General features: G+C 46.1%; 2 protein-coding genes and 1 long non-coding RNA gene across 6 annotated transcripts; 1 reads left to right on the forward strand and 2 right to left on the reverse strand.

Annotated features, from left to right (window-relative positions):
• Positions 1-3,289: 3,289 nt before the first annotated feature.
• LOC101683827 lies at positions 3,290-48,510 on the reverse strand. Of its 3 annotated transcripts, none has more exons than XR_006601328.1 (3): positions 48,375-48,510; positions 4,710-4,782; positions 3,290-4,387 (listed from the first exon to the last, which is right to left on the reverse strand). It is a non-coding gene; the product is annotated as an uncharacterized LOC101683827 (long non-coding RNA). The 3 variants fall into 3 exon arrangements; XR_006601327.1 differs by lacking the exon at positions 48,375-48,510 and adding an exon at positions 46,281-46,727; XR_200598.3 differs by lacking the exon at positions 48,375-48,510 and adding an exon at positions 38,573-38,785.
• DLX6 (distal-less homeobox 6) lies at positions 39,976-45,038 on the forward strand. 2 transcript variants are annotated; one of them, XM_045062726.1, is made up of 4 exons: positions 39,976-40,822; positions 42,099-42,292; positions 44,179-44,426; positions 44,868-45,038. In XM_045062726.1, exons 1-4 carry the CDS (start codon positions 40,399-40,401, stop codon positions 44,995-44,997), a joined length of 996 nt encoding a protein of 331 aa, XP_044918661.1. In that variant the 5' UTR covers positions 39,976-40,398; the 3' UTR covers positions 44,998-45,038. The 2 variants fall into 2 exon arrangements, with proteins under 2 accessions (XP_044918661.1, XP_044918662.1); XM_045062727.1 differs by having other exon boundaries at positions 39,977-40,822; positions 44,179-44,949.
• Positions 48,511-54,917: 6,407 nt separating the features above from the next.
• Positions 54,918-59,427, reverse strand: DLX5 (distal-less homeobox 5). The gene is made up of 3 exons (XM_004767837.3): positions 58,753-59,427; positions 56,689-56,873; positions 54,918-55,599 (listed from the first exon to the last, which is right to left on the reverse strand). The coding sequence occupies exons 1-3, from the start codon at positions 59,105-59,107 to the stop codon at positions 55,270-55,272; spliced, it is 870 nt and encodes a 289-aa protein (XP_004767894.1). The 5' UTR covers positions 59,108-59,427; the 3' UTR covers positions 54,918-55,269.
• Positions 59,428-70,640: the final 11,213 nt, after the last annotated feature.

Here is a 70,640-nt window from a genome sequence, read left to right on the forward strand (position 1 = left end):
TGATCTTCCTTTCTTCCTCCTGAAACCTCAGGATCATTAATTTTAACAAGCTCTGGAAACATCCATTCTTCTCTTTATTTTCTCTACCTTAGGGTCCCTCCTTACCTCCTTCTTTTCCAGTGGATATCTTCCTATTCAAATTCTGACAGGAATGAATTCCTGGCTTTCCACAGTCTCATCTTCATATTCTCGTTCACTTTCCCTTGATCACTTTAATTTATCCATACAGTCTGTTCCTGACCATATTTAACAGTTTGTGTGGCTGCTGAAGTTCTCCCAGCCTGTGTCCCTTGCCTAGAGGGCAGCCATCTTGCTCCTGCAGTGCCCTTCACATGCTGGCAAGAGAAGGGGATCCTGATCAACTTTATTAATAACACAAAGGCAATGGAAGTAAAGATATCAATCAAGGGATAGCCTCATTGCATTGCTCTAAAAGGAAGCATTGGGGCAATTTCTCAAACTCCATCTCCCTATTATACTCCTCTAGAGATCTGTGTTCATTCCATCACAGGTATGGGGTGCCTTACACTGGGATAAAGTTAGTAAATTGTAACCATTGAAACCTAGCATGCATTGCCATATGATTATGACTTCACTCTCATTTTAAGTTCGACAAAGGTAAGGAACAAGGTACCCACTTGTGCAGTGGGAAATCCTGCTCATTAAATTACTATGAGTATATTTCTTTGAAAACAAGTGGATTTCTCTGAGTTAATCCTTTCTTAGAGGATCCAAATCATCTACTCTTTTTTTTTTTTTCTAAATATGACCTCTTTCTTCCCTCACTATTCATTCACAGTTCACACACAGTGTCTCTGGAGGGTACGGTATAGTCTAATTTTCTTCATTATTCAATTTGGATCCTGTTTAATGAGACAGGCATTCACTGAAAAGAAGGAACACTTAAGTTTTGGCAAATAAGTTCATTAGTATTCAGAAAGCTTTGCACCCCTCATATTTAATAAACCTTTCTATTACACAGTAAGAAATGCTAAAAAATAGTCAAACAAATTAGCAATGGAGCTCACCAAGACAGTACATTCAACCCTGATTCAGAGATGTCTCAGTTTATCAGTTTTCTGTCAATCATTAAACAACAAAGATGAAACATGCAATTATGTACAAGGAGACAGAACTCCTAATTCTTTCATCCTAGCTGAAGCAGAAGGGTTTTAATTGCTTGGAAAAATAAGATTTTTATTTTCTTCCAAAGGGATAAAGAAAACAAATGGCTTTGAGTTCAGTGCCTGGAGCTATAAGACTTCAGGTTATGCAAATCGGAGTTGGAAAGACCATCCCATCATATGTAGTTTTTGTCCTTCATAAGGACCAGTAACCACATATTTAGAAATCGGAGATGGCCCACAGAATGTTTCCTTTTCTACTACAGTTTCTTTAGCACATAAGGAAGAAAAAGAATGTGCCTTTTTCATTAGAATGTTTAGAGTCATGTAAATTTACTGATACTGCTTTTGCTTAATGGGAGTAACGCTCACTGAAATATTTGAATATGCTGTCAATTATTGCAGGGTCAACTTTCCACTTATGTGGGTTACCAAGCCCTTTGTTCCTCTTCAAAGTCCTATCAGCCTTCTGATCTTGAAAGAGAGAAACTATATGTATTTAAAGAGGTCACCAGCTATAATGAATATATGAAGCACAGTATACATGAAAGATGTCTATTTATTGAAAGAAGTTTTTTTAACGTTTAGTACATAGTCACCCGGATTCTCCCCATCTGAGCAGAGATGGTTGCAGACAGTGGCCATCACCGTATGGAGGGCTGTCCCTCTACAGATTTATTCCAAGAAGTAAATGATTGTCTCTTCCTTATATCTGAACATAGATCTTTTCATGGTAACCCTGGGCCTAAGTGATTACATAGAGGTGGATGTCAAGGCACCTCAGAATTGCCTGAGAAGCATGGGTCATCTTCCTTTAACTGGTTACCCTGGTGGGGCTTCCAGTCCCTTAAGACATGGGTGATCCTCACCAAAAGAAAAGCCAGCAGATGAAAGGAAGGAGGGTTTTGTACCCTCTCCTATGAACACTTCTGGAGTGGGGGAAACTGTCAGGTTTAGCTTGTATCTCCAAACCTAGCACACACCTGGTATGTTCCACATGGTATATGCTCAGTGGAAGTGTGGTCAAGGAAAAGAGAGGGAGAAAGGCACAGATGGGAGAAAGAGTAGAGGAGGGTAAATCCTCTGTGAGCTCTACAGGGAATGTTTCTAGGACCTACTCAACTCCTAAGCAGACCCATTGTATTCATTTTTCTTTTTTTTAAGATTTTATATACTCATCTGAGAGAGAGAGAGAGAGAGAGAGAGGCACAGAGAGTTCAAGCAGGGGGAGAGGTGGAGGTGGGAAGCAGGCCCCTGGGAGCAGGGAGCCAGATATGGGGCTCTATCCCAGGACCCGGAGATCATGACCTGAGCCAAAGGTAGATGAGCCACCCAGCCATCTGAGCCACCCAGGTGCCCCAGATTCATTGTATTCTATAAGGTTGATAAATACTCCTCCAAAAAACAAAAACAAAAACAAAAACTCAGTCAAGTGAGTATTGCAGATTTGCTTGACCTATCAGCTTAAGATAAGTTGAGTTAGAAACTGGGCAGTTGTCCAGTAGACTGGGACCTGATGTTAGCATTTTTAGAGCTGGAAGGGGTCTTAGATCACCTAAGAGGCCTCCAAATGGAATGTGATATGACTTGCCCACAGTCACATGGCTCATTAGTATTAAAATAAAGATCTGGGTCTCAGAGTTCCCAGCCTAACATTTTTCATCATGCAATTTCTCCACATCAGACAGAAGCAATAGCTGCTTCCCAAATTCTATCCCTTCATATTTTCTGACCCATATCACTTGATAGCTCTCTCCCCCAGAAGCCCTAACTAAACCTAACCCCTTCCTCTGGTACCATGGGATTTTATACAGCTTGCTAGAGAAACAGTCTAGGCAGGTTCACAGAGCAATTACAGAATGCAGACTTACAGGTCTTACAAATGGGTGCTCACTAGGCTGGATTAAGGCAATAAGAATTGCTATAACAACTGTAATCCTTGACTCAGGAATATCATTGTGTCCATTTGTTTGCTGTGGCCACTGCTCTTCACATCCAAGAGAAAGCTAGAATGTAAGAAACATGTTTATCTTATTCATTCATTCATTCATTCATTCATTCATTCATTCATTTAGAGAGCCACGTAGGGGCAGAGGGAGAGGAAGAGAGAGAATCCCAAGCAGGCTCCAAGCTCAGTGCAGCCCAATGTGGGGTTCAATTTCACAATCTTGAGATCATGACCTGAGCCAAAATCAAGAGTTGGATGCTAAACCAACTAAGCCACCCAGATGCCCTGAAACCATATCTATCTTACACCTGTCTCCAGTGTCCAGTAGATACTTAACTACTTGTTGAATTTTTTTAATGTGACCCGCAGTTCCATATTTCATGATTCTATGAATGTTCCTTGACATCTTCATCTACAAATAATCAATAATATCACCCTTCAGCCAAATATTTTTAAAGATCTCAGCTCTACCTAGTGTCTCCACTGATCAAATTAACTTGACACAGAGGCTGATCATCCAGCCCATAAGCAGGGAATTCAGGCTCCATTTGACTTGATCTACTGTGTTGGTTCATCTTTGCCCTCAAATGAATGAAGACATACTAAGGGCTAACATCCTAGAACTGGAAGATAGTCTGATTATGTTTTCATTTTCAAGCCCTAGAATGTCGAGACATGTAGGCTAATAAATAAATTGGTGTTTCCTTAAAACCACTACTTGCCAAATCTTTATTCAAGGACAAGCTGAGCTCTGCGTGGGGAAGAACCAAGCCAGAGGACCAGTGAGGGTGTCTGCCTACCCTCCATGGTCACAAACAATCCAGATGGGGCACCCAAATTATATATCTGAATAGGACAAATAGAAGCCCTGTAGTAAAACAACCCCATGCTCCTCTATATTTGATTATGCCTTACTTTCTACCCCTAAGGAATTTATCAAACCATTCCTTCCAATTCCACACAGAATTCTCCCTAAAATAAGTGCTAGTATTGTTTTCCTCTCTGTATATTTCTGTGAATGTTTTAGCACTCTGTGGTCATTTTGGTGCCCTTATAGGTTAGTCCTCCAAGCAGTGGTCCAACTGGTCTGTCTTTAATCTGACCCTGATGGCAGCCATTACTTGAAATGAAGAAGGCAGTCTAGTTAGAAACCACAGTTGATGTTCCTCCTCTCTCAGGGGATAGGTAGGCTATCCAGAAGGTCCTCTTGATGGTGTCTGGGGCCAGGATTCAGGAAGTTCAGTGACAGGGATAGGAAGCGACGTAGAAAATGTCATGCTCCTCCAAAGAAATGCGTTTCCTTCTGTCTCAGCAACTGTAAAATTATAAATCAAAGATTAAAAAGTTAAGCCACTGCTCAAGTAAAGATCTTGGTAAATACACCACTTAACCAAACCCCGATGACGGATGCATTGGCATCTAGATGAAGTCTGTGGTTTTCCAAACAATGAGGCAGAGACTACAGGGACACACAAAGTATGCCTAAGGAGTCTCTATTTCTTCATTTATTTTGCTTTAACAAAGAAGGTGGAAAAAAATGTAATTGCAGTTAAATACGAGTGAATCTGCTTGCAGAAAGCATGTAGAATGAGTGGGCTTGGGAGGGACATATGAGGGAAAAAGGAAAGAGAGCTCACAGAATCCAAGAACGCTGCTGCTTCTTCACAGCACTTCGCGGAGCTGACCTGAATGGAGTTGTGATTCTGTGACCTAAGAGAGAAATGAATAAATGATATTTGGCGACAAAAGATTTAAGACCCTATGAAAAATTAGAAGTACAGTCACCCAAGCTTTACTCAGTTCCTGGCATCCAAAATGACTGATTCTGAGTCATTAACAAAATAAGACAGAATGATAAGAACCTAACACAAAGACAGTCTAGATGAAGCAGCACTAACTTAGGGCATCTCCACTAAAAGCATCACAGGAGATGTATTAGAGTGCCACTGCCCAGGTACTGAGAAAAACTCACATCAGGAATTGTCTTTGACTAACATTCTCCTTTTTAAAGTTTTTTTTTGTTTTTTTTTTTTTTTTTAATTTGACAGACAGAGATCACAAGTAGGCAGAGAGGTAGGCAGAGAGAGAGAGGCGGGGAAGCAGGCTCCCTGCTGAGCAGAGAGCCGGACAGGGGGCTCAATCCCAGGACCCTGGGATTATGACCTGAGTTGAAGGCAGAGGTTTTAACCCACTGAGCCACCCATGCGCCCCGACTAACATTCTCCTTTGATGTACCATTCTGTCCCCTTCCTCAGGCTCCAGGAACCCAAATGTCCTTAATATGACAGAGACTAGCTTAAACCTAAGGTCTTCAATTGTTAGATCTGAGTATTTCATACCAGAGTATGAGTACCTGGTGGCTTTAACATTCCCATGGGCTGTTTGCAATTTAAAAATACTTGCAATCTTAATTACTGGAATATGGGAAGAAGAGAGAAGGGAAGGTGAGCAAGGAAAGAGGAGGGGCTTCCCATACTTCTGGTTTAATCTCAACATGACTGCACACTGACCACCAAAACTCCAAACAGTGGGCTTCAGCAACTTCGCCTCCTTGCCAAACGCGGTGGACAGCTGCTAAGCCCAGAATGAGTAAGCGGTTTTACTCAGAACACATGAAGAGGATTCTTCAGAACTGATGTTTATGCCTATAGAGAAGCCTCTTCCAGATACCAATGATCATGTCTGCATTCCAGGTATCTGCCCTCCTCCAAACCCCTCACTTGACAAAGAAGCAAACTAAAAGATGAGTGGCTTACTAGTGTCACAAAGAGACTGACTGAAGGCAGGGATGAGACTGAGCTTAAGTCCCAGTTCGCAGCCCAGCCCAAGTAAAGCTTTGTTAGCACAACACATTGTCTTTGTTCTAGACAGGAGTATTGTGTTCTTCAAACTCTAAAGAAGTATTTGGGTAATACCTGAGTAGTAATTTCCCCTTCCTGGGGAAAAGTCTGGCTCAGTAAGTCCATGGGAGGCACAGGAATGTTAAGTGGTTCCCCGGGGGAGCCTGCTTTGTTGGGGGCTGGAACCACCCCTCTGCTGTGTTTATCACCCCTCTGAATATTAGCACTATGGAACCTGCTGGAAGGTCCCCCTGAAAGGCTGCTCTTAGGACATCCTTGCAAGCTCAGATATCAAAGGGCTCTTGACAATTAGGGCGCAAGTCAGAGTCCTGAAGACAGACACCAGCAAATCCATGGAAACAGAAAGTGTTTTAGTGATTGCCAAGGGCTAGGGGCAAGGCTTGAGGGATGATAGCTAATGGTTATCGGTTTGATGAAAACATTCTGGAATTAGTTGTGATGATTATACAACCTAAAGCAACCTTGATTATGCATTTTAAGAGAGTGAATTTTTTTTTTAAAGATTTTATTTATTTATTTGACAGACGGAGATCACAAGCAGGCAGAGAGGCAGGCAGAGAGAGGAGGAAGCAGACTCCCTGCTGAGCAGAGAGCCTGATGCGGGGCTCGATCCCAGGACTCTGAGATCATGACCTGAGCCGAAGGCAGCGGCTTAACCCACTGAGCCACCCAGGTGCCCCTAAGAGAGTGAATTTTATGATATGCAAATTCTACTTCAATTCTTGAGCAGCCCATATAGATGTGTGGGTACCACATATCACACACTGGTGGATCACCAGGCTCCCTGCGTCCTCACCACTACCAGACCACTTCCCTTGGGCAACAGAGGCAAAATGTGGCCAGAGAAGCCGATGACAATAATGGCTACCATTTGCTGCATACTTCTTATGTGGCAGACGCCTGCCATACACAGCACATGTTTATCTCAAATGATACATCATAACCAATGATGTGGATACCATTATCACACTGTTCTTGTTAACATTTTACAGATGACAAAATGGAGCAATAGTGAGGTTAAACAACTTGACCAGGCCCATAGCCAGTAAGTGACAAAAGTAATAGCTAGAAAGACATGGCCAAGTAGGCACCAAAAGAATCTACCCCAAATCAAATTATCAGTCCTTCATGATTCTGGTAGTCCCATTATTAGATTTTGGGAAAACAGAATAATAATAATAATAATAAGACATAATAAAAACATAGCTAAGACTTATTCTTTCCATGGTCTAATTTTTCTGCTAAACTCTCTACATAGATTATCTCACATAATCTTCACAAAAACTCTGTGAGGTACATATGACCGTGGTGGAAGGTTAGGCAGAGAATGCTTATGTAACATGTCCAAAGCCACACAGCTAACAAGCAATGGAACGAGGATTTGAACACAGGCCCTACGGCTAAGCCAGTTGGATAGAGCCAAATTCAGATTGTCTGCTGGGACCAGGAGGACGAAGTGTAAAGTAGGCCCCATGTGTTTCTTGAAATACAAAATAGCATCTGCCCATCTCTTACTTATCTGTAGAGATGTGGTACAATTCTCTCGTAATACTATAAGGCAAACAAAACACAAGAGCAATGATAAATGACACTTTGCCTCAATGTTGACACAAAACAGAGTGACAGAACCTCGCAAATTAGAGAAAAGCCTTTTTTCATCTAAAAGGGCAGCCACCATTCAACTCCAACCCTCTGCTGCCAAGTGGGAATATGATGCAGTATTGCCATAGTTTCTGAAAGAAACCAGAAAGAAAGATTTTTACATGAAATCTTTTGGTGTAAAAAGAAAAAAAAAAAAAAAAAAGCAAAATGGGGCACCTGGGTGACTTAGTCAGTTGGGTGTCTGACTCTTGTTTTCAGTTCAGGGTCGTGGTCTCAGGATCAGGTCCCATGTTTAACTCTGCGCTCAGAGTCTGCTTGGAATTGTCTGCTTCTCCCTCTCCCGTTGCCCCTCCCCCCACCGCCATGCATTCTCTCTCTCTCTCTCTCTCTCTCTCAAATAAATGAATAAATAAATTCTTTGAGAGAAAAAAGGAGAATTTTTTTTAAAAGGTAGCTATTATTAGTCCCACTCGATTATTTTTTTTAAAAATCGGAAAGAATTCTGAATCTGAATTTGGTCTGTCAGAGTTCATGCTCAACTTATGTATATAGTAAATTGCTTCCTCAAGTTGTTCCATGTGACTGGAATTTAGGATTTGGGGCAAAAAGTGACAGGCAGAATGTGGAATGGTGAGGAGGGACCAAGGTATGAAGATTCTTGATGCACACCTAAGGATAGTAAATCTCATTCTGCAGGCCAGGGAAAGCCAGGAGCTTTGTTGTTTTTTTCTGTTTTGTTTAAGAAAAGAAAGACATTGGATCAGAAAGACATCCTGAGAATGATGTTAAGGGCAGAATAGCTGAGAGAGTGAGCTGAGGCGGTGAGACAAAATGGCAGGTAGCTGTCAACTTCAAGGTAGTCGCATTAGAAGTGAGAGAATAGACCTAAGTCAATTAATAGCATAGACTGTCCTTAGAAAGCGATAGATCTGCTTATATGAAAAGAGCATATATATACTCAATTATGTAGCAATGACATCACTTGATAAAGAAAAGGCCAATATCATGAAGGGGGAGACATTAGCAAATGAGGAAGAAATCTATGAAAAGAACAAGAGAGGAGTTTGGGGATACAACTTGTTTGAGGCTGGGTTTGGCATGTAAAAAGGAAAAGAAAATGTTCTTGGCTAGGGAGGACACACCTTGAAAGCTGCCTAAGAAAACAAAAAAGTGAATGAGAAAAATAAAATGAACACATATAAGGAGGTCAGGTATTAAGAAATTAAGAAGAGGGACACCTGGGTGGCTCAGTGGATTAAAGCCTCTGCCTTCGGCTCAGGTCATGATCCCAGGGTCCTGGGATCGAGCCCCACATCGGGCTCTCTGCTCAGCGGGGAGCCTGCTTCCTCCTCTCTTTCTCTCTCTCTCTCTCTGCCTGCCTCTCTGCCTACTTGTGATCTCTGTCTGTCAAATAAATAAATAAGTAATCTTTAAAAAAAAAAAGAAAGAAAGAAAGAAATTAAGAAGAAATATAAAAACCAGGAAGGGGAAAAATCAGGCAAGGAAGAGCAGTGTGCTTCCCTAAAGTCCAGATTTAATGCAAATGAGAGAAACTGAAAAGAGCATTTTAAAAAGACGTTGTAATGAAGGCACCAAAGAGATTGCTTTAACAGAGACAGAACTTAAGAATAGAGACCACAATGGAGGTATTTATAAGGAGAAGAAGAAAAAGAGGTCCAAAATATGGGAAAGGATTTTAGCTACTGGAGACCAGTGGGAAAAGATGAGTTTTAGAGATGTCAGAAGGGAAAATATGACAGGATTTTGGAATATCCTCCAAGTGAAAATAAGGTCTATTCTATGAAAAAAATACAAAGTTTTCTCTCCACAAGTGCTTAAGAAGCAGCCCCGAGGACAGCCAAAGATAATACCAAAGCTGCATTCCGAGGGTATGAGGAGGAGAATGCAGTTACCATAAAGTTCCAGAAGGGAAGGGAGCAAAGATTTTCATCTTTACCAAGCTTGGTTTTCATTGGTTGTAACAACACACAGACCAGAATGAAGTGTTCCACAGAAGCAACTTCAGAGGTAACCTTGTAATGGCCCAGAACACTCTGGGAGAACTACAATATTCACAAAGGCAGAAGGAAAGGGAGTGCCTTTCTCCATACACATGGTCCAGGAACAAAAAGGACCAAAAACAGCAACAAAAGATCCTATTTAAAAGGACAAAGTTGGGAGAGCCTGGCTGGGTCAGTCAGTGGCGCTTGCAATGCTTGATCTTGGGGATTGTGAGTTCAAGCCCCACATTGGGTGTAGAGAGTTCTTAAAAATAAAATCTTGAAAAAATTAAAAAAAATAAAAGCACCCAGTTGGACATTAAGGAGAAGAAATACAAGTGAAGAGGAAGGAGGACTATTACAGGACAAGAAGTGTGTGTCATGGAATATCTGGCAACTTAGTTACAGTATCCCACTTAAGTTCCTCAACAGATAGGCAAAATTATTCCATTTTGCAGAAGAAAGTGTGGGACTTATGTAAAATAATTACTTAGTAAATAGTCACAAAGATAGTTAAACTTTAGAGCCAAGTCTTACTGGATTCTCAAGCTTAAGCATTTTCCATAATACCTAAGTCACTACGGACCATCTTCCACCTGGATTTCTGCAGAAGTCTTCCTAACTAGCATGTTTCTCACCTCCACCATCCTCCAGCTGCTACGTAGCCCAAGAAGTAGATCCAAAATGCAAATTTCATTGCGGCACTGCCCGTTTCAATCCCTTCAATAAATTCCCTTTAGTCTTCAGTGGCATCCAGACCACTGAGCACTCCCTACAAGGCTATTCAGGGTCTGGACCCACTCACCTCCCCAGCTTCATCTCAAGCTCCTCTCTTTGTAGGTGACAATTCAATGACTGAATATATAGTTAAGTCCTTGGAATGCGCCATGATCATTTTCATCTCCAGGGCTTGACACACTATCCATATGGGCTTGAGCACTCATCTCCCTGACCATCGAACCCCTACCCTTGGCAGTCACCAAGAATGACTCCTGGGCAACAGTAGGACTCCTTTCTCACAAAAATTAACATGCCTTATTGGAAATCTCTTTTATCTGTTCTGAGATCCCCATATCCCTTCTACCACGAGCTATATGAAGAAAGATCCTATTTCCGTTTTCTTCACTCTTGAATCCACAACACTGAGCATCTGCACTGACACATCGCAGGGGTTAAACACATATGTTTTGAAATGGACAAATAAATTTGATGGAGTGAGAGCCATTACTGGTTACTGAGTAGAGACCAAACACCTAGCTGACCCCAAAGCCTCTACTCTTGGCATCTGCAACTTACTGTCCATTGCTGAAGATTCTTTTCCAAATTCCAAAATTCAATTCCAATTCCAAAATTCCAAAAAGTTCAACAACGTTTTATAGAACATAGGCTCTGTGTCCTTCCTGAACTCAGAGCTATAAATAATTCCAAGGACGAGACTTGCTTCTTGCCCTAAACAAGCTTACAGTCTAGTGGAAGAGCTTTCATTTTGTCAACATTTGCAACTCACATTCTCTTTAATCTCTCTCAGAACAGAGCTGACAAGGGCTCCTTGACAGTCTCTTAGCATTTGGTTATGGCCAGTTGACTCCTACAGGACAAGGGGCGTGAGAGCTGAAGCCAAATCTTATTCATCATTATCATCCTGATGGTTAGCATAGTGCCTGGTATATAACGACAGGTTTAAAACAGTCACTAAATGGGTGAAAGCAGAAACAAATTAATGAAGAAACAAACAAACAAGTCAAGTCTTGGAATCTAGCTTTGGAATCCGGGTCAAAGTCTCAGCAGGAATTCTCCTCCATCACTAAACAGATAAATGACTTGGTGACAAGTCCCCATAGGAAGGAGCAAGCCACATGTATTGGCCAGACTGTAGCCAGCAGAGCAGGGGAGCAGGCAAAGAGAGGAGCAGGCTATGATTTTCAGTGGTTTTCCATTTTTCCGTCCCTGGACTCTGTTCCATCACTTCTCTTCTCTGTCCTCAGGTTTAGAGGGGAGATACCCTGGGAGAGTTCGGCCCACGAAAGGGTATTGAGATGGCTGTGCCTGGCTCTCTACAGCCCCAAACTTGCTCCCTGAAACAGCCCAGAGAGGTAGGTCAAAAGATAATAGGAAAATAGATCAATATAATATTCACCACATATTTTCGCTCCCTAGGAAGAAAATCCTTCATTGACATTACTTAAAATGTGCATTAGTAATTACCAACATGAATAAATATCTAACTGAAACAAAGATATTTGCTAGTTTCTATGCCTTTCAAAATTAGAACCAAAAGTTGAGCCAGAAACAGCTATCAAATAGCATCCTTTTCACACACACACACACACACACACACACACACACACATATTCCTGAAATTTCCCCTGCTGCCAACTTGTTAGTTATTTGAATAAACATTATTTCTGCCACATGCGTTAGCACCAAATAGTGCCTTGTAGTCAGTTAAAAAACCTTTATCAAAGTTAGACTATGGTACTATTTTGACACCAGACAGTCCTTTGCTTTTGTGTGGAATCACAGTGTTGCCTGAACAGTGTACGAGTACGCTTTTGTGCAGACAATCAGCAGGTCATTAGCGTACCGTACAAATCACCTTGGACTCAGGATGGAACCCTGGGGACCTGACGCTGCAATAGACTGCGGAGAAGACATGGTGTTGCTGACAGTTACCTCTGATGGCGGTTAAAAAGGTATGATTGCAACCACATGACAGCTTAATACAACAGATCCCTGAGCTGTTCGCATGGCATTCTGATTAATGGTATCAGTAATCATTATGAATTTTTAAGTTTCGGTGGAGCACTCCATTACATCCTACTATTAGAACACAAGACTAACAGGCCCTTTATGAAATTACCATGTTTTATCATTATTTTACTGCCACTGGTTTTACATTTTGGTGAACATGATCTGACCCATAACATATTTGAAAGGCTCAAGAAGAAATTTTTTCCTAAGAAAGTGAAAGTGACATGAACTGAAACTTGTTATGGGAACCAGGATTTGCCACTTTTACACACACACGTGCACGCATGTGCACATACACACACACACACACACGCACGGAGAAGTTCTATTTCCCTAGGATCCACATCTGGCAATGATGTGGGCATAGTCAAAAGATTTCAGATTCTCTCCAGAAAGCCCTTAGGCTACAAGAAAAATCATCCTACATCTAATAAAGCCATCTGAGATCTATCTGCCATATGGGACAGCCCTGTTCTGCTTTATTCCAACAAATTGGTCCTTGGATTCCTCTCGCAGCTGTTGCTGCTGTTGTTGAAGATGTACGAGTCCTGGCAATGCGCAGGCTGCTGTACACAACAGTCAGGTCCTATGTCTCTGGGCTGTGTAAGCATTAAGTGGTATCACCTGTGACAAGTACTGAGCCCCGGCATAGCTAAAAGCCTGACCAGAAGTGCTCAGTAAATGGGGACCAAAAGAATCATCTTAATTAGAATATTCTGGGAGTTTAGTTTCAAGAGAAAAGTGGGAGTGGATTTCTAAATCAGATCGCCACCAAGACAATAAGGATGCTAAAATAAGCAAATAACTTTTCCTTAGAACTTCCCCTTCAGGGATGTCTGGGTGGCTCAGTCAGTTAAGCATCTGCATGACTCAGGTAATGATTCAGGGTCCTGGGATTGAGCTCCACATGGGCTCCCTGCTCAGTGGGAAGCCTGCTTCTCCCTCTCCCTCTGCCTGCCGCTCCCCCTGCTTGTTCTCTCTCCCTCTCTCCGTCAAATAAATAAATAAATAAAATCTTTCATATATATATATATATATATATATATATATATATATATATATATAATCAATCCTGTGAAAAGAAAACATTTACTCTTCCATTTTAAAGATTTTATTTATTTGACAGGGAGAGAGAGATCACAAGTAGGCCGAGAGGCAGACAAAGAGAGAGGGGGAAGAAGGCTCCCTGCTGAGCAGAGCGCCCGATGTGGAGCTTGATTCCAAGACCCTGATATGACCTCAGCTGAAGGCAGAGGTTGAACCCACTGATCCACCCTGGTGTCCCACATTTATTCTTCTTAATAATTTTTTTAGCTCAATAATATATTGAGGTATAATTTACAAAATAAAATTGTAAGACAGTTAAAGTGTACACCACGGTGATTTGCTATACATGTACATGATGAAAGGGTCCCCGTCTACTTAACTAACACATCCATCACCTCACATATTTATCTTTTTTTTTTTTTTGCTCAGAATTTAGGTTTAATTATACAACACAGTGTTACCAACTGTAGTCGCCATGTTATACATTAAATCCTCAGAACCTACTAGTCTTATTGCTGGACGTTTATACCCTTTTATTACCTTTCTGTATTTCCCCCATACTCATTATGATTAAGGTTGGCTTTTTCATATTTCCTACCTTATATATAAAATACACATAGCTCTCACTACACACACACACACACACATACCAATATCAGGAGATAATTTTAATCCCTTGAGTCCATCTGGATAGGTCATCTGCAGCCATATGGCCAGACTTCCTCAACATGCTGAGTGGTTTAATATTAACACCAGTCTTGTGTGGGGAGGTCCCCTCTTGGATTTTTCTTTCCAATTTTATCAAATTTCAGCAAATTCCTTTCTCTAGTTTAAATAAGACAGAAAGCCTTGCCAGCTCCATATTAACTCAGGACCATTTCCTGTTCACTTGGGATCGAGGGACTCACCGCCCCCTTCCTTCTCCTCTCTATCTTCCTTACTTTACTGCCTGATTTCCCTCTGTTTTTTCTGATCGCCTTCTGAAAAACTCCCTTGTCCTATGTTCTAAAAAAGAAGAATAGCATAGAGAATGGAAGACAGGACTAGAAGCGTGAACAGAGATTCAAAAAAAAACACAAGAATTTTGAGGTTCCCTCAGCTTTTTAAGCTCAGGTTCTGTTTCTGTAGATAGCTAGCAATGAAAAGAGTAAAAAGGGCAAACATACTAGGGAGAGAGAGAACATCAGAGAGCTGCTAGAAGAGAGGCTGCTGAAGGGATGACCGACTCATCTCGACTTCTCCCTTCTTCTAATCTCTTCACAAGTCCCCTGCGGGGACCTTTACAAGCCTGGTGGGATGGAACCCTTGGGAAACTCCGAAGAGGTAGAAGGGAAAAATGGCATCAAGTAAAATTCCATGTAAAAACCAAAACCCAAAACAAAACCAAAAAAGAAAAAAAAAAAAATTCCCCAGGGCCTCTAGACTCATTGCTCAAGTATTTTCCACTGCACCCCACCCACTCTCCCAGGCCAACACACACCACCCGCCGCCCCACACCTGAACTTCTGGGTGAGCCAGAAGAGCGCTGGAAGTTTGGGGGCAGGGCCGAAACCCAGCACAGCCCCAGGCAGTGGGCTCAGCTACTGCCTCTACAGTGCTGGGAATGTACTGTCCCCAAAACACCCACCCTCTGAAAGGTAAAGAGAAGCAGCCAGGAATTTCAGAAGCCTGGGATTGGCAACAGGGATCACCCACCCTTCTGCTGGGCTCTAGTCTTGGCTATGAAAGAGGGTGCAAGCATATCCTGACCCTGTGTCCTAACTTCCAGTTAAACCAGAAGCTGGACATTCAGGGGAAGAGCCAGGAATGTGGCCGGCCAGGTGTGGGGACATTACTGCCACAGTTTCCATCAGGGCCCACAAGCAGAATCCAGGCCACATGGGTGTGTTTGTTGAACAGCAACATTCTGAGAGTCTATTTAAAAAGAAAATCTTCTATTCCAGACTTCGAATAATAATGGCTGTCATTTGTTGAGCGCTTACTATGTACGGGCTAACTCTCTGTGTAATAGATCATTTAATTCTAATCATCTTATGCAGTAGATACTATAATTATCTTCCTTTTCCATACTAGGAAAAGAGAATTTAGAAGAGCAGAGCAACTTGATTCAAGCTACTGAAGAGACAGATCCAGGATTCCATCTGAGGTAGCTTGGACTCCAAAGCCCACATTTACAAAAATATCCCATCATTTTCTTTTCCTTGTTTTTCCTTTTTGTTGTTGTTGTTGAACTATAGTTGACACATAATGTTACATTACTTTCAGGTGTACAAAACATAGTGAGTCCACAATTCTAGGCGCTATACTATGCCTACCACCAGTATAATTACCATTTGTCACCATACAACCCTAATATTCCCTATGCCTTTTATCCCCCTGACTTACTCCGGAACTGGAAGTCTATACCTCCCACTCCCCTTCACCCATTTTGTCCTATCCAGTTTGTTCTCTGTTATTTATGGGTCTGTTTCTGCTGCTGTTGGTTCGTTTATTCATTTGCGAAACCCACATTTTTAACCATCAGGCATAGAAAACCAAAATTCTACACCTTTGAGAGCATTCTTCTTAGATGAGACTTTTAAGTCATTTTGACCTTGTTTTGTTAGAGGAACGGATTTCAGTAGCCAGACAGCACATAGTTTTCCTCTATCTGACAATGTGCCTGAGGACAGTAGTAGATTCTAGAAATCAGATAAATGAGCATCAGAGATAATTCACTCACAAAACAGAAGAAAATGTGGGTGGAAATGTGAATTCTGGGCTCAGTCTGGCTCAGAGTTGATTTGTCTCAAAGTTAAAGTATTTCCGTTGTCTTTTGGCAACGGCTAATACAGAAAGACACATCTGCCATGAGCTTTAGTCACAACTCTATATTAACAGGCAACATTGCTAATACCTGATGGATTCAGGAACCTTAGAGCAAGCACTTCACTCACGATTTCTTAACCTTCCAAGCCACATTTTTCAGAGAGATACTGACTGACCAATACAAGGAGAAGCTTAATAAAGTGCTGGGAATGTTCTAGAAACTTCCTAAAGGAAGAGTAGATGTAATAAAGGAAGAAAAAATGTCAACACTGCCTTTATATCCAGTGACCCCTCACTCTTAAAGAGCACCCTTTTGATTTTACAGTAGTTTCAGCAACAAATATAATTGGTAATTTAACATAATTATAAAATAAATATGTTGAGATAGTATTTCCCCTTCCCTTAAGAATTCTCATGATGATGATTCTGGGAGCCCTACGACTATTTATAAAAGATTCTAGTCAGTCCAAACTGCTATTATTACTTCTCCTCCCAGTACCTGTGAACTCCCAGGAGGCTCCTATTTGTATATTTGTGGTTATCAAGGGAGATCCCACTTCTGGTAAGGAAAGAATGACAGCAATAAGATTCCCCACTCCCTCAAGGCTTTCCAACTCAATTGTTTGAGATTGCCCTTTCATAGTGAACTAGGAGCTAACAGCAGGTATTCTTTTCCTCACCACCACCCCCCTTTAAAAGATTTATTCATTTGAGAGAGAATTATGGAGAGTGCACAAGCAGGGGGAGAGGCAGAGGGAGAGGAAGAAGCAGACTCCCCACTGAGCTGGGAGCCTGACATTGGGTCAATCCCAGGACCTTGGAGATCATGACCTGAGCCAAAGGCAGACACTTTAACCATCTGGACCACCCAGGTGTCCCTCCTCACCCCCTTATATCCCACCAGCTCTTCCAAGAAAGAAGGATGTCCTTCTAAGAAAATGGTCACACAAAATGCAGAATTGGCCTACCTCAATCCCCATCAAAAACACAGAGGTCTGAGATCATAGAAAACAGCTCCAGGCCTACATGGTAAGCCAACTTCCTATGCGATATAATTTAGAGCAAATCAAAATATCCCAAGATATATACCCCAAACTACTTTCATTCAGTCATTCAGTCAACCATTATTTATTGAGCATCTGCTGTGTGGGGGTTTCTAGAAGATGGAAATACAAGAGTCATAGGGTTGCCAGATTTAGCAAATTAAAATCTTGTATGTGATCTGGCAACTCCAAACAGTCAGCAAGAGACCATGCCTGCCCAGAAGGACCTTACAACCTAGTGCTGTATGCATTCCCTAAGAATTTTTCAATCTATGAACACCTTCGCAAAAATGTATTTAGCCAATTAGCTGCAAAGTGCACAACCTGAGGGAATAATACACAGAAATAAGTTCTGAAGGGAAGAGTAAGGTCTGAGGCAAGGCAAACATGAGTAGAACGTCACAGAGGAAGTAACAATGACTGATCCAGGACAATGCTATAGCTCTGGGCCCCCAGCTGGGTGGTGGGGGCAGGAGAGGTTGTCAAGGAAAGGGATCCAAATGAAGAAATGATTGCTGAGAACTCAGCTTGCTTCACCTGCATTCCAAATTAGTGACAAGTTAGCCAAAAATGTTGTCAAAGTTGGTAAACATCTCAATTAGACCTGAACAGAGCATCTAGTGGAATCCCATGCCAACTTATGGTTTGGGGTGGAAACCATACAAAATGTGGTGGTTTTATAGGGTTTGAACCTGAAAGCAAGCAAAATGTGGTGGTTTGGGCTATGTTTTTCTTGGAATATTTTAGGTACTTAGGCATAAAAATTCACAGTCAGGCTTGGGAGGTCCGATCTAAAACAATAAAAAGTTTTCACACTATCCTTTCAGCAACCACAAGGAATAGGCTTCCAAGAGAAGTTGTAGACTCATGTTTGAATATCGTTTAAATATGGTTGATAGGTGGATCAGTTAGGCCGTATTTATGTGGCAAAAACTGATTTTGATATTTGGAGAGAGGGAAAAAGGGCTGTCTTTTTCTGGACCAATATTATCTACATAGGAAAAAGAAAGCAAGGGATTTTTATGTGTGTTATTGCGTTAATCATAAAACTAGTAAAAGATTAGTTCCACTGCCAGAAATTTCTTGCTGTGAGCAATTCTATAGCTGGGGTCTGGAGTGAGAGTAAGAGGAGTAAAAGAATTCATTTTGTTTTACATGTCCGATATTAATGCCACTTCAAAGCCTTCATGGAAAGATGTGGGGCGCACATGAATAGGAAGAGCCACAAAAGTAGTGGCAGAAATGGAAAGACCCATTTGCACAGCAAACTTTACCACTTCCCTTACTAGATATTTACCGTTTCCTAATCTTTGGATCCCATACTCACTCCATATTGTCTTATGCCAGTTGCAAAATACAAATTCCTATCTCTCCATTCCTTCCCTTTCCTTGACCTCCTTTGTCTTAGTGGAGCAATGAAATGCTTCTCGGGAGCATGTAAGTGCTGGGTTAGAGCTGTACTGGGCTTTGAATAATGTCGATTCTGTGATAGCACGGAAGTGCTCTGCCTAGGTACAAGAAAAGGGACTGCATGACCTTTCCCAAGATCGTCCTGCAGCTTCTGTGAGGCCCGTTCTCTGGACTTGCAAGCAAATCGAAATATTCACTTCATTCTTTAGGTCAAAGAACATAGTATTTCTCCATCTCAATGGAAATTCTATTGTTCCCACAATGAAGTGGAATTTTTTTTTTTTTTAATTTTGTATAGCTCTGTTTTATTTTCAAGGGGACTAGAGAAAAGATTATAAAATCAGTTATGGTTTACAGGAGCAGAGCAGTAGGAATCATTGTTATTATCCCTTAACTCATATATTTATTAAGTTGTTCCAGGAAAATATAGTTGATTTGGACCTTGTACCTTTGAAACATTTGATAATTCCAAAATGGAGAACTGGCTTAACTTTTCCTTTGGTGAAGTGAGAGTTTACAAATCTAATTAAGTGAGCTTTGCAGGGGGTGATTAATCTTAAGAAAACAAACTGCTTTCAAACACTCCAGTAATGACTGTTTCTGACAATTAATGAAACGATTGCAGAGCATCCTGGTCTACTCATTAAAGGAGACCCCGTTATGAGGTCTTGGCCACAGAGTATTGGTCCCTGGTTTATGTAAATATTTTCTATATGGCAGGTTACGTACAATATTCTATAATTCTGACATATCTTGGTTTATATTGTTCTTCCCTCAAATTAGCCAGCCCTATGAAGGTTTCCCTGTATTTCTGTTCCAGAGTTGTATGAATCCAAGAAGCCAGTGAAACAAGCCTAACTGGTCTTGAAGATACTTAGGATCCATGCAATCTCTGTTAATGACTTTTTCATATACATATGTCCTTTAAACCAGGGGTACAATTGGATTAGTTGGCAATCCACCTGGCCAGCACACTGGAATAGTTGAAACCTAACTAATTTTTTAAAAGATTTTATTTATTTATTTGACAGACAGATAGAACAAGGAGGCAGAGAGGTAGGCAGAGGGAGAGGGAGAAGCAGGCTCCCCACTGAGGAAGGAGCCCAATGCAGGGGATCCACGATCCCAGGACTCTGGGATTGTGACCCGAGCTGAAAGCAGCTATCTAACCTACTGAGCCACCCAGGCGTCCTTGAAACCTACCTATTAACATTCGTGTAGATAATCTAAATCACTATCCAAGGAATATGCATAAGCCATATGTTGAATAGTATGGCCAAATATCTACAGATTTGACAGGTAACCCTGTCATGTCAAATCATGAACCTTGTTCATGAATTCTTCAATTAAATTAGGAAACTCACTGAAGATATTTTGTCCTGAAAATACCAACAATTCCTTACAGAGCCCACAATCAAAACTCTTCATAGCATTGCTTATGGGGCGGATAGCTTTGAGTACTCTCTTTGAGGCATAGTAAGTAGAGAAAACTAAATGTAGAAGAATCCATGTAATTACAACTTATTTATAAGTGTAAATAAAACAGACACACCAAATATTTATCTATCTAGCATATATATATATTGAGTATTTGTAAGTTCCAAGAAATAAAAATAAATATTACATGTCACTTAGGACAGTTTATTGTTTAAGTAGGGAGACAGATAACAATGACAAGAAAAAAAAACCTACAAAATACCATAAAAGCAATAAACAGTGGGTTCTGTGGAATCATAAGGACGGATACCTAATTTCAAGCATCAGAGAAGACTTCTCAAGGTGGTATTACTTGAGCAGAGCTGGAGAGGTAAGAAGTTAGCCAGGCTGGCTATGAGCCAGGGAGTGCTTTCTAGAATAAGAGGACGCATATGCAGAAGAAGAAACTAAAAGGCCTTGTTAGGCATTCTATTAATGTTATAGGCAAGCATTGGCTAGCATTTTTTCAACACTATTCTTCACAAAACTCCTTACTATAAACCTTTTACAGGCATTTATCTCATTCAAGTCACCATTACCAAATAGGTCATTTCAAATCGTCATTCCAGTTGTCCAAAAAGACAACTGAGACACAGAAAAGAAAAATAATTTGTTCAAGATTCTGCAGCAGTCTGACTCGAAGAACCGAAGGTCTTCCCCGCTAAGCTCTAAGCCTCCCCAGGTATGCCAAACTGTGGAGCTTATCTTTGTTCTACAGGCAGTGCAGAGCCTCTAAAAACTTGAGAGGTGAGTCCCCTTAAAGAAAGGCTAACTTTTTTTTTTTTAATTTTAATCCTTTGGTCCAAGACCTTGATTATTTTCTGGTTAAATTTGATTTCCAACTTGAGAAAAAGAGCAGTGACTTAAGAAGCCCCTTTGAGCATGTGAATCATAACCCCTAGAATCAGGACAAGCAGAGATAGGAACTTCTGTCACTCTGATAAGCCATAAAGAAACCAATGTGGGTTGTCACACCATGCATACATGGTAGAATCCTTCATTTATACTTACTCTCATGGAGACAGAGTCATATTGTGAAATCTGAATACTTTAAATTCAGAATACTTTTTTGGTATTCTTTGCTTTATAATTGATGGTTTTGAAAGGGCAAGATTTGCTTAGAACCATGGTTAAGATAGTAGAATGGAACTATAGTGATCTAAAATGATCTAATTTTCTAGAAAATTACTACTTTCTACAGGCTGCATAAACTTTAATTAAAAAGACAAGGACGCCTATTCTCTCTCCTTATATACATGCGACATACCAGGCTCTTGGGATCCTGGCAAAAGGAAAAGAGCAGATTGAAGAGATTAGAATTTTTAGCAAAACTCTAAAGCTAATTACGATGTGATGCTTATTTCCATCGTCAAGGACCAACAAGTATCCAACATTTGTTGCTTTTCTTTTTTTCTTTTTAAAGATTTTATTTATTTACTTGACAGAAGGAGATCACAAGTAGGCAGAGAGGCAGGTGGGGGGTGGGGAAGCAGGCTCCCCACTGAGCAGAGTGCCTGATGTGGGGCTCCATCCCAGGACCCTGGGATCATGACCTGAGCTGAAGGCAGAGGCTTTAACCCGCTGTGCCACCCAGGTCTCCCATTTGTTGCTTTTCTAGAGAGATTTTTTTTTTTTTACAATAAGTTTAAATAAGTTTAAAGTCAGCTTATAAAATGAACTGTAGAAGCAGGTTAAGTCACAAGTAAGACAACACACAAATCAGCTCATATGAATGTGACAATAACGTTTTTCAGTTAAATATCCCCAAAACGGGCATTTCTAAGAGGCTTAATGCAATGCTTTATGTATCTTAATCCATTAAAATATCCACAACAGCCTATAAAGAAATATTTTGGCAGCTTCCTCTATAAAGTCCCCAGAAGAAGATTTTAATGGTAGCATATTTAGAGGAATGGATCGGGGAAAAAGGAGACCACTAAGGTAAGAACAGACACTGAGTCTGAAAATAACTTCAGAGATTCACAGGATAGGATCTATGGCCACGGAAGATCTCTCTGCCTAAGTTCTCACGCACAGGGTTTTCTCCCTTCACCTGCTTTCTCTCTTTGCTCCCTTCCTTCCTGATGCTCTCTTTCCATGGTAGTCTGCCTTCTAGGCTGTGCTCCCAAATGCATCTAAAATCACTTTAAAAGGATATGTTTGGTCCGAAGCAGCTTAATGTACTTTATCCAACATGTAGAAATATTTGGGTAGCCTCGGTGTCAGTGTGAATTGGGCTGTCATGGAGGCTGGCCCACTGAGATTAAATGAAAATCAACTTTGATAGGGATGAAGTGAAGCAGAAGAGCATTTTTTTTTTAAACAAATTCAGATATCTGCTTGTATTCCTCCCATTCAACAAGTTCTGAAACAAGCTGGTAGCAGCTACAGCTTCATAAGGAGTTTCTTGCAATATAATGTTGATGCACTGGCAGAAAATTGAGAAATGAGGGGAAGGATGTGTACATAGCGCAAATGTTTATGATCATGTACACATCACTTGTGTGTAGTTTGTAGCTCAACTATACTAACTACACTACCTGATTAACTGTATTTATGTATATAGGGGGTGGCTTGAAAAGCACTGTAGAATCTGTGTGTGTGTATGCAAGCAGAGTGAAATACTGTATTGTGTGTATAAATATCAGGTAGTATAAAATAAAATACTCTACAGTTGTTTGTTTAGGGACACATTTGGATTGAGTGAGCATATAACAATCATTTCTTTCAAAACCACAAAAACATCACACTTTTTAGTTTTAATAAAGTCTAGTTTTTGGCAGTTCTTTTATCACATCTGTCATCTCCTAAGCTTTGCTTAGCCAAAGCACTCAGACTTGAATTTTGAAATTGTCAATATAGGCCTTCTAATCTTTAAGTCTTAAATTATCTAAGCAGATTAACTGCTATTATCCTATGCCTACAGGACGAAGGAGTAAAGCAAGACAGAGGAAATAAAACTTTTCTCCAGGCAATTAAGTTCCTGTGGAGGTTGTGTTTGGGGCATGTATTTGGAAAATGTTCCAATGTATTTATGCAAATAACCAGGTAGAAAGATGAGGACATAAGCCCCAGTACCTACATCTGTAAGACCAAAAAAAAAGGGGGGGGGGACTTCATCTAAGATATTTCATCCTCCAGCTTTTAAAGTTATTTATAGTTCATACCGACATTTTCCAGTTTGCCAACCGGCAACGAATATCCTGAAGCCAAGAAAGATATCTTGAAGAAACACACATACACATACACACACACACACAGAGAAAAGCAAAAAAAAAAAAAAAGAAAGAAAAAGAAAGAAAAAAGAAAAGAAGGGGAGGTGGCTCCTTCTCACAGCAGCATCTATCTGTGTGGTGACCTGATTTGTGCTATGATCTTCCTTTGGAGATCAAAGCAGGATTAATGTGATTCTTTACTGTTTGCACTGCGCATCTCAAAGGTCCGGAGATGTAAGAAGTAGCTACAAATGCAGCCCTGGGACACAGGGGAAATGGAATATGAATGTGATGGGTTAACAGTCCAAAGGCTAACTATGAAAAGTTATTTGGGATTTGGGAGGCAATGCAGAATTTAAAGTACCTGGTATTTTTAAGCATCTTGGCTTTCTCTTTTCTAATTTTCTGGGGTGAGGCTTTTGGCTGTTGATGAGGCCGGCACTGAATGCCATATTAATAAGTCTCCACAATGACCTTCTAGCTCATTTGGAATGTTTTGCAGCTGCTAATACACATAAAGAAAAGGAAGGGGGGAACCCTGCAGCATGTTTTTACACGAAAGCACTTTCACGTTACAACCAGGCATTTACGCGGAGGATTTAAAAGAAGAAAAAATCTTCTAAAATATCAAAATGTTGAGCTTTTGTATTTTCACCGCGTGTGACATTCCTGGATGCTGGAACCCCTAAAGAGTGAGTGTTTCTGCAGCCTCTCAGAGGTGCTTGTTCTTTTGTTGAGGAAAAAAAGCAAGTCGTATATTCCTAGGATCTCAGAATGTGATGGAAAAATCACTTCTATTTTTAAGGCTTAGTGTATACACTTCTTGGAGGGGTAGAAAAAGCTCCCCTCCGCCAAACTTGACTGTGATTTCGGCTACATTACCTAGAAGAGGGCGCGCCAGAGTGTAGCTCAACCTGCTTTAGGGACTCGGAACTGCCAGGGAGAACGAACTGCGGGGGTGGGGGTGGGGCGGCGGACGTTCTCTCCACCCCGTCTGTGATCCCACGGTCTGCACTCTTGGTTTACACAATTCTACCCCAAACTCACCCTTTCCGCAACTCTGCACGCCTAGCCACACAGAGACACCCACACAAGAAGTCTCGATCCCGACGCCCATTCACCCAGCTGAGCCCTGCTTTTTCCTAAGCGCACCTTAGTCTTGTTCGCTCTTCCAAGTTCCATTAGGTCAGCGCTCGAAGACTTTTTTTTTTTTTTTTCCTTTCACCACTTCCCTTTCACCCTCCAAACCCAGGCACGCTACGTGGCCAAAGCCCAGGAACTGGTTGGAAAAGAAGATTCGGCAGAATAGAGCCGGATAAAGGTCTAGGTAGGACCCGACGCTGAGGAAGGGGGTCCTTCCCGCGTGTGTATCCCCGCGCTGACACCCAACGAGGTTCCACCTCCTTTTGCGTAACATCCATTACGCGCCCGTGCGGTGCCGCACGGTGGGGGGCTTGAAGTCAGGCTCCTTCCAGGGCCAGGGGTGCGGGGCTGGGAGGTCCCCTCTGCCGCAGTTGCCGCAGCCCCGCCCGAGCGCTCCAGCCTTCGCCTCTGCGTCCTGGCTGGCGCCGGACTCCCGCTGCCCGCCCCCAAGCGCCTACCTGGAGTGGGAATTCAATGAGGAACCTGGTGAATTGCCTCAACTGGAAAAGCAGCTGCTGGTGAAGTTTTTTGTCCAGAACACAATTCCCAGGACCAAGATAAGGAAGGGGAGGACTCTTCTTCAGTGCCTAAACACGCCACACTCACCTCCAGTTGTTTTAATCACAACAAACACTAGCAAATTGGACTTTCCTAGGTCGTTTCCTTGCTTTATTTAGCTAGATCTGACGGCGTTGATAATTGTTTCTCATTATCATGCTTATTTGTTATCAAGGAAATTTTCAGTTGAGTAAGGATTGTTCAGGAATCGGTAACTAGGAACCCTGGCTGGCTGAGGAAGTTGCCCGAAAATTCTATTGGAAAAGTTCAGAACATCAGTATCAACTCACCCTCTGCCTCGCACTATGTTTTTACAGTATTACTCTCTCTGCAGCCCTGGTTTGCACAGCGGTGGTCTAGCACTCGGAAACCATCCTGTAGCTAAAAGGACAGTAGTTAGAGACCCAGGATTCATTTTAAAAACTTTAAGTTTTAAAATATTGCTAGGCTCCCCCCCCCCAAGCTTAAAATACCAGCTGAAATCTCAAGTACAAGACTATATATTGCTGAAAATTTTCTAACCGCTGGTATCTGACTTCGAAACAAAACAGAGTTAGGATTCAGTAAAAGTTATTATCCAGTTATTAAGATGCAGTGGGAACCCTACAAGTTTTATAGTTTCAGCCAAGACACTGCTAATGTTAATATACATATTCTCATGGACTGTATTTTTTTAAATTCTCATTTTAAGAATTTTATATTTTGTACATGATTCCTTAAGTTCCTATTAATATGTGATCTTTTTAAGCTAACAGAAAATCAAAATTCTAAGGAAGGGAAGTGCAGGCTCCAGCCTCTTCACATCAGTTAGAAGTCCGGTACACCCACTCTTCTGACTTCTATTTGCTTAGATAACTTTAAAGGTAAATTTGGAAAATTAACTTGAAAGAAACCGGTAACAAAGGGTGACTTTTATCACTTTTGGGGGTGGGGAGGGTGTTTAAATCAGTTAAGATCGACAGGGGCAATTAAACTGTATAGCAGTTTTAAATATATAACATGGGGGACGGCTTTAAAAAATTACCCATCTAACAATTCCTTTATCTACACGAGTAAGAAGGCCATAACTACCAACAGCCAGCATTGCTTGCAAATTACATTCGCTTGAAACTCTGCTGAAAGAGTGTATCTCCCATTGTATTTTGGAATTGTGTGAAGGTATGTATGTACGGGATCTATGTATATATAATTCTTATACTTTATATATGTTTAGACATGGATTCTTTTTAAATGTTTATGTGGTTAGTCACTTTAAGAACATCAAAATAAATTGTACGTTGGCTTACACTATCTCCCAGGTATTCCCAAACACTGATGAACAAAAATCTTTATCTCAGAAATGAACAGCTACCCATTTAAAGGAAAGAATGGAAAGGGGAACTCGATTTAGTCTCATTTGTTTATGCTAGACGCCCCCCCCACACACAAATTCATTTGAATAGCTTTCAAGCCGGAAAATGGAAATGTGGCTCCTGCCCTCTATTTCAGCGGCAAGCAGCAGCGTCCTGGCAACAGCGCAATTTTCTATCATCAAGGATAAATGGCATCGAACAGAACATTCTGATAAAAAAAAAAAAAAAAAAAAAAAGAAAGAAAGAAAGAAAGAAAAAAAGCTTCAGCCCAAGGAGCCCATGATTGCTGGCCTTCCTGTCTGTCATCCCTTTACAAAATCCTCTCCGCAAACCTGAGCGGCATGCTGTCAGAGCTAATAACGTCTTCTGAAGGGGGGGGGGGGCATAGTCTTCCCTGCACAATGTTCCCATTTATTAAATCGAGTGCTTATTTTAAAATTGCAAATATCTTTGTTTGGTTCACTGCAAATTAAAACCAAGATGCAGGAAGTTACATGATGCAACAATTATTTGTGTCATATCAAAGAATCAAACTGCTACCTCGCCCTTCTTTGGGCTGAGGTCGGATGAGGGGGAAGGGGAAATCTGGGGGAAGCTAGGGCAAGAGGGTTTTTTTTTTTTTTGGTGGAAAAATACAAATCTGTTCGCCCTGCAGGTAAGCTAAGAGTAATTGAAAGCCAGAGGAGCGATGCGGGTTTCTGCCAGGGAGAATGAGCTGACTGCGATTCCGGGAGCGCGTGTGGGCGCGGTCCTCCACGCGACGCCGCACGCGGGTCTGCCAGAGCTCTGAGCAGAGACACGGGGCTTTCCCGCGGGAGGCTTTGAACGTAATGGTGGCTATTTCTCGCCCACTGAGATCCCTTTCTAGAAAAGGCCATTCTGTTCCAAGGAGATGGATCCCTGGGGTCCCCGTGTCCGCATAGGGGGTCTTGGAGAGGTTTAGAGGACTCCGCTGCAGGCGTTTCCCGAGTCAAGCGCTTCTCGCGAGAGGTGGGGGCTCCGAGTCGCAGAGCAGCAGCCCCCAGGCGCTCAGGCCGGCTCGCAGGTGCTGGCCTTGAGCTTCTTAGCCGCCGGCTCTGGTACCTGGGGGTGTGAGGTCCAGCTTGACTGGTGCCTGGCTGTAGTGCCCATCAAGTTCTTGGTCCATCCAGGCTCCTGCACTTTGGACTGAAACCCACCTGGGGGGGGGGGGTCCGGGGATGGGGTGGGGAGGCGGTGGAAGCGGAAAGGAACCGGGAGCAGCGATGTTGACACTCTTCCTGTCAGACCAACCGCTAGGGAATTTTTTATCTCGTTGAGAGGGAGAGATGAAGGAAGGGACCTCAAATGAAGAGAGAATCACATCTTAATATCCTTTAAAGTTGGCCTTGGCAAAGAAAAAGAATAATAGAGAGGTATGTAAAGGAGCCTAAAATGCCGGGAGACCCTAAGAAGTAAAAGCTGTAGTCTGGATATCAGAGATTGGGGCGGGCGGGGCGGGGTGGGGGTGGGTGGGTGGGGGGTGGATAATCAGCTTGGTTTGTAAGGAGCTCTCCCGGCAGAGAACGGTGGGAGGAGGGGAATGGTGGGGAAACCTTTGTTTAATGAGGAAACCTAATTATTGCGCATCTGGAAGTCTTGGTCCTAAGTAAGAGAAGAAGGCGGTACTCCCGGCCACCACCACCCCCATGCAGTGCGCATGCCTCAGCCTTTGGCTTTGCATGATGAGGCTCACACGTGAGCCAACTGTGCAGAGCCTGGGCCCTGCCGTGGCAGCCAATAGAATCCCGATCTCAACTGCGTCTCCGGGTCACATTGACATCTTGGTTCCCCCACAATAGGCCTTTAACACCCACTTTAAAAATAAAAAGGGTATTTTGGTATCGATTCTCGCCTTGGCACGCTAGATTTCTGTGGGAAAAAGACACATTTTAGAAGTACAAATACATTTACTACAAGCAAGGGTTAACGTATTCAGAATTTAAGAGAAAGAAGACAGGAGAAAGGAGTCTGTTCAAAGAACAGGGGACGGGAAGTGAAGAAATCCTGGGACTGCTGCCTTCAGAGTCCTGAGATTTTGCCCAATGTTGAATCTCTCAAACCTTCTCAAGTCACATGAAAATCCCACCTACTTCATTGACCAAAGGAGCCTCAGAAATAGAGACATTACCCTCTACAAGCCTGGCTTGGGAAAACAACCCCAAACCCAACTCTTTCTCCACTCCCATGACCAGCCCCCACAGTTGTCTGGGAGATGGGAAGCTAGAACACCTATATTCAATCCTTCTCCCTTTCCCAGACACCAAAGGGGTCTATGCCCTGAGGTCCATGTGTTAGCTAGCACATCTACGAAGTGGGGCTAATTATAGAGGGGCAGAAGGAACTAGAAAGGTAAAGAAGTGACATGAATCTCCTGCCTGTATGGGCCTCTTTCACCTCTACCCAAGCTCTGAGGCTGGAAATGCTGAGGTTGATTCTCTGGGGCTGCAGAAGGGGTGGGCCAGCTGGGAAATATTACCTATCTTGCCCCTTCTGCACACCAACACTGCTGCCTGCCCTCTTTGCAGCACCCTCCTGACAGTTACCAACCACACCGTAGTCTTCCCACCTTATATCCCTGCCAGAATTACTGCCCACAAATGGGCCTCCAACACCCCTGAGAGCGCTCCTTTCTGTGACAGGAAAACTGCTTGTTTCTATCACTGAAATAAAACAGGTGGGGATTATTATGTGCAGTTCCTCTCCCCTTTTGTGTAATTCACAAGTCTCCAACATGGGATTAGGCTTCAAATGCACTTGGTCAGATACATACTTTTTAGAGCTCAGCTCAAACAATGATAAAACCATTCCAGCAGTGCCTCTGTTTGTCTCTTAGGTCTTTCTTTCTCACCCTCCAGGCCTACAATCATCACATAACTTTTTTTTTTTTTTTAAGAGTGTGAACCAGAGTCCCACCCCAGCCAACACTCCCAAATGCAAGGCACTAGAGTGACTTCAAGGTCTTACTTGTTCACCTAAGATCAATATTATTTGACCAGTAAGTATTAAATTAGCATACTGTTAAGCATTTAGCTGCCAGCATCCATGTCTATTTTCTGAGGTACTCACTGAAATCAGAAATGCCAGTTGGCAGTCTCTGTAAAAAGCAAAAAAAAAAAAAAAAAAAAACATAAAAACAAAACAAAACAAAAAAAACTTTACCACAATTGTGTGTGGGGGTTGTCTTTGCAAAAATGAAGCTTTCTCCTAAGCTGACCCCATAAAACAAAGAAGTTTCAAGACGGGATAGCCATGTTTAGTTTCAAGTCCATCTTGAGCATCAGATTTTAGGCTTTTTCTTATAATTGACTTATCTTTGTGCTTTATGGAAATTAAGGGTGCATCTGAAAGGAACTATAGGCCTAAAAGAAAGTCCATCAGCCAATCAATAATTTTCACTGTCCCCAGTTGAAGCAAAATCCTCCTTCCCTGCCTTGGGAGTGGCTGCTATAAAAGGTTTTTCTTTTGAACATGTTGAGTAAAATTGAACCAACATAAGTCTCAAATTCATGTCCCAGCTTCTTTTTTGAGGCAGGTTGCAGATCAGCCATGAGTCTAACTTTAATGACAACTCACAGTTACCTCTAACAGAAGAAAAGACCAGCAGGCTGGAAGTCAGGAGGGGAACACGGAGTTGTAGACCCAAGATAATGACCTGGAACCCTGCCTGGGCCACAGCTTTAGCCTCTGGAGTTGCAGTTTACAGGCATCCTCAACTCTAACCCAGACTATCTTATAGCAACTTTCTCTCCCATCAGTGTGCACCTTAGGGTACCTACTGGCTACCACCCTCCCAACAGATACAGTTGGCTGTTAGCCAGTAGGGCTTGCTGGTAAACCAGCTGAACTGGGAGCATGTCCTTCCCATGTGGGGCAGTACCACTCTTAATTAAGCTGGGGCAGGTCAATTTATAGGGAAATGGCAAAGGAGGGTAAGGAGGAAGATTATTGAAACTACAAAAATACAACTGACACTGTGAATACTTCAGGAGCCAACACTACCTCTTCCACGAGAACTCTGAGGGAGATGTCCCATAGGTCAGCTGGAGCAGGACAAAACCCACCCTTTTTGGGTCACCAGAAATGGAGATTTGGCTGTTTTGGAAGGGGGTTGGATCCCTTTTCTCTAGCAGGTCAGTCAGGGAGCAAGAAGGAGCCTGGGGGCTTGCAACTCTCAATCCCACTGAGACTTCTTGCGGTGCCCGGATTCCAGGTCCTCCCAGCCTTCTTTCGGATTAGTGTGCGGGGGTCTGCGACCACTCCCACCCCACAACCTCCACCCCCACCATCCCGCAGGAGTTATTTTAAGGACACTAAAAGTGCCCCAGGAAGCTTTCCTCTCTCTCCTCAAGACCTGGCAGCCAGACCAAGTCGGTCCGCAGGAGAGCGTCTTAGCGTGGGAGGCTTCAGACCAAGCGCGGGACTCTCGAGTCCTGGGGGCCCTTGGGCAGGTAGCGAGCAGATCCAGCGCGTGTTGCCCTGGCTGGCGTTTTCAAACAACAGGATTACAGGTTGCATCTTGAATATGAATTAGCCTTCTGCGCTAGCGTGAATTCGCTTTGAAACTCAACTTGTCAAAGTATGGTTTTAATTAAACGTCTTCGGCCCGAAAGATTACATGTTTTGTAAAATATATCCTAGCATGAAATTTACTTCCACAATCTGAAATTAGATTTCTTGTAAATGTTTTCATAAAAAAGAAATAGGAAGGGGGTGTGTGTGAGAATGGAGAAGATCATAATCGCTGCGTTCTTTTAAAACGTCCTGCCAAGCCGGCCAGGCGCCCGACAGGTCCCCGGACGGCCTGCCAGCCCCGGCCGGGACACCGAGGAGACAGCGCGCCCGGGACGGGCAAGTAACCCGAACCCGCCCGGGCAGGCGCGGCCCGCGCAGCTTTTGCAGTTGGAGACAATTCAGCAGACAGACGAGTTAATCCCACACTGATTTGTTTCGGATCCCTCTGCAGGACGCCAGATAACCCCCCCTTCGGCTGCTGCTACAGACACCTGCCTCCCTCCCCACCCCGGGCCGCTATGCCGGTCCTGGGAAAGACAGTGAAGAGGTTCTGGGTGTAGAGTGGCCTTACCAGCGTTCAATACCGACACTTCATCTCTAAATTTAAAGTTCATCTCTAAGAATTCCTGGCTAATATTTAGAACAACAGCAATGTCGATCGATAGCCACCCTAACAGACTGTCCAAAACTGCTCCAACCCAACCTCAAAGCCTCTCTAGATGGGGAAGGACCCCCAGAGGGTTCTCTATAACCTACCTGGGGACATCTATCACTGGCGTAGCCATCAGAGAAAAAAGGACCCTGTTTCCCTGCATGGAGTGGTGGGGGGGGGGGTGCCTGCGCACGCTGCGTCTTTCTATTCAATACAGAATTAAGAGCTACGTCCCTGCGGAATTCTCTTTCCCTAACTGCTCTCCGAGGAACCCGCCAATTCTGGCGGGATTTGCAGGATTCTAGTAAAAGTTGGCTCACATGGGGTGGGGTGTAATGGGGAGGAGGAGGGAGGGAGCCGCATCTCCTTTCTTCTAGATAATTGGGACCCAAGAAACGAGGAGGGGGTGGCGCGGTTGCGAGAGTTATTTACCGCCCTCCACCTGAAATAAGCAAGACCAATAACGCGCCTCGCTTTTCGCCCTGTTTACTCCATCCCCATTCAATGATTGGCAAAGCAGGCCCCGAAGGCAAAGGCAATAATTGCTCCGCTCTCTCCTTACTAGCGATGTGTGTAGGCATTTGAAGTGTACTAAAAATAAACGAAGGAGCGAGAAAATGAAAAGGGGACAGAGTGACAATTTGCGGCAATTAAAGCGTCTGCGCATGCTGCCGGAGGAGCAGGGACCCACAGCGGTTTTTGTTTTCTCAGGCCTGATGATGTGACTAACTCGTTAGGGAAATTTTGTCCCAGGTTGTGTGTGTGTGTGTGTGTGTGTGTGTGTGTGTGTACGCGCGCGCGCGCGCGCGCAATGGCAAGTCCTTGAGGGAAGGAGGAAACTGGGACCATTTCTGCGCCCCTAAAAACGGGGTTGTTCCCGGGAAAGTGCGGGGTCCAGCCCCCTCCGCCCTTCCCCCTCCACCCTCCCACCTCCCCATCCCCCCACCCGCACCGCCGCAGGTCTGACGTGAGAGCCTTTCGATTAGCACTCCGCCGCCACCTCTTCTAGGAACTTTGGAGCAAGTTTTCAACTCTGAGGTGTCTAACCTTAAAGGGGAAAAGCTTAATAATACTAATGTGCATTTCACAACCACCGAGACGCAAAGGATAAGGGGTGGGAAGGGAATAAAGGGGGGGGGGCGGCAAGCCCTATCAAAGCTTGGGAGACATTTTGACAGCGCGCTTGAAATATTACTCTTAATTTTTGGAAGACTTTCAAGAAGTGAAAGGGGGATGGGGTGAGTGGAAAGAACCACAACTTTCTCCTGTCACTCCAGCATCCAAACAGGGAGGGCTCCAACCTCTGCCACACGCGGGAACCCACAGTGGGAAATTGTTTCAAGATACAGCAGGGCTCTCTTCTTTCCCGGGACCCTATCTGAGCAGCGAACATAGCGAAAGGGTGGGGAGGAGTCCTGGGTGTCAAAAAGTCTGCGGAGCCTCAGAGAAATAACTGCAGGCCCTGAGCTCCGTCTGGGCCTGGCTCGGGCCTCCCGGAATCCAGTCCAAACTGGTACCCCTTGTTGATCAGCGGCCCCCCCCCGCCCTCCTCCACCTCCCCGCCCCCATCCCACCCCAATCTCGGGCTTCGGAAGGGGGAGGGGGCGACACTGTGCAGCCCCCGCCAAAGTCCAGCTCGGGCTGGCTTCAATGAAAGCTGGCAAATCCAGCGAGTCTCGCAGAAATTTTCTTCGACCCTAATTCAATTTTAAAGCGGATTTTTACTATTAAAAACGCTCCCGAGCAACACATTGAATTAATCTGACTGTACGGTTTTAATTACAGTGAGGGTTTCTCTACAAATCTGTACAAGACAGTGGCTGGCTCTTGGAGGATCTCTGCCTCCTGAATTCCATTACCCGGCCCCCCATTCCCCGCCGACAGAGGCGCGTGGGAGCCAGCTGCGGACGCAGGCGTTCCTGTCGCCCTCTGTTTCTGCCCGCCCTCCCGGCTCCTGCCCTCCCCCGTCCTTTCTTTCACCCCAGCCCCAAAGAGAGCCCTGGACGCCTGCCTGTCTGTTTGGGACTGCTGCACCGAAATCCTGAAACACTACGCTTGCTTTTTAACTCTTGGGCCCAAGACCTTTGAGCCTCCAGAGGCTCGTTCTTAAAAGGGTTCATTTGTCGCGGGAGGGTGACCTCCTTTGTAATTTTTAAAGGGCCCTCCCCCTCGACTTTGCAGCTGTTAGAGGGAGCAGCGGGAAACGCTAGGTGTTTGAGGGAAAAGCACGCTAAGGGGTGGGGAGGAGATGGGGAGAAAAGTCTGGCAGAGAACACTAAGGGTGGGCACTAGGGATTTGAGTCTAGCTATCCCCCAGCCCCCACAGCAAAGCAGGCTGCTTGTGTCAGACTTGGGTTTATTAGCTGTGCAACTAACATTGTGGGACAGCGGTCTCTAAAGAATCTGATGGAGAAGATGACAAGAATGATACTCTCCAAATGAAGCAGATTCACACTCATTCTCTCTTGTATCTCTCTTCAACTCCCTTTGTAGATTCCCTACTTCTCTATTCTCTCTGTGTCCCCCTCCACAAAGCACGTGGGAAGAAAAATGGCACTCAGCTATGAACCCAAACACGTACCCAAATGGACCCAACTCTCAGTGAGTATTTAAAGAAGCAAAGGCTTTCAGCTCTGTGGGGTAGGGGGGACTCTCTGCACAAAATTACTGAAACCTAAAGAAGAATACTATTTCACTCCCCTGGGTAGGATGGAAAGGGGGCTTTCTTTCTCCTAGAGTTGTCTAAGAACGGATTTGCTCTGAACAAAAGAAAAGAGAAAGGGCACAGGTGAGAGAATGTGTTCAAACAAACAAACAACCCTCTCAGCTTTGCAATAGGTTGTCCCCTAAGGAAAGTTTTGCTAAAAATCTAATAAATTACCTTTCCCTTTATTAGGATGTTATGAAATAAAGGGGCTACGAAGTGCCTATAAATAGGCATGACTATGAAAATCACCAGAGCATTTCTATCACAAGGGTAGTTCAGGTACAACTCCCTCTCTCTAATGCTTTGATTTTTTTTTCTGTTGTAACAAGAGAAGCATCTACGAGTTCACATGATAGCAAGAGGATGTTTTCCACCCCAGGTTTTCCTCAAGAGCTGTTTTAAGCCTGGCTCCCCCTTCATGTTGAGGCGTTTGCTGTGACTTTGTTATGTTACTGCTGATGAAGGGATGAAGAAATTAAAACAGAGGAGGCTTCGAGGCATTTAGGAAGAGGCTTGGCCAGCTATATTAACTCCTTATTATCCTAAAAATAGTCTCCCATTTCCTGTTGCTTCTCTTCCCTGCTGCTCCAGGGCTGCACTGATCCTCCAATGGTCAGGAGGTCCTAGTTTCCAAAGACTGGCTTGATTAAAGCTGACTTCTAACACCCTATCCCTTCCCCTTTTGCCCTGCTGCATTTCCCAGCGGGGCAAATATAGGGGGGGGGGGGCGGGGCTCGGCCTTGGTTTATCCAACAGGTTAAAAAGATAAATAACACTACTTATTTTTGTGTTCATCTAAATGTTTAAACATTATTGAGTTCTTTTTTTTTTTTTTCCCTCCCCTGTGTATCTGTGTATTAGGGAGTGGGGTCCTATGCTTGATAAAAGAGAAAGAAAGAGAGAGGGAGGGGGAGAGAGTGGGGAGGGAAGGAGGGGAGGAAAGAAGGGAGGGGAAAGAGAGGGATGGTGGGGAGACTTCTGTATACAATCCCCAAACTGGGGGTGCTAGAAACGTTGTTTTCCCTCTTGAATATGTTGTAGGCCCAGCATATTGGCTCCCTCCCTTACGAAAAGCTCTCGATGTGGATTATGAGAGCAATATCTGGGAACGGGGTCAGGGAGAGGCAAAGGTGCTGAATTGGAGGACCTGGTTGGCTTTGCTTTTATAACTTCCCTGGACCCCAGGTTTGAAAAGAACTGGAACAGGAGCCTCTAGGCTAAGACATGCTTAATTAATATTCTCCAAATTGAACAGTCTAGAAAAAGTCTGTGAAGCTCCCAGTGGGCATCACTGACTGACCTTGGTGGACCAGTGCCATCCATGTTGGAGCCTCCGAGCTACCTGTTCTTGGGACTCTGGACTGGAGAGATGAGGGAGATGCTATTTCCAGACTTTGATGAGCTTCTTTCTGGGTGTGGAGTAAACAGGTCCCACTTTTTAGCTGGATTTTGGGGAGCCTGGCAGGGGAGGGTGTTAATATGGGCATTATGTTTTGTAACTGGAGAAAATAATGCCACACTCTTAGTGCTTTCTTGCACCCTCTGATACTTTTACCTACCCCTGAACATAACATCACTGACTTGGGCTAAGAAAGGGAAAGAGGCAGCTCTCTTGTTCCACTCCCAAGCTTTCCCAGGTGTGTGCGGTGGGGGAGGGGAAAAGAGTGCCTGGGTTTCCAGGATATCAAGCACCCTTTCCCTACACAAGTACACAAACAGAATTTCCCATTGAATGGGAAAAAGACTAGCAGGAATTTTTTTCCACCAATGTCTCCGCTTGAGAAGGGGGTTCTTAGCATGGCTATGTAAATCAATACCGAGTTATTTCTTTGAATTCAAAGGCTATTTATTGAGGTCTAATTTCCTTAGAATTAACGTGATAACTGAGCCCAACTTAGCAACCAAACCCAACCGGGCCCTGCCCGGGTTGAATGCACCTCTGCAGGGCGCAGAGGCTGCGAACCCTCCGCAGCACCCAATCCATTCCCTAGCCAAAGGGAGCAGGCTAACACCTCTCCAGAGCTAAAACAGCAGGGAAATTTCCAGCGCAGAGATCCCAGCCCTCCCACAGTGGCCTTGGGCTCCTTGACCCATGCGGTCTTATATTGACAGTCGTTATTTTTCTCTAAATAACACTGACACCTAGAATACAAGCCCCCAGACCTGGACACCCTTAAAAGCAAAACGCAGCTTAGGCCTCAAAGACTGCCTTCTTTAAAACTTCTTAGTGAATAGGACCCTCACCTATTACAGGATCTAAAAGAGCCTTTGGCCTTCTACTCTTCCAGATTGCCTGCTTTACCTCTCTTTTGAATGATAAAGACCTCGCAGGACTCGCTCGCTCACCTCCTCCCCCGCCCCCCCCCCCCCAAGGGCTGGCCGGGAATCCCCAGCCGGAAAGACAAAGAGGTAGAAGCCAGGGCCCGGCAGGCGGTTGGAGCCCCTGAAGCGAGCGCTTCGCTGAGAGGCCCTGAAGAATCCGAGAGTTCTGGTTTCTCCGAAGGGCCGGAGGTGCGCGCTGGACTAGAGAAGACTAGGGGTGACTCGCCTTGGCTCATGACCGCTGCCCACGACACGGGGCGAAGGACTCGGCAGCCGAAATGCAGGGTGCCCTAGGGTAGAAACGCGTGAGGGGAGCGGCCCCTGCAGCCACTGTGCACCGAACTCCTCGAGCGGACGCTGGTGGCAGAGGCCACACGTGGCAGTCACTAGCTGCGCGCCACCTTGGCACACTGTGAGGGGTTGGACTCGCTCTCTAGCCAGCTGTTGCCGGGACAGGCCGGAAAGCTGGACGCTCAAGCAGTGGGGTATTCTATCCAGCCCCTTGCACTGAGACCTCACCTCAGCCGAGGCGGGAAGGACCCCTGACCCGCTCCGCTCCCCAGTCCGACTGACTGAGCTCAATCTGGTGCTCAGCAGGACCTTTCCCATCGGCGACAACAGCTACTTCGGTGTAGCTGCACACTTGTTCCTCTGGAACACAGTGCCGGGGGTCTATCCTCTAACGGGAGTGGGATGACAGTCCTGCAGCTACAACGCCGACAAGTTCAGCCCTTCAGGCTTCCTTGGGAATTAATAAGGGGGAGAAAAAGCCCATTGCAAATAGGGGCTGCTGAGCCCTGGATCTGGTGTTCAGTGCGGGGACCTTCTTCAGTCCCGCCACGACCCGACCCGCTCCGGGAGCGGCTAGAGTTGGGGAAGCCAGCAAGGAAAGCGGTGCACCTGCGAGCATAAAGAGAGAAACAGAGACATGCACGGGATTGGGGGGCGGGGGGAGAGAAACGCCTTCACCGTGTTAACAGCAAGCTGCAGGGTATAAAGCAATAAAACTGCCACATCTACCTGCTAGCTTTGAGGACATTACAAACAAGCTCGGCGCGAAGCCCGGGTGCACCGAGAGCCCGCCGGGGAACGGGGAGGGGGGGGGGCTTTTCTTTTTCTGACCTCCCCCCCGGCCCCCCATACACATACCCTACACATATCTCCCCCTTATCCAGCCCACCTTTCATTTTCCTTGAAGCTTTTTTTGTTGTTGTTTTAATTCACTGACGATTTGTAAACGCGTGGATCGGGTTACTGGTTCGCGTGTTAAAGTGCACCTCTTGTTAAAAGAAGGGGAACAAGGCACGCCACTTAAAAATGAATTCAGAGTTACTGAACCGGCTCCCGAGGCTCAAGAAGTTAAGCGCGGCTGGCTGGGAAGGGAGGGCAGAGGAGAGTAAACGCTGCTGCCCTGAGAACCCTGGAGAAAACCCACGGGCAGCGAGCTTCAGGTTATGTGATAAAATGGAGGAAGGGAGAAAGGAAAGAAAAAGAAAAAGGCAAACTAGCCTGGCGACGCCTGGAGACCCCGGGCTGGGAGCTGAGTAAATCAATTAGCATAAGCCGTTGCTGCAGAGCTACGCACGGTATGTAAATAGGGTCCAAGCTGCTACTTCTGCAGCCACCTTTCCTGGAGTTACAGGGCGAGCGGAATCAATAAATTGTCAATTTCTCGGGTTCCTTAGGTCGCATAACTTATGGAGTCCAAGTGTATAGGGTGCATATAAGCCCCAGTAGTTTTCCCAAAGAAAGAACAGACTCGTCCCTCGAATCTCGAGACACGTTGACCTGGAGATGTTAGATTATACCTTTCTCCGTGTGGTCAAAGGCTCCCGGCTTGGGTCTAGTCGCGGACTGAACGCTGGCGCGGAGCCTCTGGGGGTCTGTATGTCGTGCCCACCCAGTCCCGACCCACTGACAGTGCAGACTTCCTGCTGCTCCCCGCAGTCCCAGGACCAGAATCCTGGCGCGTCCCCGGCCTGCCCTCTTCAGCGCCTGGTCCCTGGTCCGGCTCTCCTACCTGGTGGCCCGGCCTGAGCGGCGCTCCGGGACTCCAATGTCTCTGCTCCGCTGCCTGGAGCTGAGTGGGTCTGGAGACTAGAGGGAGAAAGGCTAGATCCGCAGTCCGGGGCTGCTCTGAACTTAATGTCTTTCCCCAGTCCATCTTTGAAAGAGAAGTGGTTCTACCACCTGGATGTGCGGATATAAATCCCCTTGCAAATAATAAATGGATTAATAATAACAAGGTATGAAGTTCTTTTTATAGAAAAAAAGGAGAGAATTGAAACTAAATGCGGCAGTTAGACAACCATTTTGATAAGAGGATAATTGAGGCGACACTGGTGTATAATTAGAGGATAATTTATGCTATATCCACTTTTATTCCACCTCCCAAAATAAACCCAGTCCATAATCATTACAGGCAAATTGTTCTGAATTTTATAGCAGCAATTTGAACAAAGTACTGCAGTTAATCATGGGAGATTTTTGTGTATTCCTGATTAGAACTCTAATTGCCTCCTTCCAGAAAGTAAAAATAACTGTAAAACGACTCTATTTTTATCATTAACAATGTTGACAATAAAATAAAATCAATTGGAATTGTAATCGAGAGACAAATTTAGGACGAAGGCACTTTTACTTGGGTAGTTTATATTGTAATCAAGATTTGCCAAACCACTAACCGCATGTATCATTTGCATATATTTGAAAGCATTACAGTAGCTTCTGTTTTCAATAGGAAAAAATGCATTACTGTCAGTCCTCCAACGATTCGCTTTCAGAACAGGCTGCTGCGTTCTGGGGGAAAAATATTCTCCCCCTTTCTTGTCCAATATATAGGAACTACGGCCTGAAACGGCAGGAACCTCGCCAAAACAGGGTCTGATTTTTCTTTTTTTCTACCACCCCCAAACCAAGGGATGGGGCCCAGGTGTTGGGGTCTTCTTCCCTCTGTGGTTTCAATAAAGTACGTCTAGAGAAATACATGGTGACAGGGCCCTCCCGCGGGACTACGGTGGGACTGGGGGGTGGTGTGTGGAGAGGAGGTCAGGGGAGGGGGCCTCGCTTTAAATGCAGAGGGCACTGCTTCTGAAAACAGGCAGCCAGCTGGGGTGCGAGGGGACTGAGAGAGCGGCCTCCGGCCGGGCTGCTCCAGGGCTGCGGTACTGGGAACTGAGGCTCCGGGTTTGGGGGCGCAAGCTGCGGCGGGAGGCGTCGGCGGCCCGCCGGGCGGAGGTACCTCCCTCCCCGGCAGCCCTGCGCGCGGAGCCGCGCGGCCCCCGGCTGCAGCTCCAGGCTGGGATTGGAGTTGCCGAAGGTAGGCGAAGAACTCGGCGAGCGGCGCACACACCAGTAGAAGCTGTGCGCCTGTGACGTCAGGGGGCGACTGACCAATGGGGAGGCGCTGCCCTTTGGAGACAAACCATTCGACTCGTGGCGTCTGCATCAAGTCTGAAAGCAGACGCGCAACTTTCGCAGAATCCACCTTAAAATCTCTGCCTTAAACTGCACCAGCCCCCAAAAAATCCAAGGGGGGAAAGAAGGGGGGGAGAGCAGATTCCCCCCTCCCCCCTCTCCTCTCCCATCCCTCCCCTTCCTCCTCCCTTTGAGTTAACAAGGCCCTGCTCACTATATCTCTTTATATTAAAAAATATATATATTAGAGAAGAGCGAGGGAGAGGGAGAACCACCTCCACCCCCTCTTTTTAAATTTTTTTATTTTTTTATTTTTTTTGCAAGAATCCCAAGAGCTAAGGTGGCTGCAGAGGGGAGAGCGGCGAGAGCCAAGTGGGGGGAGGGTGGAGGAAACCCGGGAGAAGGCTTTCTCCAGCCCCCAAAGTTTTGATGATGACCATGACTACGATGGCTGACGGCTTGGAAGGCCAGGACTCGTCCAAATCCGCCTTCATGGAGTTCGGGCAGCAACAGCAGCAGCAACAGCAGCAGCAGCAGCAGCAGCAGCAACAGCAGCCGCCGCCGCCGCCGCCGCCACAGCCGCACTCGCAGCAGAGCTCCCCGGCCATGGCAGGCGCGCATTACCCTCTGCACTGCCTGCACTCTGCGGCGGCGGCGGCGGCGGCGGCCGGCTCGCACCACCACCACCACCAGCACCACCACCACGGCTCGCCCTACGCGTCGGGCGGCGGCAACTCCTACAACCACCGCTCGCTCGCCGCCTACCCCTACATGAGCCACTCGCAGCACAGCCCTTACCTCCAGTCCTACCACAACAGCAGCGCGGCCGCCCAGACGCGAGGGGACGACACAGGTGAGAGGCCGCCGGGGCAGCTCGCTTCTCCCGCCTCCCGCCTCCCGGCTGCCCCCCACCCCGCCCGCCCCGCTCACTTCCTCAACGCCCGGGCCTCCGCCGGCCCCCTCCCCCAGGCGGCCCGGCGCGCCCCCGGCCAGGCCTCGTGCGCGCCCGCTCGCCTGGCGCCTGCCTGCCGGCCTCCGCCCAGCCGGGCCCCTGCTCGCCGCCGCGGACCCTCCGCTTTCTCGCGGCGCCGCCCGCCTTGCTCCCTGGTCTCCCGCGCGCGGCTCGAGCCGCGAGCCTCCGACTCCGCGCTGGCTTCGCTCTACGAGTTGGTCCGCGCGGCGCGCTCCAGCTCGCTGGGTCTGTGCGCCCTTTGCCTCCCTCCTCCCCTCCGGGCTGTGACCGGCGTTTGGCAGGACTGGGGACATTTCTGGGCCGGAACTGAGGAGCGTGTTTTGCTCCCGAATGCAATTTGGGCAGCCAGTGGCCTACTTTGCGGGTGGCGCCCGGTGCGCTTCGGTGACCCGAAGGGAAGCTGACGTTGCCTCTAGCTCTGGTTAAGCTGGCGACAACTGGGCTCTTTGCTGCGGGCTTTTAGATGTCCCCCCACTCTCCCCCCCGCCAACGCCTGCCCAGGCCCCCCTCCCTCTGGGTTTTCGATACAATGTTGGCTGCGCCTTTGTTCCGAGAGGCTAAGCAGAGGGCCTCGGGCGGACGGTTCTCAGCCCCCGAGGGGTTCAAAGTTGCCGGGCGATGCTCAGCGGGTTCCGGAGCTGGTCTGAGCGGCCGGTTGAGTTTTGTTTGGGGTTTCGGTCCCTCTCAGCAGCATCGTTTCGAACACGCCGAGGGTCTTGATGCACCGGGCTTGGAGCTAGTGACATAAAGTCAACTGGCCGCATAAACATCAGGGTGGCTCCAGTAATGCCAGGCCGGGGGGGCCCCCCGTTCCGTGGCGAGAGCAGCCGCCCTGCGGCGTCGCACTCCACCGAGAACTGCCGGCGCCGCCTCCGCTGCGGCAGAGCGAGGCTCTTTGCCCCAGGGTCGAGGGCGCTCCCGCGGTCCAGTCCCCGCACTTTATTAGGGCCGGAGTTAGGTTCGGGAAGAAGCTTTCGCACCCTCAGGAAGCCCCTGGGCACAGCGAACCCCGAGAGGTTAGGGTGGCGTGGGGACGCTTTGAAGAAATCCTTTCTGGGCTTTGGGGAGACCCGGCACAGGCCAGGCCGGGCCAAGCTCAGGGAGGCTGCAGCCGTGGCCTCACGGGTGACCGCTCCTCTGTATTTTTTGCTTGCAGATCAACAAAAAACCACAGTGATTGAAAACGGGGAAATCCGGTTCAATGGAAAAGGGAAAAAGATTCGGAAGCCTCGGACCATTTATTCCAGCCTGCAGCTCCAGGCTTTAAACCATCGCTTTCAGCAAACTCAGTACCTGGCCCTGCCCGAGAGAGCTGAACTGGCAGCTTCCTTAGGACTGACACAAACACAGGTAATTCCCGAGAAGCCCAGGTGTCCCTGAAGTGCTGACCCTGCTTACAGATCGGGCAGGGAGCGCATCAGGAGGAATTCTGGGCCTAGTCAACTAAGGATGGAAGGAGCTTAATGACAAATGCCTTTGCTCCATTACGCACTTTCCGGGACAACACAGTTTGGAATAAATGACCTGGTATTCAATGCTGGATTGGATTTGCACGTCCTCCCAACCCTCGGCGACCCCACCCCAGCCTAGTGTCCTTTGGTGACCAAACATATAAATTAATTGAGGCCTATTCCAGAGCAGAACAACAAGAAAGAGAATGAACATGTAGGAGGAAAAGATGTTCAGGCCAGGAGGCAGAATAAGACCTATGTTTCTTAAGGATCCATTTGTGGGTCCTGGGACTTAATAAGGAGAGCGACCCTCTCCCAACTCATGGACATAGAATGATGAAATGAAACTGGCAGCGGGGGAGGGGACCAGATGGGTATAGGCTCCAAGAAGACTTAGTAAAAGGACCAAGGCACAAACTATCCATCATAGGATAGGTGAGGTGGGTTTTTCTGAAGATTGCCCTGAGCTCAGAGTTTTAAATCACCCTGGGTGACTGGCTGGTGCAGGCTGGGGTACCTCCCTGGAGCACAGGACTTGGGAGCAATGGCAGAGTTGGAGATCAAAGAGGAATGCTCACCAAATTACAGCAGGTGAACCCCCTCTTAAGTACAGTTGCTGAAGTTCTCCTGTCCTACTAATTTGAAAGACATATGGGGCATTTTAGACTTCACAGGAAGGGGCTTAAGTAGGTATATTAGGACCCTGGTCATAAAGCCAGGCTGCAATCACCTGTGGTTTTTGTCCTTGTCAATTAACTTAGCTGCATGGATTGGTAGGCCTCATGTGAGGTGGGCGATCTTCAGCATGGGGACTCCAGGGTTTATGGGACTCTGGCTGGTAAGTGATTGTGTGTGGTGTCTCAGAACTGATGCCCCTTAAGCTTTTCTTTTCAATTCAGCCTGCTTTCTCTTGCCATATTGCCACTGGAAATATTTGGGGTTTGATGTGGACGGATTCCTGCTACTCAGTAACTTGTATTCTTCTTGGAAAAGCCGATTCCTGTGGCTAAGGAATTTTAAAGGTAAAATAAGCAGCCCCAGAGAATTTCCTTCTTCAAATAAAGTAGATCTGGGGTGTTGGCTTAGATATGCTACCATCCCAGAGTCCTGATTCGCATTTAGTTTGCAGGGGGCCTTTGACTTTTAGCGACTACACTGAAAATCATGTCATGATTATTGACCACAAGCTGACTGAGCAACATACAAAGTAGGGAACTAGGGAGGTACCATCCCTATTCCCTACAGGATTATGAGGATACATTTACTTCAGGAGAAAGCTGCTCCATGCATGTCATGTGCAATGTATGCAGGGTATATTCGAGGCATTTGATTATAAATGTACAGGCATTTCTCTGTTCAGTCATTTGCTCACTGTCCATGCATGGAGATGCCAGGTTTGGGAGGTTAGTAAATTCAAAAACAGACTACCAGAGGAAGTGTGTTCAACTGGCTTTCATCTGAAAAGTTCTCCATTTAAAAAGCCACCTTTAGACTTTAAACCTGACTATCTTATTCACCTTCATTCTTATTTATGCTGCTGTTTTAAACCTGGGCTTGCATCCAGCTGAAGAAAGAGTTACAATGACTTTAGGTATCTAGACAAGATACCTGGTAAATTGGGGCGGGATGGGGGAGAGACGGCTAGAAAGAGGTGGAGGAAGGCGGGGACTTGGCATTTGCGGTTTTGTTTGTTTTGTTTTTTGGATATTGCTTCCAAAGCCTTGAATGGAGGCACCGGTTTGATGTTTTTCTGTGCCTAATGATCACTACCGCATTTCGTTCCAGGTGAAGATATGGTTTCAGAACAAACGTTCCAAGTTTAAGAAACTGCTGAAGCAGGGCAGTAACCCGCATGAGAGTGACCCTCTCCCAGGCTCAGCGGCCCTGTCGCCGCGCTCGCCGGCGCTGCCTCCGGTGTGGGACGTTTCTGCCTCAGCCAAGGGCGTCAGTATGCCCGCCAACAGCTACATGCCCGGCTACTCGCACTGGTACTCCTCTCCACACCAGGACACGATGCAGAGACCACAGATGATGTGAGTTGTCTGAGGGAAATTGATACCCTAGGGAAACGTCTGAACAAGGCAAGGAGGATCCAGGACCTGCTTGCATCTGCCAAACCCAGCCAAAGGAGCAGGCTCGGGAGAACTCTTCTGTGTAGCAAGACAGTCTGGGCGCTTGCTTGCTCTCTTGCTCTCTCTTTCTCTCTCTCTCTGTTTCTCTTCTCTCCTCTCTTTTCTTTTCTTTTTTTTTTTCCTTTCCTTTCCTCACCTGCTTTTTCCTTTGAGCAGCCTCAGTAACTGATCTTGCATTTTAGGGAGAGAGAGGGAGAGAGAGAGAGGGGGAGAGACTGGTTTCTATGCCAGTGCTCCTGAAATCCTTCACTGCAAGGACATTTTCCCTTACCCTTTGGGATCCAGGCTCTGAGCCTCCTCTTCTCTTTGGGAGTATCCATCAAAACGACTTTTTTTTTACAGACATTTCCCCCACCAGAAGAATCTGCGCAAACATGGCAGCGTTTTTACTTGTTTAATGAGCTTAAGACATTACATGATGAAAAAGAAGCATTTCAGGCTCCTGCATTTTTATTTACCAATCCCAGACTGACAAAAAAAAAAAAAAAAGAAAGAAAGAAAAGAAGGAAGGAAGGAAGGAAAAGAAAAAAAAAACAAGAAAAAGAAAAGAGAAAGCAAGCAAAAGAAAAAACCCTCACATAACAGCCCTTCTCTAAAGAAAAAGGAAAAATCAGCTGTAAGATTAGAACATTGCCACAAAGGAAACGCTGCATGTTTTATCAAAATGCAATGAGCAAGAATGATGATGTTGAAAAACAACAAGAGCAACAACAAAACAGAACCACTCTTTCCCCACCCCCCCAACCCTGAACTGGAATCAGGAAAGACAGAAGAAACAACCAAAATCACCATTCTATTGCTTTGATATCTTTACTAGATGAATTGGTGGCATTCACTAAGCTAATAGGGACGTTTATATTGAGAAACATTTCTGTATATATTGTTGAATTTTAGTTGTACATATACTTTGTATGGTTTTGTCTTCTTTCATATATGGAGTAAAAGCCACAAAACGCTGGGAGTGTCCTGTATATTTCTCTCTGTGTGTCTCTATCTCACCACCCCCTCCTCCTACCCTCCCCGTATATTTTCTATCACTCTTAAAAGAATTCCTATTTCCTAATATGGGAAGCCCTATATATAAACATCAAGTGCCTGCAAAGATGTCAGTTTGCAGCACTAGCCTTTGCCTTAAATACTTTAACATTAAACGTGGATGTTTTCTCAGCTTCCTCTATATATTATATTTTTATTGTAATTTCTACACATTTATTTATTTAAAAACAACAACAACAACAATACTGGAATGATCTCTCCCAGGTTAACTTCTAGACATCCAGTAGTTCCCAGTACAGAAACCGAATACTCTCCTTTTCCTTCCCTTGGCCAAAATAATATAGCTGTACTTGTCTTTGTTTGGAAGCAGTTTTTTGTTGTTTTTTTTTTTTTTAAACGAGCAAAGAATACAAGAAAAAAAAAGTAAACGCACAATTATAACTACTTCATGTTTACACCCTTTGCAAGCTAGCTAGGTAGGAAAATGCATGATCCTGGATGAAATACATCCTTCCGATCTTGTGGAAAGCACAGAAATAATGAAAATGAAAAGCCCTTTCGTCATACAAGCAGGAAGCCCCATACTGCGAGAATTAATGGCTACAGACCTGGGCATCCTTCAAATTATGAACCTTGAAACCACTGAGCCATTTATCAGAAGTCAATAGAGATACTCAGAGTGCTCCATATAATGACAGCGACATACAGTCGTGCAAAAGGACAGTCACTATAATTAGACACAAAGCAAAGACTACTTACCAATATACCCGTTCCTTTTTTTGTTGAGCAACTTCCACGCTCAGTCAGTCTCAGAATGGTTTAAAACCGATCAGTCTTGTCATTTTCTAGCATTCGCATTGTTACATTAGGAAAAATGTTTTCTTTTCTTTTTTCCCCCTTCCTACTGTGAAACTTTGGGTTCGTAGCTCCCCAGGATCAATTCTGAACAAAGCCTCCAGCTGCAGTGCCATCCAATTTGAAGCAGACATTGGGGACAATTTAAGGTTTTTATCCACAAGAAGGTTTTTTTCCATTCTCTTAAATGCAGCCATAATTAGAGTAATTTTTCATGTAGCCCGCTGATTACAGCGTTTTTACCGTCAAAGATAATTACCTGTAATTTTCTTCCACTTTTAATACTAAAAAGCCATCTTTATTTAGATTCAGGAACAGGAAAGGCGAAACAAAAGAGGGAAATTATTCTGTTATTCATACACAAATTGCAGAGACGTAGGACCTAAAATTGAAAATTAACCAAAATTATAATGCTGAAAAGAATGGAAGAGGCTGCAGAAGTACAGCTGGTAGTGGGGCTTTGCTGAATTATTCAAATTACGTTAGAGAAAAAGCTACCATACATCGAAACCAACACTAATTTTTCTTAAAAAAAAAAAAAATCTACCAGACGTATGCCAAACCACTGTGAGTGCATGGAATTCTGAAACCCAGCAAATGCATTTTAACACATTGGAGGTGCTGTCATGATACGCCTGTAACGATCTATCTCTCAACTTGAGTTTAATTAAACAAGAAATTCTGCGAGGAGTCCTCCCAAGAACTATCCTTGGGACTGGGCTTCCTCCGGGTCCTCTGAACGTAAAGGGTTAATATTTTTGCTCTTTAGAAAGTATTGACCCCATAGTAAACTGATGAGAGAGAGAGAGAGAAATCGAGAGAAGACAGAGACCAGACCGGTAGGAGGGGCGTGGGTAAAAGGCATCGCCCAGTTGCGGTGCCTACAACGCCTCCCCACGTTCGAACTTCCCCGGAGTTGGCGTTCTAGAGCCTCGTTCTGACCATATTTTCCAGGTAAAAAAAGAACGAGAGAACAATGGCTGCGGGGGTGAGGGGAAGGGGGGAAATTTCTTCTCGGCGCCAGTAAGCATCTCATTATCTTTTGACACAATTTAGTCCAAAGATTCCCGCCGCCAGAGAAAGTACTTTCTATACAGGGGTGAGGGAGCCAAAGACTTCTCAGGATCCTGCACTTAACATCTCTAGCTGCTTCCAGTGTCTACAGGGTCAGGAAACAGCGTCATCTATAGATAGAACAGCACCGCTTCTTGCGAGAGTCTTCCTCGGTGCGTTCCTACATCCGACTGGTTCCTGGGCTCCACAGCTCGGTTCTGTGTCTCAGCCAATCATTCCCCTCCAACCCCAAGGTCGCAGCGTTCGGGCCCCGCAGGCTATAGCTGTACGAACCGTATTCCGCCCCTCCCCCCCCCCCCCACCTTCAGCGGCTGGAGGCACAGGCCTTGCAAAAGAGCCCTGAAGGGTTTCAGGGGCCAGTTATTCCGGAAACTTTCTCCCAAGTGGAGGGAAATGTCGAAGGGGCTCTGCGGTCGAGAGACGCAGACGACACCTGCCTTTGCAAAAGTCCGCGTACCTGTGATACTGAAGGAGCATTGTGGCGAGCGCCGTTGGCTCTCTCGATGCCCCCAAACTTAAAATCACCGGCACAGGTAAAGATCTTAAATTCGCCTAGGGCTAGCTTTGAGTAACAATTTCCAAATAGATTTTTAGCTTGGAATCTCCAGCGGGCTCCCTTCACACCTTACAGAAACCTGGTCTTTTTCGCAGTCTCCAGGCACAAGCTGCACCACATACATCAATAAATAGCACAGAAAGCAAAAAAGACATACTGAGTTCTTAAGGATCCCAATCTCACCCGAACCCTTTTCCTCACCAGAGCAACCCTTTCACTGTTAAAGGGGGATAAAAGGTCAGAACTGAAAAATCCATAAAGCAAAGTTGCAGTCTATAATAAATCACAACAGCAACACATAGAGCTTGGAAAGTGTGAGACGAGAAACATGAACGGTGCCTTCAAGTATGGAAGAAATAAAAACTTACCACCAGTGAAAATCTCTTAAGCAATGATCAGGGTCTAGAAATCTATACTGAACAGAAGCAGAGGAGAATATTTGTCTGAGTCTCAGGGCAGAAGCTCTTTCTCTATATTCTTGGTTGAGTGAGCACATCCAGGTGTGAAATTGTTTGCACACCCCAGCACCTCTTATATTGCCAGCAAAATTAGCTGTTATTACTGTCACTGTTTAGTGATGGTTAGCGTGATACAAAAAAAAAAAAAAAAAAAAAAAAAAACTGCTGTAATCAAGACCTGGCGCATCTTTGCAAATTACAGATAATTGTAAACGTCCAGATTATGATAATAGCATCCTAATCCAGCCTGCAATATAATTATTACAGAGTGTTACATCTGAAACTGTCCAGTAGGGCTAATTCAGCCATTATTTAGACCCTATTTTTGCACTGCAAATGGGTTGCTGAGTTGAAAATGTACGATTGTAATTTCACAGGGCACTCAATGAGTAATGGTATAGGAAGAGGAAAATACAAAAGTGAAATGTGAACGGTAGCGATCAAATCAAACCCTGAAGGACAAAAGACTGTTTGATTCATATGGAAAAAGAAGAGCGGGAATTAAGAAAATAGCAAATCAGTAGTCTGAAGCATTACTTGTAGAAATCTTCAATATGTGTAGAGCTGATGTGTTTGCAAGGGCTGCTGCATGTGCTTCTGCCTGGAGTCTGGAATAATTTTTCTCTTTCTTTTTTCCTTTCTTTCTTACCTTTCTCTGCCTCCTGTCTTTGTTTTCCAACTCTGCTAAAGCATTTCCTTGCTTAAAAAAGAAAAAAGCCCTTCCCCCAAGCAAAGAACATTTGTCAGTTTCACAATTGTTTCCACCAAGGCTGCCTCAGAGTGTGCCTGTCACTTGTTTATGAACATTTGCTTAAATGAATTTGCAATCTCTCTTGTCATCAGAGCAAAATGCCTTGTGTGCTTGTAAGTGTTCCTGAGCTCCATCTCCATTCTCTTTCACAGAGAACAAGTCATTGAGAGTCCTAAAGGATATTAGCAGAAAACGTATTAATTGCTGCTAATTAAATAAAGCCGGCTGGGAAGCTGTCTCCTCCACTTGGTTAGGCTGACTATTGGTTTTAATCCTATCATTAACTTTTATTAATTAACACCCCGCATATAAACTAGCTTCTATTGCTCTAAGTCACTGATGTGGTTTTTTCTAGATTCCAGAAAGTCGAATATTTTTGATAAAGGATTGTTCCTGCTCCCAGACATGGTTGTAAAAAAAGCAAGATCAGTCTCTTAAAACAGGAGGGACCCTAGAGAGAGGGAGTCAGAGTTAGAGCAAGAGTGTCTGGAGGGAGACTAGGGTACTCTGGCTGTCCCAGACTGAGGTGAACCCTGGGTTCTAGCTGTTGCTTACAAAGAGGCTAAGCCCTGCCCTGGCTGAAACTTCTGGATCCTAGTTCTTGTTCCTGGTTGGGGGGTGGGGATGGGGAGGATGTCCTTATATCACTAGGACCCTTATATCACTAGGACCTCAATTTTCCACCTTGACTACAGAGAATTTCCTGGTCATCTTTGCCAGGCTCTGGAACATACGTGATTATTCTTCCTCCTCCCAACACCTCACAGACCTGGGAGCTGCCCAACCAGGGCCAGCCCCCAAGGTGACAAGCAGGCTTCCTGGGTCCTATGAATTTAAAGGCAATAATGAAATGTTCCCTGTTTAGTGACCCCTACTTATAGATGAAAGTTGAGTCCATATCCTGCCTCCTCCCCTACCACTATATCCCACCTTGCAAGTGGTAAGTGGCAGAAATAGTCCTTGGATGACAATAAGTTTCCAGTGGCAGATTTCTGTCTTCTCACCTTTGCAAGAAAAAAAAAAAGTTTTTTGTGTTTTTTTTTTTTTAAATCATAGCTTGGGAACTGTTTATCGCCCTTCACCCCCACCCACTTCTTCAAACAACAACAACAACAACACACACACACTAGACTGTGTATGGTGGAGATAGAATCACTACTGAAACTTGGAGGAGGTGTGTGTGTGTGTGTGTGTGTGTGTGCGCGCGCGCGCGCGCGCGCGTGTGTAGAATGGTGTTATGAAGCCATTTTTTCCCTTCCTGTGGGAAAGGTCGTAACGTGTGGTATTTCACGGTTTTATATAAATCTTGGTTTAAGGATGTGGGACAGACTTAATAATTCATGCACTTTTGGCAAAGACTCCTACAGACCCCCATAAATCAGAAGTAAATACGAAGTCCCAACGAACAAAAGAACAGAAACATTAATTGCTGCAAAACAAGACTCTCATCCCCTTTAAAGACAGATGCACGTAAATTCCCCTGGTTCCTATCTTCACTGTTAGAGCTCGACCTATAAAACAGGTTATTGCATTTCCGCTGGCAGCCTTGGATGATTGAAGGGGAAGGCTCCCCCCGCCCCCCGCCCCTCCGCAGTAGATGCGATGTATACTTTCTGCCCTGTACAACAGGGCAAAAGAAAACGCGGATGGGGCGGGGGGGGGGCGGCAAGGCTACGTAGAAAAATATTTAGCCAATCCCACACGTGCTACCGCTATTTGGGCTGTTTTCGAGGCCCAGAGTTTCGCTGTGACTCCGAAAAAACCGAGTACAATATGCAAGGACCGCAGGCCACCTGGGAACGCGAGCGGAGGGCGGGAGCGAGCCGCAGCGCCCCCTCCCCAACCTCACGCGAGGCGGAAGCCTCCACCCAGCCTCTGTGGGAGGGGGCGCTGGAGGGTGGAGGAGAGGGGTGACCGCAGGCGGATCCGCCGTCGTGGCGCGCTTCCCAGAGGTGCCGGAGGGCCTCTGTCCTCAGGGCGTGCCTCTGGAGAGGGCTGGAGCGCTCGGGGTTGGCGAGATCCCAGCTACCAGTGGGAGGCGCGCGATCCAAGGGCTTGCGGGGATAAGGCGGGGAGGGTGGTGGTTGGGTAGCCCTAAAGGTCCTCTCCTCGAATAAAAGGAAGCGCTGACGGAGGGCGGGGGGTCAGGGGGCAGTGCTCCAGGAGGCATCCCTTGCGCTCAGGGCGGGGGAGCTCTGGAGACTCAGTGGTGTCAGGCCGGAGTAAGCAGTTGGGCGCGCCGGGAGGAGGCGAGCACCGCCAGGCCTTGGCGCGCTGTGGGCGACTCCCGGGCTGGCGCGGCCAGGACGCCGCGAGCCGTGGGGCGTCCGGTGGGATCAAAGGAGCCAAAGGAGGCCAGCCGGCGCGTCTGGAATTGTGGGATAAGGGGCGGGAGAGAAAGGATTGGCATGGGCGGGGAGATCCTGGCCTGGCCGATGTCCCCAGGAGGGGGTGTGTGCGTATGTTTGCTGTGCGGGTCAACACGCTCCTGCCCGAGGCCGAGACCTGGGTGGATCTGTGTGTGGGTTGACAGCCTCCCGGTGGGTTCCCCAACGGGAGGGAGAGAAAGAGGGAGAGAGTGAGAGCGAGAGATCAAGGACAGCGAGGTCTGCGGGTTCCTCTGTGTGTGTGTCTCAGGCCCTGTGGCTCAGCACTGGAGCCGCCTGGCACCCACAGGAATGCGGCTTCTCTCGGCTCCCCAGGCCGCCCCCTATTCCACAAGGAGGTGGCCGCCAGGAAAAAGGGGGGGGGCAGAAATCCGCCTAACCCAACACGAGCTTCAAACAAAGACCAATTTATCAGATCTTTTACCGGAGGGCCCAGGAGGCGGGCAGGGCACCAAGGAATCACGTTGGCCCTGCCGGCAAGCCCCGGACCTCCTGGGCTTTGTGAGGAGGTCTGAAAATAGGGGTAGAGGCTTGGGAGTATGGTGGGGATGGTGAAGAGGCCCACGGTAAAGAAAATTAAATTTTGGGTTGAGCTTAACATCTTGGGAGACCTAGATTGAAAGCTAGGCAAGTCGGGACCGGAAGGGACACACGGAGACCCCAGGAGAGTGGTGTCAGACAGACTGCAGCTATGCTAGGGGAATAGTACGTTTCTATTAGATACAAGAATAAACAATGGAGAGAAAGAGGGAAGGTGGGAGGAAGGGCAAGGGAGAGAAACATCACACAGATATTTTTAGACTTCGCTGGAGATCTGTTATTTTTACATCCTTGGGCGCAGGACTGCAGGGAGTTAAATTCTCCTGGGAGAATCCCCATGGTGCCAGGGAAAACCCGCTGCAGAATGGTTTGCCAGAATATTTTTGTCCATGGCTCTCAGACCAACTTAAAAAAAAAAAAAAACCCGCGAGAGAAGAGACCATTGCGAGTGGAAGAAGTGAGGTTAGCACAAGCAAAGGAATCCTGAAACCGAGTCTGTCTGCGCGGCGTGGTGCCCGCCGGCGTTGCAAGACTAGTGTCCTTAACACCAGGCAGCGTCAAGGCTGGGTGATCAGGAAGGGTGGTCAGGAAAGAAGAGTTTCCCTTCTTTCCCCGCAAACAATTCGAAGTCGCCCGTCCTTCAGCTTGGCCGAGTCCGGTGACTGGGGATGGCAGAGAAGGGGTCCCCTTTTCATAAGCCAGGAAGGGAGGGCGGAGATGAGAAGGACGGCTGGAAAAAATATCTGCCCTCTTCCTGTGCAGAAAGGTAAAGAGCATGTTCCAAGCACATTCCTGCCACTCTCAGGCGGCCAGTGGATGGGAAATGTTAGAGGTGTGCAGTGGGTGTGCCCCCGCCGGCCTCTCCAAACGCGCACCCGGGGGCGCACGGGAAAGGTGGAGCTCCCAAACCACCCGCGCAGGCTTTCTCAAAGCTGGATTCCCCGGATATGAAGCGCTCGCTTCGGTGTAAAGGAAACGCCCCAAATCTTTACAAGCGAAGAAAAAAGCAGAAAGTAGATCCCTCCACTTCTTCCCTGCGGTCCTCCCATTCTCTGCCAGTGCGGAAAACAAAGTGGGGGTTCGCACGGCCTGTCCCGGAGCGAGTCGCCCTCCGGAATTTCTTGGGAGAAAGGAGGAGCTGGAGGAGAACCGACTGGAGGAAAGCTGCTACCAGAGAAGCGGCCGCTTGGGCTTTGGGGTGGGGGAGGAGAAGGAGTCCACAGCCCAGGTCCTGCCGCGTGCTGCCCCGGGGCCTGGCCGGGGGAGCCTGGGAACAGAGAACTCCTACCCCTAGGCCCTAGCCCTTATCGAAACGGCAGGCTAGAAAGGGAGGGAATTGGGGAAATGGGGAGGAGGGTAAGAGAGAGAGGGGAAAGAGCGAACACAGTGGTAAATTCCCCTCCGGGCACGCAGCGTGCCTTTTCAGGACTAGTTTCCCAACCCTGGAAGAACCTTCTCAGAAATCCTCAGATGACAGGATGTAATTTTTTATGTGCTAATCTCTAACCCCCCCCCCCCCCACACACACACTTAAAAAGACTCTTGTCACATTTATTGCTGCCGACTTCCTAGCTGTAAAATATATCTCACGCATCTTGTAATTTCCAACATAGGATTTCCCTTGGTGTCCCAAGGAAACAAAGTCAGGCACACTAAACGACAAGAGATGCCCACAAGCCAGGCCAGAGAGCAAGCCCTGACCAGGCTGTAGCCGTGGTCACAGTGTTGATATCTATGTACAGAGGCCCAAGAAGGATGAGACATAGGCCAAGGTTGCCGCAAGTCCTTCCTCTCTGCCCCAAAGACTGCTTCACAAAGGAGAAATCCCTACAAATATTCAATTTCCCATCCTTTGGGACCACTATGCCACTGTTTTAGGTAAAAGCAATGCAGAATGACCTCCTTCCTGAAAAAACCGCAGTGGTAAAGAGGATGGAGGGGGTAAAAATATACAATATTATCTCACACAAGATGAAATCAAAACCAAGCCCAGACGCTGTCATTCCTGTCCTTCACCCTACAATTCCTTCTCTTGGCAGGAGAAGGAATGCCCCCTACCCATCATGCTCTGCTTGCCCTACTGATTTATGTTTATCATCCTTCTCAGGTCCTGTGATCCTTCCCTTTCTCAGAAAAGAGCCCAAATAAAATTTATAATCCTTTACCAAGGAGTCTGAGACACTACCATTTGCCATGCTGCAAACATTTCAGGTTTTTTAAAAAATGTAATAGGAAGGAAAATTTTCTTCTTCTTCCTCTTCTTCCTCTTCTTTTCCTCATCTCTGGAAGCGCCCATTTGAAGGGAGTGTAATTTGTCTAATTGCTCTGCCAATACCCAGAGGTTGTTGTGGGGGGGGGGGTGTTGTGCATGATAATTGCTTTGAGCTCAGAATTTTGAGTGGTTATTGATGGATTTCTGCAGCTTTTTTACTCTCACACAGGGTGGGAGGACCAGCTTTAGATTCAAGCATTACTTTCTACCTGAAACAATCTCGGGTTTAAACTTAAAATTATCTAAATGTTTTTGTGGTTAGGGAAAAAAAAAACTATATATATTTTATGGCAGTACTATAAACAGGCCACATATGTATATAGACACATAAAGTACAGCATCCGACACACGGGTACAGTTTTGCCTCCATGCAGCCCCAATTTCTGTTTTCCTTTTTGCCTTATTGGATCTCTGCAGAGCATGTCTTCCTTTAATTGCCTGCATAAAACGTCACTAGCCCATTATAAGGAGGGCAAAAGGAGTATTTTTAAGAAACATTTGGCTTTCATGGTCGAAATAATTTTATTTATCCAGAATATACAGTTTAATTCCTCTATCTACACTTATTTACATGGTTAAAATAACATTGAAAAAAGTCTTTTGAAAAGTTGAGGTCATAGATTTCAAGGCACCATTGATAGTGTCCACAGTTGCGCAAAAAAAGTTCGTCTGTAAAAAAAGGGGGAACGAGGGTCCTCTGAAATGCAATAACTTACATGCAAAAAAAAAGCTTTACACATGAATCTTTTTTGTTTCCGTTTTCCAAACTTCCCCAAATGAATTCCTTTCTTTATGATTTTCTAGAACAGCAAAACACAGCAGTCCCAAAAAAGAGAGCAAGAGAAAGCCGCCTGTCTAATAGAGTGTCCCGGAGGCCAGCGCCAGCGGGTGCTGTAAGGAGCCAGGCGGCGGCAGGTGGGAATTGATTGAGCTGGCTGCGCTCGGGTACCAGGAAGCCGAGTTCTCCAGGTAGCTGGACGCAGGGGACTGGTTGGAGGTCGGAGGGTGGGCATGAGGGTGGTGGCTGAGCGAGCGGGACGAGCCCTGGGGCTCCCACACCGCCGGAGACTGCGGCGAGTTACACGCCATAGGGTCGCTGGAGCTGGGACTGTGCTCCGGGGGCATCTCCCCGTTTTTCATGATCTTCTTGATCTTGGATCTTTTGTTCTGAAACCAGATTTTCACCTGGGTGGGGGAACAAAGGCACACGTTACCGGGTCACTCAGAGGCCGCCCGCGCCTTGCCTGGTGGAAGCATCTTGGGCCCCCAGGTGGCGCGGACCTGGCCTCTCCCCGCAGCTGGCGGCCTAAGGTCAGCGGGCCCGGCCTGAGGCCAAGCCTGGATCTGGGATCCCGGAGGACAACCTGACCGGCCAGATGCTCACCGTTCCCTGCGAGGGCAGGACTCCGAGGCTTTAGTTTCTGTTTGGGCTGGGGGAGGGGGCCGCAAGTGTCCCGGGCGGCGTGCGCCCACGTGTGAGCCTGCGCAGCGCGCACTCGACGCGGCGCAGCAAGCGTCCCCAAAACAATGGCCCGAGAGCCGCGCGCGAGGGCTTGGGGCTGGCTGTGCTCGCGCCAGTGTGGGGGAAAGGAGCGGTGTCCCAATCTCCCGCCCAACTCCCCCCACTCCCTCCTCAGCTTCCAAAGGTCAGAAGGCGCCTGCAGCTCTGGGTGGAGATTCGAACATTATTATTGTGGTGTTTTTTTGTTTTTTTTTGTTTTTGTTTTTGTTTTTTTGTTTTTGTTTTAAATGGGCCCCAGCAGGTCTGAAGAGGGAGTGAAGGGAATGGGACGACCCAGGATGATTTCCCCGCACAACAGCGCCCCCCACTTTGCGACCCTCAGGTTGCCACGGCCTAGAGCTCCGCTGGAGCAGGGCGTGACCCTTCAACCTTCCAGCCGGAGGCGACCTTCGCGCCCGAGACCACCGCGAGGCCGCCGGGCCCTGCTCTCCCCGAAAGGCTCTGCATTTTTCAGAGAACCAACTTCTCCAGGCTTCGAGAGTGTCCTCGAAATGGCCCTCCCCTTGTTTCCAATCTAAGAAATTGGCCCCTCGCCCCTGGAGGCCCGAAGCGGGAGGATAAACGGCGTCTCCATCCCTTAACCCCACCGTCCCAAGGCGGCAACACCCAGCCTGACTCATGGAGTCATGGAGGTAAGGGCGCGGGGTCCGCGGCTTTCTGTCTGTGAGTTGCCGCGGGTCGGGACGGAACCCCGCGGCCCAGCCAGCCTTGCAGCCGAGGCGGGGCTCGGGCCCCACGGCTGCGGGATTTACCTGTGTTTGCGTCAGTCCCAGCGAGGCGGCTAGTTCGGCCCGTTCGGGCAGGGCGAGGTACTGAGTCTTCTGAAACCTTCTCTGCAACGCGGCCAGCTGAAAGCTGGAATAAATAGTCCTGGGTTTACGAACTTTCTTTGGTTTGCCATTCACCATCCTCACCTCGGGCTCGGCCACTTCTTTCTCTAAATAATCAAAATAGACCCGGTTAGAGTTTGTCCGCAGATGTTTCTTTTGCAGAACCCTCAAATACAGTCCTTGAGTTTTGCTTTGTTTTGTTTTACCACACAGTCTTCAGTCTCTTCCCCCATATCACCTCCTTGGCTTAGCAAGACCCAGAGAAATACGCCCCTCCCCCAAGTCATGGAAAAGCCAGGTAGTTTGATTAATTCCCTACTCAGTTCATTCAGGTTCTTGGAGGTTTGTGCAAGGTTCTTTGTACAGCACGGCTCCCTTCTGGGCGTCTGGGATTTAGCCCTTGCAAGGAGCGGTTTCTGCTTCACCCTGACTTGTTTCTACGCCCACCCTGCGCTCACCCCCGTTTCTGGGGAGAGCTTGGCCAGCCCCTCCTGGGTCTTCGATGGGGGTGACTCTGGGCCGTGACAACCCCCTCCCGCCCCCACTGTCGGCGTCTGTTCGGGCGCCCGCAGAGACCAGACGCTGGGGCAGGGAAGACGCTAACCGAGGTCTCCAAAGTTCAAAGACCCACAAGCAAACTATGTTCCTTCAATTCAGCAGCAAGAGGTCCAGGCCGCGGCAGACAGAGGGCCGATTATGCAGCCCCCATAATCTCCCTGCAGATCTGCGAGGGCACAGATGTGTCTGGTTTCTTTTACAAATAGACTTAATAAGTTCTTGGCCAAAAGAAAAAAAAAATCTTTGACTTACGCACGAAATACAGAGACACTGAAAGGAATGAAGACATACCACCCCCTAGGTTCTCTTTTTAAAATTTAGCAAGAGTCACACATTCAAAAGGATTCATTGGTAGGGTGTTTTCGTAGGAAAGGGGCGGCAGATCAGGACGAATTTCTCCAAGTTGTGAATATAGACAAGGAAAAGAACTTTCTGAACACTGGCTTTACAAACATACCCTGGAGCCATAAGTCCCCTTTCAGTAAAGTACCACCTTATCAAAACTACCCATCTCTGGAAGGGGTAGAGTGGTGTGTGTGTGTGTGTGTGTGTGTGTGTGTGCGTGCACACGCGCTCGCGTGTGGCGAGCTCCTGGGAGAGGAAGGGTGGAGAATGAGGGCTGTGGTCTCTATTCTGCCAAAGAAGGGGATGCTAATATTAGCAGGATTATTAATGTGCTAGTGGGAAGAGATCAAACCTGACCAGCAAAACCTCTCCAAGGAGACCTCATGCCGCTCTCTTTCCGCCCAAGCTAACTAGCCTACTCTTAAACTCTCCAACTAAGTTTCAAGGAGGGCGAAAAGAGAGGAGGTGGAGAAGAAGAAGACAAATTTTGGGCACCCCTCGGCAGCCCTCCTCCACCCTTAAATGGCTGTTTGTTTCTGGAAATGCCCTGGATAAACCACAAGGCTCCTCGAGGCTTCTTTCTCTGGTGGGCTCCAGCCCCCCAGCCCTCCATCCCCGCCTCAGGCTCCCGGGACAGGAACACCACCCTGGCTCGTGGCTGCTCTTAGACTAATCCGACAGCGTCTTTGAGGCAGCCTTCCACTCCTACTCGCACCAGCGGAGCACGCTCACGAAAAATTCCAGCAACTAACCTCCCCTTTATTACGCAAACGCCACTCAGACTGCCTGAGTCTTTCCATCCCTACCCCCATTTCAGATTAGTTGCCTTTCAGACCAGGCAACTAGGGAATCCAGAGACTCGAGAGCCCCTCACCCCCCAGGTGCCCGAGGGGAGAATTCTTCCAAGAGTCTCTAAAATGCTGGCCGTAGAGAACGTCTCTCGGTTGCAGAGTCCAGGCCCCCCTCCCTTCTGCCGGGTGCGCCCCCACTGTAGTGGCTGGCGCGGGTCCCCAATCTCCCACCCCACCTCGCCCCTCCAGAATCCGGGCTCCCCCTGCATCTGGCCCCCGCCCCCCGCCTTACCTGGCTGGCTGGCGGCGCTCGGGACGCGGTTGTAGGCGCCGCCGTACTGGTGGTAGGGGCTGGCGTAGCTGTAGTCGGCGTAAGCTTTGGCGGGGTAGCTGCCGGCCGAGCCATTCACGCCATGGTACTGGTACTGGTAGGGGTTGAGCGCTTTGCCATAGGAAGCCGAGGTAGGAGAGCAGTAGCCGTGTGGGGCTCCCCCCGTGGGACTGTAGTAGTCGGAATCGGTGGCCGACGACTCGGGCAAAGTTGGCGATTCCTGAGACGGATGGTGCATGGCTGCGGACGTCTGGAACGGAGCTTGGAAGTCGCCGGATCGGATGCTGGGGACCCTTCTGTCAAACACTCCTGTCATCGCTCACCGGCGGCGGCTGTCCTTGCTGCTGTGGCGGCGGCTGCTGCCCGAGTTGGCTGTGGGGCTGTTCTGGTCTAAGCAGACATGGCTGTGGGAGCGAGGGAGGAGGAGGAAGAGGAGGAGGAGGAGAGAAGGAGGAGGCGGCGGCGGCGGCGAGGAGGAGGCTGGGAGTCGTGGAGGCTCTGTCTCCGGCAGGCTGACTGATGGCTGAGGCGCAGCACAGCCTTGGTTAAATCCTTAATTGCGCGCTTACGCACAGCGGGGTGGATCGGGTTCCATTGGCCAGGGCCTCGGGAGCAGCAGCAACACCCTAACTCGTCCAACTAGTTTTAGCACAACAAAGCATTGCTTTAAAAAGAGAGAGAGAGAGAGAGAGAGAGAAAGAAAAAAAAAAAAAAAGGAGGGGGGGGGCGAGTGTGTGTGTGTGTGTGTGTGTGTGTGCGCGCGCGCGCGCGCCTCTGCGCGCGCACGCATGTGTGTAGTTGTTGCCTGGTGGGGGAGGGGGTCTCAGGCAATCTGTTTTCAGTGAATACCAAAGACAACGCAGAAGCCCCAATACCCAGCTCAGTAATATCTGGAGACAGTGTGTTCCAATCAGCAGCTTTGGAAAGTACATATTTGGGGGTGAGGTGGGCGTGGGTCTTCCTTGTTCTGCACCTTCCCACCCCAGGGGCTTGCGGGGTAGGGGTTGGGGTGGGGGGGTTGGTGGGGGGGGGATTGTGTGTGTGGAGCTGAATATTTGATATTGAAATGAGGAATCAAATCAGGGAGTAAGAGGAGGGAGCAGGGGTGTAGGACCCAAAGCGAGAAGGAACTGAGAACAATATTCTTAGTGGGGTGCTGGGAGCCAAGGTGTAACTTACCCGTATTGAAAATTTGTGATTTGGGGAATGACACAAATTCTCAGCAAGCACTTCTTTAGCACGAGATGAGTACTTCTCAGACAAGGGCTGGATAAGGATGCTCAAGAATTCACGTTGCCTGTCCAGCTTTTAATGGCAGAGAGCTCCTGCAAGCCTAAACCTCTACAATCACTTAAAAATATCATTGTCACCAGCACAAATAACTTAACGGTGCCCAAATTGCTGGTCCCCAAGAAGAGCAGGCAGCTCCATATTTTGTTCAGGATTTTTGGCTGTGTGGATGCTCTTGGACTCCAGGGTCCATAACTGTGTTCAGTGGCCAGATACTCCTGCAGAAGTGAAGGGGTCACTTACGATCTGTCATTGCTCCAGGTGGGAATGGAAAAACCCTAAGAAGACTAGATAGTAGACAGGGACAAAAACTCTTTGGGGAAGTTGCATGAAGCTCATGAATCGCCCCCTCCTAGCTTCCAAGGATGTGGCACCTGAAGGCCTGCCTTTCCACTTTTCAAGTCCCTGTTTCTGAATTCTCCTTCCCTTTTTTCCCTGCAGCAAATACACCTTAGCTCATATGCAAAGGGAATAAAGACTCAATAATCAAACACTTGGAACTTGAGGTTCAGGGTTTGCTTTTCATGACACGTCACTCTTGCTATAGTGGTGATCCAGCTGGGACATTAGAAATTTAACTTAAGTCAAACTACCCCCCCCATTCCCCTCAAATAGGCAACTGCAGGAGCTGGGTACTGATTTGAGCACTCCCAGCATCTACCTCCAGGGAATCTGAGCCCCAGAACCTGGGATTTCCAACCAACAACTAGGGTGGGCTGGTCCAGCCTCTCATTCCTTCACGCACCCACTCTCAACAAAGAAAAGTATCTATGTTAGTTACGTCTAGCGCTAGTTTAGCCTTACCTTGGCCACGGAGCTACTCTGCCCAAAACAGGCTGGGAGGGAGAGCTAGGGATCTGGAACTCGAAGCAGGGTGCCAGCCTAGCCTCAGAACTGGAAATCGGAGTACCACCCGTCCACCAACTGCCTGCCCCTTTGGGCTGGGTGCAGGGAAAACCACAGCTGTTGTTGCACTGCCCTTTGGGGACAATTTCAGGGCAGGAGTGCACAGGGAAGGGGAGGTGTGTGTGGCGAGGCTCCCGCCACCCAGTCCCCCCCCATCTTCTCCTTCCACCCCCATCCCCACCCCAGCCCAAGACTCCTGCTTTAGGCCTGCACAGCCCTGACCTTCTCTGAGATAGTCACCCAGGTAAACAGAGCCTTGGATGTCCACTCACCCTCGCCTCATGCTGTCGGTTTGGACACCACTGTTCACCACCAAGATTTAATTTGTGAAAAACTACAGGGTGTTGGGAAAGCAGTGCCAACCCCATCGGGCTTCCAGTCTCTGCTCTGGAGAAGCTTTTGGCGCCCATCGAGTCACCTTACGCACATCCTGCTATTTAATTACAGGAACGGCTTCCTTAGAGCAATGCCAGAGACGGTTCAGAACACCTCCTAGCAAAGGCAAGTGGTACAGGGAGCAGGGCTGCCTTAGCTGGTCCCGCGATGCCCCGCTTTTTATTTATTATAGATTTAAAAGTTACTACGGGAAGGGAAATAAGGTCAATACAGCTGTGCTCAAAGCGGTTATGTCCTTAGACCTTGTGAGGAAGGCAGATTTCAGTGAGTGTGAGGTTGGAAACGGCCGAATGTGGACAGAGTTTAGAAGTTAGGGATCTGGTTGTGAACTCAGTATTACAATGTTAAGTTAGTTTAGACTTTGTTCAATTTCACTTTTTCCTTGAAAAAAAAAATCTATTTTATCCAAGACAAGAAGGAGTGGGGTGGTAGGGAAGGGTTTAAGGTCTTTGTTTCAGTTCCTAAAGTATTGGTCCTCAGGCCAGACTAAAGCCACTTGTGTAAAGAAAGGCTGCTGGTGTGTGAGATCTTTAGATCTGGGGGTGCCTCTGAAGGCCCAAAGCCTCAACTTTCTTGATTTTGTTCTGCCTCTTTTCCAGCTGGACCCCATTTCCCCCTACCCTTTCCTTATAGGCAGCGGGAGGGAGCGGGAGCTCTAGGTTGAAAGGAGTCCGACCCCAATCTAGTCCCATTTCTTTTACCCTCACAGTCCTATAGTCATCGTGGCTCTAGGCGCGAAGCGAACACGGCATCTGGGCCTGCCCCCCCCACCCCCCACCCCCCACCCCCGCTTCGGATCCACATTCTGGGTGCGCACGCTCTGGGAATCTCGGCTCTCGGTCGGTAGCAACATTTGCCTTACTGTGGGTAGTTTTATCACCAAGGCCTGGAACTTTATTTTCAGGCCAGCAGGCCGGATGCTGTTGCCTCTTTTAAACCCCACCGACAGGCCCAGTCGTGGAGAAACAGCCCCACGGCATCAAAATTATCCAGAGGTGCTCTCCCCACTGCGACACGTAGGAAGAATGTGAGTAATTTCATCTCCCGGTAGCCGAAATTTGCACCGGGCGAGAAGGGGCGGGCGTGGCGGGTGCGGGGAGAGGAGGGGGAGCGGGCAGGACCCCAGGAGAAGCGCAAGTCTTTACCAGGAGCGCCACCCAGTGTCCGCAAGGAAAGGCGCGCTAACAGCAAACGTCTCCGAAGCTCGCAGTCACGGGCTGCACAACGTCTGGTCTTTGGGGTTCGAGTCCACGAGTACAGGACTACGTGGCTGTCCTTCTGTCTGCTTCCAGCTGATCTTCCTTTCCACCCTACGCCCATTTTTCTCCTTTCTTTGACTCCTTCTCTATTCATACTCTTCTCCCCTCCTCTCACCGGGTCACCATTTTCCCGGGGATTCAGGATGAAAATCTGGAGATTTGGCGGGAGTAACTGGCTGTGTTCAATCTGCTGACCTGGAGTGACAGGGAGTAGTCAAGGGGGACCCTTATTTCCAGGACGGTTCTGAAGAAGCAAGCCTCCCTCCAACTAGATGAGTGGCTGGAGAGGTGGCAGGAGAAGTGGCAGGAGAGTCACTCACAACTCACTGAACTGGAAAGACAGTGCCACTGAGTTTGCGGGAGGAGTGCCTTGGAAATGAGTGGGAAAGATAATTTTAATAGCCGCATTAAACTCAGTTCTCTCCCCCTAGCCCATCTGGAAATTTGTTTACTCGTAGGCATGTGAAAAGCAGAACATCCTTTCATTTGGGCTCAAGCTCAGACAAGTCATTGCATCCAAAAAGTTTTAATTTGTGTACTTCGGTCTTTTTAACATGGCAACTATCTTTTCATTTATTTAAAATGTGGTGCACACCAATCAGATGCACATAATTTAGGTAGATAAAGGACCCCATAATATGATACCAGCACGATACATGCAAACTTGAATCAGACAGTGCTTTTTGACTTTAGGGAATTTTTATCAGACTCCCTGTCTTTTAAAAGTCCCATTAGGCTGAGGTTTATTTTACTTTGTATTTGCAGTGCTTTATTCATTACTTTTCTTTATCTGCCCAGTGAAAAATGCTCCCAGAGCAGTTCACTGTTATTACGTCTTTATTGATCATGATCCATCTAGAGTACTTTCCAAGCCCAGGAATCTCAAACACAAATGAAGCTAGTTATGTCATACATTTCATGGAGATGGATCTGACTAATTTTATTTACAATGGAGCTTCAGAGCTTTCTCTGAGGTAGGGCTCTAAGTCCATCTCATAACTTAAGGTAACAGCCCTGAAATACTCGGTTTGATGTTTGTTTAGAAGAGATACATTTCTACGAACTGGGATGAGGTGAAAAGAGAGGAATGATTGTTTCAAAAGTGGCGAAGGCTTTCAAAAATATCACAAGTTGTTGGTCATTGGTTTTGGCAACTCAGCTGAATGGCCTTTGTGTCTCCCAACAGAGAGCTGGGCACACTGGCTTGGGACAGACATTCATAAGCAGTGCATCGTCTGAGTTAGCAAAACTAACTGGGAATTAAAGAACTTTAAATAAAGAACTTCGGTTTAAACTTCAAGTTTAAAGTTCAAGTTTAAAGTTCTTCCCATATATTCATGAGGCTGAACTAACCAGGCCCAAGCTAAAATGCTCTGAAGCCCTTATAAAATATTTTTATTTATTTATTTGACACAGAGAGAGATCACAAGTAGGCAGAGAGGCAGGCAGAGAGAGAGGAGGAAGCAGGCTCCCCGCCGAGCAGAGAGCTTGATGTGGGGCTCAGTCCCAGGAACGTGAGATCATGACCTGAGCGGAAGGCAGAGGCTTTAACCCAATGAGCCACCCAGGCACCCCTGAAGCCCTTATAAATTGAGAGTGAACTCTTCCAGGAAGGGAGTTGGTGGAAAGGATAAGTAGAAAGCCAGATTCCTCCCATGCTGAAATTAATTACAGCACCCCTTTGTCCTCAAGCAAAATGTGTTTGGAGTTCAAGAGTGTCTCTTCCAAAGTAATCTCAAAGGATTCACTAGCAAACACTTAGAGAAATATTCTGAATAAATTAAAAGTCCCCACAGGGGGAAACTATTCTCCACTTAATTCCATCCTAATAGGATTTCTCCAGTTTATTTCCAAATGATAGTGCAGATCATAGACTTCTGCACATTTTATTTTTATAATTAAGACATTAAAAATATGTTTATTCATTTAACTTAAACATAACTGGCTCGGAAAAGGCCTTAAGTATCCACTCAAATCTATTCTCTGTGAGACGAATTTAATATACCACAGCTGAAAACACTTCAAATTCATCTAAGTAGGAAGTAAATGGGATTATATTATTATATGTCTTTGCAAACTGAATTGAGTCATATTCTTCATCCTAAACTCAGATTTCATCTTCTTGAAAGGAAGGTTTGGCTGTGATACTATTTACAAAACCTTTATTCTTCTTAAAGATATATAAATATTCCAATTAAAAAAAATACCCCTCGTGGAGTTAAAAGAAAAGCAATCGGCAGACAGGAATTCAGCGCAATGATCCAACTCTGGCAAGGAAATAGCCAGAGTGAAGATTAAGTCATCTTTAATAACATCCTAATTCCAAGATTAATTTAGAATTTTAAAGTTCATTGATCCTAAGCCACTGTATTTTTATGATCTGACAACACTGTAGGCAAAGATGTAAAAAACCACTTCTAAAGTCAAATCCATTCAGATTATTCAAACACCAAGAGCTGGGTAAAACTCGGCGCATAACATACACACACATGGGCAGATAGTATAATTTTACAGACGTTTTTGTGCTCTCTTAATTATATTATTTCAATAGATTAAAACAAACAGCAAGAAAATGCAAAAATCTTTATCTACAGCTGTGTTTACTACCTTATACCTTTTATAAAGAAAAAGATTCTTAAACAGGCAGCTCCAACCTGAGATAAGAGGTTTTCCTGCTGTGTTTCACGGGGTAATCAGTTGAAAGCATGGTGCCCACCTGGACTTGCATCCCTCTGTGCTCCTGCAGAAGAAAATTGAGGCAACAGAAAGGAAAAGCCAATAGCTTTCCAAAGGAAGTGTAGCTGACACAGCAATGGAGTCACTTTTAAAACTGTGGGCAGGAAAGAGACATTACTGTGCCATCTAGAACCTCAGTTATGGTCAACCTATTTAGCCCATGGGCATTGAAGTCAAATTTTGCTTTCACAACCCTAAGTCTTCAGTTTTATTTCACTGTTTCAACACGGTCTCAGCAGGCTCTCCGATGGTGCATTTAGCTAAGTATTATATGATCATGTACAATCAGATAATTTATTGCTCCGTCTTGGCTTAGTTTTGTGTGCACCCATGGTTTGAGTGCACGCTCACAGTTTTAACCCCGACGGATGTGTGCATTTCAGTTGGTTCCTTAGGAAGTCAGGAAACACTCTTGTTGCTGTGGTAACTTTTTACGGGCAACATACTATGTGTCTGCACACACTATGGTTAGTCTAAAATGGGATGGGGGCAGCCCAAATGGGTGAAGGGGATCAAAAGGTACAAGCTTACAGTTATAAAATATGTAAGTCATGGGGATGTGATATTTAGCAGGGTGGCTGTGGTTAATCATGTTGTATTGCATATCTGAAGTTCGCTAAGAAGGTCTTAGCCACCTTCATGTCATGTCATGTCATGTCATGTCATGTCATGAGAAGGTTTAAGATCTACCTTCTCATGAAAAGAAGGAAACCGGGGCACGTGGGTGGCTCAGTGGGTTAAAGCCTCTGCCTTCGGCTCAGGTCATGATCCCAGAGTCCTGGGATCGAGCCTCACATCCGGCTCTCTGATCAGCAGGGAGCCTGCTTTCCTTCCTCTCTCTGCCTGCCTCTCTGCCTACTTGTGATCTCTGTCAAATAAATAAATGAAATCTTTAAAAAAAAAAAGAAGGAAACCTTTATAACTATATATGAGAACAGATGTCAACTAGACTTACTGTGATCATTTCACAAAATATATAAATATCCGTTCATTATGTTGTACACTTGAAACTAATGTAGTGTTGTATGGCAATTATACCTCAACAGGAAAAATAAAATAAATGGGGTTTAGAGATAGCTGGATTTTTTTCTTATAAGTTCCAGGAATCCCTGGAACTGTAGAGGGCAAAGATCATTCTGTTTATGAAACTCTGGACTCCAGCTAGCCGTGCACAGAATATTAAATCCTCTCCTAGGGAAACCAAGAGAAGATGGAAATCAACAAATTAAATAAGCAAAGGACAGATACAGGTGAATGTAGCTGCATTCGTATGTAGGAAAAATGAGGATATCCTGTGGATATACGATTCTCTCTCTCCTCTTTGTTATTTGAGTCTCTCTTGGCTTCGGGGGTGTCCTGTCTTACAGCTTTTTCACACTTGCCTTTTAAGAGTTGCAGACACTTTCAGGTTTGTGTCATTGAATCACTGTGCTAGGTCTCTGGTGTGTAACCTACATAGTAAACTTGGAGAGGATAGGGAGAAAGTTTTAGCATTGACAAAAAGAAGTGAACCAATCATCTTTGTACAGTGATAGTATTTTTTTAGAGATTGTATTTATTTGTTAGAGAGAGAGTATAAGAGGAGGGGCAGAAGGAAGGAGAGAGAGAGAGAGGGAGGGAGAGAAGCATCCATTTCAGGACCCTGAGATCCTCACCTGAGCCGAAATCAGCCATCAGATGCCTAACTGACTGAGCCAGCCGGGTGCCCTCTGTGAGAGTATCTTTATCAGAAGCCCATGAGTTAGGCATGAAACTGAAGGAAAAAAGTATTCAGTAACTAAAATCAGGTGGTATAATTTCTCTAACTTATAAGAGCAATGTAAATGATTGGCAGAGAAATAGGTGGGAGAATGGAAAGCAAAAAGATCAAAACAGCTGGGCGCCTTGTTCTCTCTGAAATAGAATCATTGCTGGGGTGGCATTTAGGAGAAAGCACGTGTCCACCCAGGGTTTGTCTTTTGGGAAATACTTTCCAGAGAAATTGGAATATATGAGATAGAAGGTGCTAATGACTATTCTTTTCTTTTGACTTTCTTTTAGTAAGATCATTAAAATCCTATGTGGCCCTAAATGCCACACTTTAGGGAAAAAAAAGTTCTCTAAGTTTTTCCAATATATTGCTGGGCTCCATTCTCCTTCATAGTGCTAATGGCGGTGAACATTTGGCTTGTCTTGTGAATTTGATGGACCTTTAAATGGTTTTTTTCCGAAAGGATGTCATATGTAATTCACTTTAATTTCACAGTAGCCTAAAGAAGTGGCTCTGTCAGGTTCTTATGGGTGGTCTTCAACTTTTATATGTTTGCCTTTCATTTAACTTGAGCGTGCTCATTCCATGTTGGCACCCCTACCCCTCCCTTCATTGGCGGTTGTGAGCTGCGAGGTGGTAGCACTGCCTGCGAGCCACTACTGTTGGGAGTTAAGGACCTAGCCTTTGAGGGCTGGTGTGAACGCTGCCAAGCGAGTGTCCCCTTCATGCCACTCCATGCCTAGGAATACCCAGGCATCGAATTACTAGCACGGGCGGGACGGCCATCCCTCCCTGCCTGGCCTGTTTCCTCTTACCACTATCCTTGCAAGCCTTACTTTTTCTGTGGGCATTGAGTTTGCCTAAGTTTCTGTAGGTCCCTGTGACCTACAGGTGACAGCTTGTCTTCCACAGGCACGGGCACCTCCCATGCCTGTGGAAGACAAGCTGTCACCTGTCTGTGCTCCAGGTGGTTGGGCCAAAGCTGAGAGAGCACCAGCAGGAACTATAGTTAGGGACCTTATATTTGTTTTTCTCTTTAGGAATAGATAACCACTATTGAATCCATGGATTTTGTTGTGCTTTGTTTTAAGATTTTATTTATTTGTTTGACAGAGAGAGATCACAAGTAGGTGGGGTGGGGGGTGGGGTGGGGGGGGACAGGCTTCCCACTGAGCAGAGAGCCTGACGCACACGGGGCTTGATCCCAGGATCCTGGGATTGTGACCTGAGCCGAAGGCAGAGGTTTTAACCCACTGAGCCACCTAGGCACTGCATTAATCCATGGATTTTGAATGAAAGGTACTCCTTGACTATCTATTTGACAAATTAATAAACTGAAGCCCAGAGAGTCCACTTTCATAATAATAATACTTGAATTTGCTTTGAGTTTTAAACTTAAAAACAACAACAACAACAACTAGAGGATTCTCATATAATTTAATATTTACCTGCATAGTAGGCTTGAGAGGAAAGTAAGGCCGGGAGGAATCTGACTTCCTAATTTCATGTTTGGCATATACCACATAAGACTGCCCTATTACCTAAGACTAGCCAAAATTTCTCATGCTTAAAATGCTATCTCTATACACACACACACACACACACACACACACACACACGCACAGGTGGTCATAGTCTGAAGCAAATTTGCTACTAATTTAATATAAAAAATAACATCCATGAGACATTACGTCTGTACTAACTGCTTTGCGTGTATTATTTTATTTCATCTCTACAACAACCATCGTTAACCCATTTGTATTGAAGAATGTAAGACAGAGAGGGTAAGAAATTTATCCTCCCTTTATTTATGCTCCTGCGGTTAATAAATTTATTGCATGGGGAAATCTCCAAAACCAGAAATCCTTCACTCTATGGAAAATAAAAACAAGCAATCATGACTTTAGCTAGTAGAATGCCATTTCTGTTGCTGTTCTACTTTCCTTTGTATTCTTTCTCTAAAGACACAGGCAATGAGTCTTTTAGTCATAATGGTTTGTTTATGTCAACAATTTCCTTTCCTTTAATGGATCAGACTTTTCTTTAGGATCCAGTTGCTGGATATTAGCATCTGTAACTTAGGAAATCGAATTGAGATATGAGGCATATCTGGGGCTGAGGGGGAATTTTTAACACTGGAGCCAGAAAATTCAGGTTTAGTTGCTCTAGTAGAAAGCTTAATTCCATAATTGATGTTAAATGTCAGTGAGCAATTGGTGACTGGAGCTAACTAATGACAAACCCACATAAAACTGAGCCAGAGATCCAATTCCACCATTTGTCTCTGTTCATTCCTTTCTCCCACCCCACATTCACATAGATATCTCACACATCCACCTATAGATGATTCTGGCAAAATTTTCAGTTTCTTACTTATTATTTTTTTAAAGGGTTTTATTTATTTATTTGACAGACAGAGATCACAAGTAGGCAGAGAGAGAGGAGGAAGCAGGCTCCCTCCTGAGTAGAGAGCCAGATGCAGGGCTTGATCCCAGGACCCTGAGATCATGACCCGAGCCGAAGGCAGCAAGTTAACCCACGGAGCCACCCAGGGGCCCAGTGCATTTGTTTCTAATTCACACAAACTCACTAGACTCTAACTCACTCCATAGACTGGTGGAATCCCTGAGTACAACAGAGTTCAGTCCTTTGTCTAACTTTTCCTACATGTTGACGCTAAATCCCTTATTTCATTTTGATTATTATCTGTTTAATAGCCTTGGCAGAAGTCACGCCTCTATATTTTTAAATTCACTTAATCTGAATCCCTCACATAATAGAAAACTTCAGAGAACTGAAACCCAAGGCTCCCCAAAGCACAAAAGTATACTGAAAGGTTTTGTTTTCTTTTCAGCTTGGACCTTCCTCAGGCTTTTCAAAATCTGGTCTATAGAGAGGATAAATGCCGTACCTCAACTGACCGTTTATCCAGGGGCCGTACTCCTTTTCTTCTGTGAGTTGTGCCATGTATAACAAAGACATTTCTCTCACTGCCAAGGTCTCTCCAAAAAGTGAAACTTGGAGAACGGTTACCTTCCACAAAACTTTTAAAATGTACTCCTTGCCCTTGCAAAAGATAGGATGATCTGGTGCAATTAATGTTGGACCATAGCCCCAAAGAACAATGGATGTTTCAGACACAAATTGCTTTTGAGAATCAGAGTCCTATTCTGGGCTTGAAGATATTTATGTAGGAAATTAACAGAGAATTTTAATAAAAACTCTTTGGATAAAGAAAATTAGATGAGGAATGCCAGTTTGTCTTTTAAGTTGCTTGAGCACATCTGTCATAACAGACATTGCCCCAGATTGTGGAACCCTTTCCTTCTAACATCTTTTAATGGTAGTAGAACTTACAATGCCATGATTTCCTTTCATTTTTGACAGTGTTACAGTATCTTTAGAGACTTACACTGACAGCATTTCATCTTGACATCATTAGATCATCTCACCTGACTTTTGCCTGGCGCACATCATTACATTATGGTGAGGGCACTATACAATTACCAGTG

This window comes from Mustela putorius, unplaced genomic scaffold, assembly GCF_011764305.1.
Source record: "Mustela putorius furo isolate JIRA1106 unplaced genomic scaffold, ASM1176430v1.1 tig00003845_pilon_pilon_pilon, whole genome shotgun sequence".
NCBI classification, from domain to species: Eukaryota; Metazoa; Chordata; class Mammalia; order Carnivora; family Mustelidae; genus Mustela; species Mustela putorius.

What these genes read in the sequence shown, in the direction of transcription:
- DLX6 (XM_045062726.1), top strand. Translation starts at nt 40,399, where the DNA reads ATGATGACCATGACTACGATGGCTGACGGCTTGGAAGGCCAGGACTCG. An exon ending in TAGGACTGACACAAACACAG is followed by an intron (nt 42,293 to 44,178) that starts GTAATTCCCGAG and finishes ATTTCGTTCCAG; the next exon opens with GTGAAGATATGGTTTCAGAA. An exon ending in ATGCAGAGACCACAGATGAT is followed by an intron (nt 44,427 to 44,867) that starts GTGAGTTGTCTG and finishes TTTTTTTTACAG; the next exon opens with ACATTTCCCCCACCAGAAGA.
- DLX5 (XM_004767837.3), bottom strand. Translation starts at nt 59,107, where the DNA reads ATGACAGGAGTGTTTGACAGAAGGGTCCCCAGCATCCGATCCGGCGAC. An exon ending in GAGCGCCGCCAGCCAGCCAG is followed by an intron (nt 56,874 to 58,752) that starts GTAAGGCGGGGG and finishes TTGATTATTTAG; the next exon opens with AGAAAGAAGTGGCCGAGCCC. An exon ending in TGGGACTGACGCAAACACAG is followed by an intron (nt 55,600 to 56,688) that starts GTAAATCCCGCA and finishes TCCCCCACCCAG; the next exon opens with GTGAAAATCTGGTTTCAGAA.